General features: G+C 33.3%; 3 protein-coding genes across 3 annotated transcripts; all 3 read left to right on the forward strand.

The window, feature by feature from the left end:
• The first annotated feature begins 2,569 nt into the window (after positions 1 to 2,569).
• LOC133191396 (uncharacterized) lies at positions 2,570 to 4,355 on the forward strand. Its single transcript, XM_061327151.1, has 4 exons — positions 2,570 to 2,789; positions 2,957 to 3,098; positions 3,281 to 3,456; positions 4,100 to 4,355. The coding sequence occupies exons 1-4, from the start codon at positions 2,579 to 2,581 to the stop codon at positions 4,345 to 4,347; spliced, it is 777 nt and encodes a 258-aa protein (XP_061183135.1). The 5' UTR covers positions 2,570 to 2,578; the 3' UTR covers positions 4,348 to 4,355.
• A 21,265-nt stretch (positions 4,356 to 25,620) lies between these two features.
• Positions 25,621 to 44,552, forward strand: LOC133191397 (transcription factor TFIIIB component B'' homolog). Its single transcript, XM_061327152.1, has 12 exons — positions 25,621 to 25,750; positions 31,279 to 31,631; positions 33,990 to 34,124; positions 34,303 to 34,393; positions 35,465 to 35,571; positions 36,008 to 36,199; positions 37,713 to 37,837; positions 38,096 to 38,190; positions 38,393 to 38,447; positions 39,692 to 39,895; positions 42,748 to 42,832; positions 43,694 to 44,552. Exons 2-12 carry the CDS (start codon positions 31,279 to 31,281, stop codon positions 44,427 to 44,429), a joined length of 2,178 nt encoding a protein of 725 aa, XP_061183136.1. The 5' UTR covers positions 25,621 to 25,750; the 3' UTR covers positions 44,430 to 44,552.
• Positions 44,553 to 48,646: 4,094 nt separating this feature from the next.
• On the forward strand, positions 48,647 to 52,486 carry LOC133191398 (hematopoietic prostaglandin D synthase-like). The gene is made up of 5 exons (XM_061327153.1): positions 48,647 to 48,886; positions 49,057 to 49,149; positions 50,111 to 50,226; positions 52,011 to 52,115; positions 52,245 to 52,486. Exons 1-5 carry the CDS (start codon positions 48,754 to 48,756, stop codon positions 52,407 to 52,409), a joined length of 612 nt encoding a protein of 203 aa, XP_061183137.1. The 5' UTR covers positions 48,647 to 48,753; the 3' UTR covers positions 52,410 to 52,486.
• The last annotated feature ends 19,603 nt before the right edge of the window (positions 52,487 to 72,089 follow it).

Consider the following 72,089-nt stretch of genomic DNA (forward strand, 5'->3'; position numbering starts at 1 on the left):
TAGGGAAAATGGTTAAAAAAAACAAACCCAAAAGCACCTGCAGATTGGCGATGACAAGTATGTCAAAAATTTTTGTAATACGAGTTGATACTCTGGAGGTATAAACATTGCTTTTCGCTATTTAAAGTCATGCAGTTTGATTTTTTTTTTTTTTTTGCAAAAACGGCTGACAGCTGCAGAAGTTCAATGTTGTCTGGCAATTGCATATCCTGAGAACAAACAAAGGCAACAATAGGTTGTGGTAAAATTTGTTATGGATGTCTACCATAAGACATCTTATTAGTCCCCAGAGGAAGAGTGGAAGGGATTTTAACCAACAGGGACGGGAACGTCAGCGCGTAACGAGGCCATGTCAAGACGGGACTTTCAATCCTACCACCTGCGTAATCACGACGTCACTACCACCAAAACCACTTTAAATACAGTATGCAATTACAATCTTCACTTCCTCCCCAAAACTGGAAGAAACTGATCGCGTGAGTTTGATCTGCGAGCTTGTCAACTTTAAGGAGGTCTTCGTCTCGGAACGCTCTATGCCTATTTTTTCAGCATGTTTACCCCCACCCAAAATAGCCAGAGTATATCAAGGCATTCCGGGAAAGAATCACATTAATCTACTCGACTGTGTCCGTACAATCCACCTTTGTCTCCAATTGAACATTTGTGGGACTAACTGGACTGAAGAGTAAAAAGTCATCAGAATATCCAAGCCCATCTTGACCAGCTAAGGGCTACCTTGTTGGAAGGGTTGGATAATATCCCTTTGAGAAAGATAAATGCATCGGATAAATGTATCATAAGGCTGTGACCGATGCGTAAGAGAGGCATAGGAGATAATATTAACATTTTCAATTTCACTTTTGTGGGGGTACCGTTAAATGTGTTTCAATTTCTCTTGAATTATTCGTCTAAAACAAATGAAATTTTCTTAACGTGTTGATTAGAATGGTGTGTAAATGTTAGTTAACAATATTGGAAAATACATTCAAAAATTATCATTAAATCACATCAAAAGTTTACCCTGCGTTTCTTTTTCCTTTCAGTATATAATATAATATAAATGTCACTATTATTGCACGACGAAGTGACCATACTCAATAGTCTCTAAACGTATCCTAGTTCACTCATCCGCAAATGTCCAATAATGGAATATCAGTTCAGTTCTTTATTCCGTGGGACGTACATCCCATAAGCATTACAGAACAATATTATATATTAATCAACTACTTCACATCATTAATTCAATAACATGTTATACACTTACAAACTTGTGATACTTACATTCTATTATTTAGCTAATTGTTTTAAACATTCTAATTGTAATTTAATTATTAGCATGATTTTTATATTTCCCTAACTGATTTACATTTTTGGTATTTGTACTACAAAATAGTTGTATTAGTTTAAAGACACTTGGTCTTTGGGAGTAGTAATGTTTGATAAACTAATGTCTCTTAAATATTGAAAAACTGGTTAAATGAATAAAAATGAAATTTATCTTCAATATCATTTAAATTACATAAATCACATTTTCTATTACTCCTTCTTAAGTTATCATACCTTCCAGTTTCTATCTTTATATTATGTGCTGAAAGTCTAAAACATGTAATTGCTTTTCTGTATTTTACATGAATAGGTTTTTTAAATAACCTTGCAAACAGAATTAGTCAACTAAATGCTTATATAACATGCATTTTGGTGATCTACATATATCAGATATAGCTTTCTGTTTAAAAACATCACACATGCTATTGTACGTTATGTCTAAAATAATACTATCTTTTTGATTACTATGGTACAAGTCAGCCAAACCTAGAGTGTACATTTCATTTTTTATTCTCATATTCCAGGGATCTTTATTCTCTACCATATCTTGATAACATGCACTCAATATACAATTATTACTTTTTCTTAATTTTAACCAATACTGTAATATTCTGCGCTTTCTATATATATATATATATAGGTATTCTACCTAACTCATAATAAACAGCACCATCGCAAGTATTTTTTCTTACACCAAGTATTCTTATACAAATATTAATATGCACTCTTTCGACATCTTGACCTTTATGACCCCCCCCCCCCTCCCCCATATTTCAGCTCCATAGCATAACACACTTTTAACATAAGTATCAAACACATTAATCTGAGTATCGACATTGAAATTTAAATCTTTTTTTTTTTTACTATAAATACTTAACATTGCCTTGTTATCTTGTGTTGCACAATGTTTCTGTGTAGATAAAAAAAATTACCTATATAGTAAAATAACATTCCTAAATAGTTGAATTGATTCACAACTTCCACATTGTTACCATTATATTTCCATTTTTCTTCATCTTTTACATGCTTTCCATTTCTAATAACTACAAACGTTTTTTGTACATTTACAGTTAAATTCCTTTCGTTTGTATAGCTTTAAAGAGTGTTAAACATTTCATGTAAACTTTCAACTGATTCCGCTATTAGGACTATAAAAGAAAATAGAATAATATTAAGGTTTTCTTGCATTAATTATTAATCAGATAATTGCTTGTTTAACAGTACCAGCCCACTGACTACTTATCATGGCCTGATGACAATGCTGACGTCGGGGTACAGGGTCCACTTTTTCTTCAATACAACTCTCTGTCAAGCCACGGGAAGCGAAATCCCACAGCAGAAAACACCAATTTTTGGAGGAAAAATCCAATATTTCGAAGCTTTTCCTCCCAGAAAGTTTGACAATGGTAAAATTATATTCACTCAAATGCTCTACGTCCAAGAAGGATGGAAAGATTACGATGGTAAGCCTTTACTTTCTGATTTTCTTAACAAATTTAACAGAAAAGATGTCCAGCACATTCTCTGTTTCATCTACAGGCAACGCACAAGTTTACATAATGAATTGGTAAATTATACTGCTTTCCTTCTCTTTGTCTCTCTGTCTTGAGGGTTTGTTTATTCTTTACAGAAATCTTCAACACTGACATGAAAGATATATCAGTTTATCCTGATAAACCAGTCCAAATTCTGCTGGACAGACCTACAGTCAATCTAAATGATACTAGGGGGATGCACGGGGCCTCCTGCAAATGGGATGAGGGGAGACCTAGGTAAATAATAAATCAAGTAATTCATGTAAATCAATTATCAAAATTAAAGATAAAAAAGGAACCCTTTATATTTAAATAATTTTACTTTACTTTGAAGAAAAATATGAAAATGCTATAATAAAACAGAATAAAGTATTATCTCTTCATTTGTCCATTACAAACTTTTGACGTCATCTTTACAGTAACACCATCAATTTTTCCGTTTTGAAACGCGTTGAACCTGAATTAGTGACCTCATTTGACAGCCTTAAAAAGAAACTAATTACAGGAGAGGAAATCCGAATGGTCACTAACACTTCGGGATGCAACTGCACGTACAACGATTGCAGGAATCTGACTTTTGGTGGCGATATCAAAGGCAAGATAATTGACTCAAATTGCACCACAAAAAAAGTTCAAAGGATACAAAAATCTTAGCTGCAGTAGACTTTTCATGAAAAAAGATTCAATTTGATCAAGCTTGAAAAAAAATTAATTAATTTTTAATCTTTTATTTTTGACTTTGCTAATGGTTTAACACTAACAATTGTGCTTATATGAAATACTAATCTTATATTCCGAATAAGTTTTTCAGTGAGATATATGGTTAACATATATTTCGTCACTGTAGATTTTATTTCGTCACTGTAGATTTTAAATCGTCACTGTAGATTTTCAAGATGACGGCACTTTGACGTTTTCCCTTTATAAGCCATGGTTAACAAATATTTCGTCATTTTAGGTTTTCAGGTACAAGATGACGGCACTTTGACGTTTTCCCTTTATAAGCCATGGTTAACAAATATTTCGTCACTGTAGATTTCCAGGTACAAGATGACGTGGTTAACAAATATTTCGTCATTTTAGGTTTTCAGGTACAAGATGACGGCACTTTGACGTTTTCCCTTTATAAGCCATGGTTAACAAATATTTCGTCACTGTAGATTTCCAGGTACAAGATGACGGCATCTTTGACGTTTTAACTTTATAAGCCATGGTTAACAAATATTTCGTCATTGTAGATTTTCAGGTACAAGATGACGGCACTTTGACGTTTTCCCTTTATAAGCCTATGTTTTTGGGTGTTCCTTTTGACCATCCAATGTTTTACCGGGACATCACTTTCGGTTACTTATTCCCCAACAGTACCACCAAATTTGTCTACACTTACCTGGACCCAATGAACTGGATGATTTTGAACGAAATCAACATCACATGTCCATTTGGAAAATCTAAAGGACTGGCAAATTTTTATACATTTGATTATTAAATAGTTACAGATTAAATTTTTCAAAAATTGTTTTGCAAGTATCATCTTTTACACATTTGATTCCTTTACTTTATTAATATATGTTATTTTTCAATTATGTTTTAAGGTATGTGAAAAAAGAGTCTCCCACATGACTTTAATTAACTCTCTTCAAAGTTCACACTAATGCTTAATGTAAAAAGCTTTAACCACGAAGCTAGCAGTCTTCTTGTCATTGAAACGTGTCAGTTGTTTTAAATAAAAAGTTTTTGAAGCATATAGTTTTGTTCAGAAATGTTCGATTTTCATATAGAATTGGCCCAGACTCCATATTGTGAAACTTCAAGCAGATTTTAAGTTCATTTTCCTATAATTTAAACGTTTATGAGACTTTACCCATTCATACTCAAAAATCATTTTTTTTATGGCTTCAAAAGACCCATTTACAATTAAATAAGCTAAACTGACAATCTAAAAACAAAAATTATCAATCAATAAGTGATTTAAAAAAAACGAATGAAATGTGTTGAAGAAAACCTAACTGACAGCAAAATTTTTGAAAAAATATAACTTTCCCATGAACTTTGAAAAGTTAAAAAAGGTACTGTTTAAAAAAAACATTAAGAATAACACGCTGAATAATATAACGCTATTGTTAACTTGAAAGTCTTGAAGAAAAAAACATAACTGAAAAAACGCATATATTTGAATATATATTTTATAATTAATTGAATTCAATTGAGCTTTTTCAGAATATTATTTTAAAAGACAAATTTGGTGAATTATTCATTTGATATAATATCTATACTTGAGTCAGAATTGTTAATATTGAAAATGCGTAAATTATCAGGGGCCCGTTTTACTAAAGAACTTACGACTATAACCAAAAAATTTAAGTTGTTTTTAAAATCTTACAATACCTATGTTTCTATTAGAAATTGTTTACATAAAAATATCTTTCTAAATTCTTTTCAAAAAGATTAAAACCATTTTCAAAGTAATGTAAAAAGGAAAGTATTTGCATAAAAACTTTCTGATCTTAGTCGTAAGTTCTTTTGTAAAACGGGACCCAGAATCGGTAACAACTGAGTTAAAGTTTATATATATTTCAATTACTGCGTGTGATATGGTATGTGAGAGTGAGTGATCGAGTGAAATGAAGCTTATTGCAGACCGGAGGACGGGGCTGCTCTATACATATAAGTTTAAGTGTTGGTATATGGGGATTGAGGTGGGAGAAGTTATTCAAAATTAAAGGTTTTCTAAACATTAAAAAGATTGTTAATCAGAATGTTCTTTCCCTTTATAAATTACGAGATACACAATATATTTACTTCCATAAAGTGAATCTGTAAAAATATATATGTTTTTCATATTTAATATATAAAGTTGCTTATCATTTACTATCGAAAAAACGACAGGTCCCCTTTTTTAGAACATCGAATTTTACTTATCGATAAAAACGTAAAACGTACTTTACACAGTTCGTATTTTATATTCTTAAAGTGAAAGACATTTTTGAAAATAGGTGATGCATGTGTCTGGTTTCAATTTATATTTTATGCAGCCAACATTTACTTGAGGAATTGATAAAGTTTAAAAGGGTATCGTTTATATTCGATTTTCAAAATATTCTCGACTATCGTCTCCATCATTTAGACGCATGCCTTTTTCACACATATCGAAGCGGTTTGATGATCAAGACTCATTTCCATTGTTTACTTTATTTATTTCCCGGGCGACAATTGATGGTTACATCAATGTTTTCTTGTTTGTTTTCCTGTGTTAATAAATTTGGTTGTTTATTCTGGCCCCAAGACCATAAACTGAGAACAGACTTAAGTCAAAATTTCAAATGAATATCTTTTAAAATAATTTTGATAATGAAACAAAATTTTCATCATATCTTTGAACTTGTAAATAATATAAGCCTGCAAATTTTTAAGCATATATGTTCAATAAAACTAAGGATATTCAAAATCAAAATTCTGACTAAAGTCTATTCTCAGTTTATGGTCTTGAATCCAGATTTGATATTGTTTTCCTTCTCAAGTCTACAAAATCCAAAATGAACTCATTACAATGTGTGAGTGCAAATCATGCAATGGTGTTGATGTCTCTCCTTCTACTAAAGACTTTAAATAGTTAAACTTCTGTACGTCAGTAAACGTGTTGTTGCTATGAATAGCTGAATCAAATGAATCATTCTAATATGTTTTCCTCAAAAATAGGCAAGTTGAATTTTGGAAGTTTGTGAAAGTAAGCACTGCTGTTGGAATTGGAATTAGAAGGACTGATGAGCTCGGGAATTTTCACTGAAATTATGCGATGAATGACAATTCTCTCTGATTTGTGAATTCTCATTGTAATCTGAGTAACTGTTGAGAGTTGCATTTAACTTATTTATTTGTATTTGTACTAACAGATGTTTCTTAAATTTCAGCATTTTAGAATTTAGATTAGATTTCCTCATTTTAGAATTAAGATTAAATTTCCTCATTTTAGAATTTAGATTAAATTTCTTCATTTTAGAATTTAGATTAAATTTCCGCATTTTAGAATTTAGATTAAATTTCCGCATTTCAGAATTTAGATTAAATTTGTAACCATGTGTATCGATTATTTCTTTTTCGTTATCCTCCTCTGCTGTGTCTGCTAATTTTTTCCATCGAGATTTTTAAGCACTTCTTGTTTCTCTGTCAGTGTCTCCAATATTGTTTGCATATCCTCAGTGTTTTCTTAAGACCCATATTCTTTTAGTCTTTTTAAAAGTGTAGTTAATGCACTTCTTTGTCCTGCTTGGACTGCCTTCAGTTTTGAAATCATTACTCCTCCTTTGCCACGGCACCAATATTAAGAATGTAGCTAATGCACAACACATCTATCTTGTACGCCTATAGTGATTAGATTGAATCTCAAAACTGTTGTCTATATAATTTCGAAGTAACCTTATAAGGTCACACCTTTGTTGTCATAGTTCAGTAAAGGTCTTTTTAAAAACTTGATATAACAAGGTAAAATAAGAAAGGTACTAATGTCCATATTTCACAACAGTCGTCAATATATTTGAATGTTTTGCAATGATCAAAAAATATTATTCTAGGATATCGTTCTGATTTCAAATTAAGGACATGCGCAACGTACATATAAAGGTACCTTTCAACATACAAACCTACTGATAATTTTTTGATATTCTTAATTTAAAATCTTAATACCATTAAAAGTTCAGAGACAAAAAATCAGCATATATAACCAGGGGTTCTGAAGAAATTTCAAATGATAAAAATAAATGTTTTATTTTTCGAAGAAAAACTAAGAAGAATATTGTTGTATGTAATTTTTCTCTACAGTTTGATTTAGAAGAGGTGTAAAACATCATTAGAAATACAATATATGTAATATTAGTCGCACAAAAGTCTATCAATTATTGAAATTGTTAAATAATACAGAGAATAAGTAAATGAAGCTCATAACTACGTGTGTCCTTAATAATTTCTTACACAAAATGAACTAAAAATACAGGTAGTGTATCCCTGATGTTTTGAAATGGCATTATGTTATCTTCATTTTACATGGATCTAGTTAGGTCACGGCGGCTGTGACCAGTCGACAGGGGATGCGTAATCCTCCTCTCCTAGGCCTTTAATCCCACCTCTTGTATTTCTAGGGGTCCGTTTTTTGTCCTGTTCACGATTCGCTTTTTTCTACTGTATGAGAGTAATCACTGTTCGTTATCTTAACATTTTACACATTACACAAGACCTTACCAGCAGATTAAGTTTGTATTCTTGCAATAAGAAATATTCTTTATGAAAAAAAATACTGATTTCTATATTCCTCTCTTTTAATGCATGAATCTATGCTGAACATTACTAATTTCTAATAATTTAAAAATTATAAAGTTTATTTTCAAGCATAATCTTAGGCTTTGATTCTCCTTGCAAAACCTCAGGGAAAACAAAAATACTGAAGTTATCTTGTTTGAATCTGAAAAGAAAAAAAAAACCTTTAAAACACAATTGCAATCATTTTTTTTCATAAAGTTTTATCCTTTTAGACTTGTAAGCTCTCTCTCTTTTAAAGTTACTGAGTATATCACTTTAGATAAATGATTGAAAGTAACAGCTACGAAAGTTAATAAATTTCGTAGACGATGAAATATGTTCAGTATTTTGTACATAAAAGAAACTTTTACGAATTGAATGGAAATATACTTTTTCCTTTTGGCTCGTTCAATGATAAACAGAGCTAGAATCACCAAGGAAATTGGAACAGATAAGAGAAGGAACCATAACAATTCATATTTCACTGAAAAATAATAGAAAAATATTTTCGACTTTGTCATAGAAAATTTCATCAGTTACTTATGAATCTTTGGTACGAAAAAGGGAACAAAACGTTTTACACCTACATTCCGCGCATGTTGGTCCTTCGTATCCAAAATCACAGTCACATATCACGGAATTCACTCTGTCACCACACTGGCCATGAACACATGGGGAACTTTGGCATTCATTGACATCTAGTTAAAAATAAGAGGACAATTTAGGTAGGTCCCTACTCAACAGTTTTTGTGTTACGTTTTCTTCTTTTAAAAAATTAAAAAGCCCCAAAATATTAGTAGCAAATTTTCTGACTGGAAATCTCCGGAAGAAGTATACCCAAACCTTCATCACTCGATCTCAACAAAAGTTAAAAAAGTTGGCAGCTCTGAATAGAATATTAAAGCAAAACAACCGTCAAATCTATTTATATATCAGATATAATGTTAGAAATTCAGAATATGTATCTCTTTTATTCATTAAATGATAATAATGAAAACTGGAGTGAAAATTGCACTAAATGTGAAATTCAAAATCATTTCAAAATTTTACATTCCTGGGCATTTCAATGCATTCAAACACTTCAATGTTTTCATAAAAGGTTTATCACTTTATTTTTCTCTTTAGAATATTAGATTTACATCTGTTCCACTTAAATTTTAAAATACGTATACTCTATATATATAATCTATCATTTTCACCTTGAAAAATATGTCTTTGAAACATACTTCTTCGGAAAATTCGTAAGCTGTTTCATTTGATCCCTTCGAAAACAAGTGAAGTCTTTATTTTTCAGGAAAACTATGTTATAACAGTATATTTTGTAATTACTTTATGAACATTACAGGTATATGCTACAATTTTTTAAATGTAATTTTAGTTGACATGAAGATCTTTTTTTTTAAAACATGCAGCGAAATACTCACTAAAACAAGTTCTACAATAATTCTAGTATTTCCTATATCATTATACAAGATACAAGATACAAGATTTATTAGTCCAATTTGGGCCCCCGGAGGAGCAAAAAAGATTTACAAACATGAAACAAAGAAGGAGGAAGATCCAAATGATAGAACAAACATGATCTTAAATATAATGAGCAGTGCTTAATTGTATAATCATTGATAAATGCATCTACAAGAGATGTATACGAGTATACATATTGTAATATAATAATAACATATAGTCAAGTAGCTGGAAAGATACATATATGCATATTAAAGAACAGAAGAGATGATATATTGCCATTCCTACATGTATATACATCCCCAAATATATTTAAATTTTTCAGTTAAGGTAGATTATCAAGGAATCTAGCAAGAGATCTTAGGATCTCAGGGTCTTCATTAGTCATGAGCCAAAGAAATTGATTATCATATGATAGGGACTGAAAATTTTTACATTTATTATTACAAATATTTATAAGTTCAAGTCTTTGTACACTAAAATGAGGACATACAAGGAGAAAATGAATTTCATCCTGAATCTCCTTGAGATCACAAAGGGAACAAAATCGTTCATCTTTAGGTATTTTTTGATATCGTCCAATTTCAATTTTAAGCCTGTGAGCTGATATTCGTAACCTAGTTATGACTGATCTATGTTGATTGTTTGTTAAAATATCTAGATAGGGTTCAAAACAAAATTTAGTCTTTAGGCATGTGAAGGTAGATAATTTACCTTCTTTATGCAAATTCCTGTCTTTTTCCCATGTAATTTTATAGAAGTTAAGTAATATTCTTTTCAAGTTTATTTTAAACCGTGGGAGTGACATACCTAAAACATCACTAAGTTTAATATCAATATGGTTAAATAAGAAGTTAATACAAGAATACCATGAAGTAACTCCATTTTGGTGTAGTGTTTTGGAACATTTATAAGCCTCACTAAGTAAGGGAAATTCCCCATCTAGATTCTCTATTCTATGCCAATATAACAACATATTTTTAATGACATCAAAGTGTACATTCAATCGTCCTAGCTCAGATCTTACAGCAAAGTTGCTGCTTTTACTATGAACCACTAATAAATGTTTGTAAAATTTAAGATGCAAACTTTCGCCTTCTAAAGTTTGGTATATTTTATCTAATGTTATATTTGGATTTCTCTTAAATTTGGAAGTTGATGGGTCAAAAAAAAAACCCATAACTCTGAACCGTACAGGATAATGGGTTTAATAGTGTGGTCAAATACATTTAAAGCAGTTTTAACTGATGGATTAAATGTGAGAAAGTCTTTTTGAAGTTTGAAATAGGCTTTCTTTGCTTTATTACAACACTCCACACATATCCACTTATTACTTAATATGCAAAGAAACAATGTAGAGCTAAACAAAATTTTTACTTTTTGTCTATATACTGGTAATAATGATGAAAGGTACAATGAAATAAGATATTTAAAAATTGTAAATTATAAATGAAATTCGCTATGCATGGACAACTCGGTTGAACAAACCATAAATAAAAAAAAATCTTTGTATAGAAGACTTGAATAAGTTAATGATATAAAGATATCAACAATCTTGTTTAAAATCAACATTTCGCGAATTCTATGGTCGATACAATGATCTTGTTTGCAACAACAGTCTGTCGTTAAGATGAATGTAGACTGACGTTTTTCATACTAATTGTTAGGTCATTATTTTTACACTGAATTGCAATTTACCGGAACACAAAACGACAGGTCAACAGGGGGTGCTTATATATGAATATACACACAAAACAATAAAAATGACCAACGACACTAACAATAGAATCTCAAATTTTGGGACGTCTATTGTTTCCTTTGTCCCTAAGAAAGGACAGGGAGTCCCGAATATATGACAATTTCTATTGTTCGTGCCGTTGGTCAATTTTTGTGCTTTGTAATTTAATTAATTAATTTATATAATAATGAAGTAAAATTAAAATCAATTTTGGGCAAAACAGAATATAACTTATCATTTATCATTTTTATTACCTATTTCACATTGTGTTCCAACATATCCCAGATCACATTTACACTGGAATTCATTGACAAAATTGCTACAGTTACCATGGATACACGGAGAGCTTTGACATTCATCAATATCTTCAAAGAAAATAAAAATAAGCCGACACTCACAAGGTACAGCAAACCATAGAGAATTTTTTTTTTGAAGATCTAAGGGTATGTTTTAACAATAAAAGATGCATAATTATGCAAAACTGAAAAAAAAAAGGTTTTGTTTTAGGTTCTTCAAGGAATATGACATCAATGGTTTATTAGCTTTTGTATTGCTTCGGTATAATTTTATGTGCCGATAGTTTTTAGAATAAACGTGGTCAATAGAAGCAATAACTGTGAATTGGGTGACAGTAGATTGTGAATTTCGATCGAGAAACTACATTGATACAATTTCTTAGAGAAAGAAAAAGTATATATAAAACTTTATAAACATTAAACCCAGCATTGGGGAACCTTGACATTCAACAAAATCTGTAAACATAGTAAAAACCTGTATGTCTTGATTAACTTTTGTAAACTAATATTTAGTAGATCCATTTTCCATAGTATTTATCATTTTTGGAAGTTTTGTGATATATTATGGTTATAGATAAGCTTTGTACAAGATATATTAATCATCGTGCTTTAAAATACGAGCGAAATTACTCATAAAGCAATGTCATTCTGCAATATGTGCATGTTTCTAATTATTAATCATTTAGGAGTATATTGGATACACTCTAATGATGGATTTAAAACTTAAAGAATGATTTGAATACAAAGATTGGTCAAAACAACAAAGATTGGTCAAAACAACAAAAACCGATAAGATATAGTGGGAAGGCATGATGCATCTTGGTACATCAATAGAAATGGAGAATTTCTTGCTGAATTTTGTAAAATAAAATGCACTTGTTATCGAAGGCTCCATGTTACCATATATGTCCATCTATGAAGGAAATTGGGAGTCGCCAGATAAATTGTTGAAGACCAGACTTCTGGGATGAAAAAGTTCGGACCTTAGTTATGTAGGACTAAAACTCGGAGTAGATGTAAACTCAGACTACCATCTACTATTTTATATTTGGAAAATTGAAAATAGTGTCTTTCCACAAATTTTATTTAAAAATAAATTTGTGGAAAGACAATAGGATAAGCAAACATCGGAAAGAGAGAAAGGAAGCGCATTAAGTAGAATGTTAAAAAATTAAAGACTCATGAATCGAAGAGAAATTTCAAATTCAACTAGAGAAGGAATTGAAAGTCTAGATACAAAAAAAGAGAATATCTCGATAAAAGAACGAGATGCAGACCAAGACGTTTACAAAACACATGGGAAATATCCTAGAAAGAAAGATATTTGGTAAAATAAAAGAATTGCTGTCACTAAAAAATATGGCAGAAAAAAAGATCAATAATGTGAAAACAAGATTGCACAAGAAGGAATCTTCAAACTAAATATCAGGAACTAGACTAAGAAGTCAAACAAACTGCAGGGAAATCAAAAGATTGTAAATGAGCTGGCAGTCCATTGAAGAGACGTTAAGATGTGAAAAAACTTCGCAAAAACTCTGAGCCTGCAAGAGAAGATCTACAAAAGCCAAAACGTCCAATGAAAAAATAGGAATAAAAATGTGGTAGAGCTAAGGGAAGGTCTAGACACTTCAAAGAAGTACTAAATCGACCAAGACCAGAGGTGCAAGTAACAGCCGCCTACGTATGCAAAAATAGTTGGAAAAAGAAAGACGAAAGTAAGACCATCTACTAGTATTAAATCTTATAAATATGAAAAACCAGCTGTATTTGACAAAATACCGCTATCTAGGCATATAGGACAGTAGGGGTAATGATATATATATGTATTAGACTGTAAAACAAAATTTGAGAAGCAGCGAGAATCTCTGATGAGTTGAAGAAAGGACTAATTGTAAAACCACATGTACCAATGGAGGGAGATAATAATCTATGCAAAAGGTGAGAGGTCTCATGTACCTATGTGTAGCAAGCAAGGTTCTAACCTGTGTTATTTCGAATAAAAGATGCAATAAAATATCGAGAAACGAACAAGCAGGATTGAGATCGATCAGAATCTGTATAGACCAAAAATTATAGAGCAGTCTCTAAAATGGAATTAATCACTTTAAATCAACTTCAACGATTTTGAAAAAGGCGTTTGATATCCTCAATAGAGGAAGTTCATGGAAACTACTGACATAACGGAATCCTAGTTAAGACCATAAACGTGATTTAGACTGTACGGAGCCTGAAATACAAAATAAGTCATAAAATGACTCTGACCGAATCATTTGCTGTAAATACTGGGGTGAAACAAGGTTGACCGCTATTACCAGCACCATTTCTGATAGCTGTAGGCTGAGTAACAAGACAATACTTTGATATTTGCAAGATGAATTCAGTGCCCCTTCGTTAAGAGGTTAGTTTGCTTTAAAAACCTGTCATCATCAAACATCATCGGGAGGCTCGGGTTCGATTCTTGTTCGCCGGGCCGCGTCAAACCTAAGACGTAAATTAATATAGGTAGTTATTGTTCCTTCGCCAAGAGCCCGGCACTAGAAGTGAAAGTCACGGGTCTTACGGATGAGACCGAGGCCCTGTGTCACGATAGGCGTTGGCACAATAAAGATACCTCACTGCTAAATGTCCCTGAGTGCCGAGTATATAGAAGAGCAACTGTCATGTCAGTCGCAAACATTCGTTTCGATCACTCTCTACTTAGGCATGCAAAAAGATAGCGGAATTTAGGTCCAAAACGGACATCTTTGGCACCAATTGCAGCCTCATGTCAAGAAGTAATTAAATGTTGATCTAAAATTACGTGCTTGGGTAACTGCAAATGCTTCGGGAAAGAATTTCGACGTACTGCTCAATGCAACTGTAACTGCTCTGAAGATTACATGTAGGTCTTTTGAGTACAATAAAACAGAAACAACCTGTACTTTAGCGCATGCTCAATACTGAAACATGTGAAATTTTACTTTAATCGTATTCTGGATCAAATTTTGATTGAATATTTTAAAGAATTAAAATGTTTGAAAAAACGGAAATGCTAGATATAGAGAAAACTTCCGCCATTTTGAAAATCATAGCGGTCATTTTGAAAATGGCCGAAACTTGAATGGCCAACGATATTTCCTATTAAAGTACTAGACAGGAAATCTTCATGCCAAATTTGGTGCTTATCTCACAAAGTGAAATATTTTTCCTACTACTGGTATCCGCTCCACTAATACAATGGACATCTTATAAATCGATGATACAATATTTTCCATTCATTTCCATACTAACAACCAAAGAAAGCATTTTATTGTACTAACCCTAACCCTACAAATTAAGGGAAGGCATACAGAGCATAAATTTTCTATTCAACATAAAATATTTACCAATCTCACAGTTAGATCCAGTGAATCCAGATTGACATATACATTTATATCCATTATAAAGATCAATACAAAATCCATGAACACAAGGACGGCGCAAACATTCATTAGCATCTGAAATCGAAAACATGTTTTTTTGTTGTTGTTTTTTTTTTTTTTTAAATAAACATTTGACTATGTTGATAATATAAGCAATTATATAAAAAAAAGCCTCAAGGCAAGAAGTCATTTAAATAAAAACATGTAAAGCAGTTAAATTTTTCAATTCTTTACCCCAAAATTATAAAATCTAAGCATAAAACAATCTGAATTAATGGGGAACTATACTAAAATATGTATTAAAATATTTTTTTTCAATTTTTACCCAAAGATTTCTGACATATATATGGTAATTCCGCTAAACAGTTCATATCATTCCATTTTCCGGATCCCAGTAAATGCACGCAGTCTTCAAGACCATGAAAGTCATCTGGGTCACCGGTTTGCCAGTTAAAAAAAGAACCTGTCTATATAAACAAAAACAGAAAAACTTATGTCGAGTATGTTTTAAAAAGCTGCTTAGAAAATATCAATAACTTGATTTAATGCAACGTGACGTTGAATTCCATAGTTATCTGAGAAGAATGTAGCTCTGCTGCTTTGGAACATGTCTTCAAAAAAATGTTTTAGGCAGAACGAACAAAAGCTGCTTAACGAGGGATCACCTTGATTAGTTGATTCCTAACCCGTGTCTCGATTTTTCAAATCACATTTGATGTTTGATTATTAACAGTTACTGCATATTTTCTGAATCTTAAATCTTGGGGTTTCGAATTAATCTTTGAGAATTTACATCGTCCCAAATATGTTTCAACTCTAGTCTGGACTATGCAATTTGTGTACACTACTATTTTCCTAAATAAATCAAGAAAAACGCAGAGCTGATGGGTAACAACGTCAGCGAATAATTCAAAACCTACTCATCAGTTAACCTACTTACAATGTTACTGTCAAGCCAAACAAAAACCCCCTCTCTTTTTTTATCATTCAGTCCAATCCAATAGTTTTTCCCAAAGATATGATCTTAAAAAAGAAAAAGAGTAAGATTAGTTTTCAAGAATGAATATCTTAACAAGATTAAAAGATTGAACCAATCTGAATATTAATAATCTTAAAGTCACCGTACTTTCTAAGAATGTCTGAATGCTTGGATTTATGACTGACACAAGATCTGCTGAGCTTTGATGGCATGCTGTCCTTGCGCTATCCCAAGAAGTGAGGTTTGACATAAAGCTATAGCACTGGTTGTCATTCAATAGCCAGTCCCCGGACCCAGAGCAGCGATCTTTTTAAAAGATAAAATATGCCAAAATTAAGTAATTCACCTGATAAAGGGTTCCAACTTTTCCCACAACCAATTAAAAAGTGAATGGGGCAGCCTTTCAATGAATATTTTCAACAGTAAAAGCCCCCCCCCCTCGATATTACGTTCCTGTACTTGCAGTGGAAATAAAACTATATACACAATACTGTTATGTTTAAAAGGTGTTCTTTATGAAAATTGTTCTTATATCGACAGCGTTAAACGTTAAAGGATTTTCCAGAGAGCTGCAAAGTAGTAATCTTGATCATGGCCGTAGGAACCCCCCTTAATTAATTTTGCCGATATATAGATTACAATAGAAATTCAAAATATAGCTACTATATGCTTGTGCCCCCTCAATAAAAACGTCTGATGACCTTTTTTTGGCTTGTCAAGAAATTTTGGTAGTTGATAGTGCCCCCCAACTAAAAATATATGGCTGTGCCCCCCAAACTGAAATTGCTTCCTACGGGCTTGTTGATGTTGAGTGTAATGCAGAATTGACATTTTGTACTGCTGGAAATGTCCCTTAAATGACTTTAAACCTATAATGAGATATTTTCAAAACCGGGACAGGTTTTAAAATTGTTGATTTAAAACTATGATCAAGTTTCTAAAATAATCTTGTTGAAGGGCGTCAACATGCTTTCTCAGTTGTAACTATAAAGGTAAATTGTCAATGAAGCTATGCATTGTATCCAAACATACAGTAATGTATCATTTTTGTATATTGGTAGGGTTTATTAATTGTGCTTTCAAGTTAATCTTTTTAAGCATTCTTTATACCCCATCGAGACGTAACAACTGATCTCTTGTTTGTGAGCGATATTGACAATCACATCATGGGACAGTAAATCATTTTCGTAGAATGTGTTAAACAAAATTGGAGATGTATCAACATGATCTAAATCAAAGATAAGGAAAATTATCAAGAATAGTTATCATGTCTTTGTAAAGTTAAAGAAATGTGTTTTCTTACAGTCGAATGAATGTAAGTAAATAGAGAAAATTAACTGCATTCACAATGTAAAACAACATTGGACTATAAGCCCTCTTTTTAAGAGTAAGAATGTGATTGATTTAAAGAAGAAACTTGTACGAAATTTCGTACAAAAGGCCTTACGAATTTCACAGTTGACTCCAGTGTATTCCCAAGGACAGATGCACATATAAGAGTTGCTTAAATTTGTACAGTTTCCATGGATGCAAGGTTGACTAAGGCACAAATCAAGTCCAGTTGTCTGTGATATCAAAAAGAAGTTGTTATGCATAGAATACTCAACATATAATATCGGGAAACTAAATTGATAAAAGTGTCAAGTAAAATTTAAATTGACATTAAAGTTTTTCAACGACTTTCAGCAATATAGGCAATCATGTTTTGCTCGTAAATGCATGGTTTCGATATATAGTCGAGTCTCAGTACTCTGAACGCCATAAATCCGGACGTTCAAGTTTCAGACGCAATTTGTGTGGAGTAGAATTGATATTCATATCTATAAATTTATGAAAGTTTTTTTAGTAATCAGGACAATTAATTAATCAGAACAATTTGATCGGGAAATATGTGTTTCTTGATTAACGAGGATGGATTCCACATTAAATATAGAATTTTCATTTTATTTTATAGAGACAAAAATAAGCAAATTACTAATTATTTCACATTAATGAACTTATAAGATATTTTTTGTCATTTCTTTTTCTCCAGTGGCCCCCTTGGTGCAGTGCTTCGGTCTACAGTCGTAGGGTAAGGGGTTGATCTTTACGTCGCGGGTTCGAATCCCACTGCGGGATGGGGTTAACCGTCCCTGGGATGAAACTATGTAATCCGAGGTCAGGTATCGTAGTAGGTGCTGGCACGAAAAAGATTCCTCACTGTCCAATGACCAAAAGTGTTTAGAACTGTCTAAATTTGTAGCCTTCCACCGGCAATTGCTGGCGTTCCAAACACAAGTAAAACAGTCTTTACTGGGCGTGAAGCAAACAACCACCGGTATTTATAATGTAATCTAGTTTTCGGTACACTTACATTGCCATAAAAAGCGATGACATATGATGCAAGAAAGGTAAATAAAATACAATACTTTGCTGTTATTTCCATCGTACTAGAAAGAAATTTCTCAAATTTTAGAAATTAGAGTAGATTGATTTATATACCTTTATCCTTTTCTCAGGAAGTTATCAAAGTTTCATTTGATTGGAGGACAAGCTTTGTTGACATTGAAATTGTATTTTGTTATCTTGAAGAGAAAACATTTAGTCCCTGTCTAGATTAATCTTTTGAAAGAAAAATACTTCGTGGCGTCTTCAAGGTGGTTCGCATTTTCAATCAAGCATTATCATTTTTATGTAATCCCCAGTGAAAAGCCTATCAATGTAAATTAAATTGATACGATACGAGTTCATGTTTAATGAGAGAGAGAGAGAGAGAGAGAGAGAGAGAGAGAGAGAGAGTTTTGTAGCCAAATGAAGATTGTCTAAAACATGACAATTGGACCTCAATGGACCGTATATGAATACTCCCATTCATTTACTAAGTACAGAATAAATTTCACCCCATGATAATTTTGCACTGTCACACCTGTAAACAATTTCGTCTCGTCTCTAATTAATAGCCCAAACACAGTTTTGTCAAATAGATAACACTGCCCTTTTTGAATTCGTCCCATTTTAAATTCGTCCACTTGTAATAAGGGCGAAAATAAATTGGGACGAAAATTTCACTGTTCTCTGTTCCTGATCTCAATTTAACTATCAATGATCCATTTGAAATCGTGTTCAGTTGTGTGATAGACGAATCCTAACTTCATGGAAGCTCAGGAATCGGAAGGATTATTTTCTTAGCTGGTCATTTTCTTTTTCTTATTTTTTGTTTACACCCGTTGTTTACAACGCACTTTGAAAAATTACGCACTTTGAAAAAATTTTTCAAAGTGCGTTTAATTTGGGACCAAGTTAACGCACTTTGAAAAATGAAAATTTCTTTTCAAAGTGCGTTAATATCGGTCATATTAACGCACTTTGAAAAAAAATAAATGTGTATGACTTGGTCAATTTTCTTGCAAAATTGTAGGTACGATAAATAATTGAACCTAGCTGGATAACTTTTTGGTGATGAAGTCACTTCAGGATCTGAGATAAAGACGTTATAAATATTTTAGGTCCTCGTAAATGTTATAAAAGGGTTTTTTTTAATATAAATAATGGAGAAATGATCTTGATTGTTTAACTGCATAACTTTGTTTCTTTTTTAATTTTTTTTCTAGTCTGTAATAAGTTCGGTAGAAGTAAAGGGGGGGGGGGGGCTATAAGTGATCGACTTAAAGCATCGCATTTTTCTTAAGAAAAATGGAGCAATTTTGATTTTTCCATAATATGAAAATTCTTTTTCTCTCATATGTTTTACTGTACTTAGAATTTTCTAGTTTTCATCTATTTTACGTTAACTTAAATTTATTGAAAGTTTTCGACGTTATACCAGTTATGTAAATACATATATTTGGGTATAGCATAGGCATGGAAACCGGGGGATGGGGGGAGGCTAGGGGGTGCTTGGCCTCCCACTTTTTTTGCAAATATATACATAATATAGGCATTGAATATTGGGGCTTACCTATTTTGGTTTAGCCCCCACCCCTTTCAATTACCCCCCTTTCAATTTGCTACACATGTACCGACGCCTATGTATAAGATAAAGAGTTGGGCTGAGAGACCTTCTACCTGTCTTCTCCTCGTTCTCGATGAGGGTAAATCAATTCATAAATTTTTCGAAAGATATTTGACAAATTAATGCTCTCTATTACTAAAATCTAAGTCCAGAATTTTTGTTTTATACATTTTTTTTTCAAAGTGCTTTAAATGTCTCCATTGTATAAAATGTTGATGTACACTCCTAACGCACTATGAAAATTTTTTTCAAAGCGCGTTGAGTTTGTCCAAATTTTATCGCACTTTGAAAAATTTCTTCAAAGTGCGTTGATTTTGTCCCAATTTTAACGCACTTTGAAAATTTTTTTCAAAGTGCGTAATTTTTTCAAAGTGCGTTGCCACACACCCGCCAACGAAATAAGAGTGTCTTCCTATCTTTCTTTGTGTCTGTATGTCACTATATACGACACTATATTACACTATATAATATATAGTTCTGTATATATATATATATATATATATATATATATATATATATATATATATATATATATATATATATATATATATATAGTATAATATATATATATATATAGTATAATATATATATATATATATATATATATATATATATATATATATATATATATATATATATATATATATATATATATATATATATATATATACAGAATTTATCCAGTATTATGCCGTAATATTCTCAAATAATTAATATATGACCTCCTTTAATAGCAAACTCTTTTAAGGAAGTGTTACGATATAAAGTAAATGGACGATATATTAGCTTTTTAATAAATTTGGGTCAATATTTGTTGACAACTTAAACTAGTAACAAACATATTTTTAACCAAAGTGAAATAAGGAAACCCATGAAAAAATTTAATTGGTTGAGAGAGACTGTTCTATGTCACTGTTAAGTTATAGTGCTTAGATTCTATTTAAATTCCTGATCATTTTTGACATCTCTGTAAATATTCATCTTAAGGTCATACGCAACATAGTTTGAACTTTATTGTATTTTTCCCTGGAGTTGAAGAGTTCCAATACTTAAAGGAACTTTGTGCCACATTTTAATGTTTATATATTCTATTGTACACTTCTTCTTAAACAAGTTTGGATAAACAAAACATCTAGAATATACGTTAAGTAATTTTCGTATATTTTTCTTTGAATTATACAAGAATTTTCATCAATTGATATCTTTTTAAAACTCCTGGTAATGCATACTGATTTTTTGTCTATGAACATCTGATGGCACTATAATCTTAAATTAAGAATATCTTGAGAAATTATCAGTAGGTAAGGTACGTTGCGTATGTCCTTAAAGTTGTCCATCATGATTTACCGGAGACAAAGAATAAGTGACAGGTTAAATGTTTTGAAAACTGAGGTAGAAGAGCAGTGTTTATATCAGTATCAAACCGAAACCCTCGGGAATCATAAAGTAGGATAAGATATTTTCTTCTTTTAAATGACCTTATGTGCAAACCAGCACATGGAGGGTTATAAGTAATTAAGTAAATAAGTTCTGAAGTTTTACTTTGTAAATATAAAATTACCGGTAATAAAAAAGATCTTACTTCTACAGCAAAAATGCACAGAATAATTCGTTTATAAAGTTTCTTATAGTCAGAATACTCCAGCATTTCATACAATGTAACCATACTCTACAAAAGTGATTTGTAAATTTAAAATAGAAGCTGAGAGATAAAATTTGACACCAGTCTCGTTAAATTCAATTCTAGTAAAACTGAATAAGGTCTCAGGTCAGGGATTTATCAGTACCTTCTCATGGACAGAAATTCGGCCCCATTCCCAATATTGAAAATGAGTTAAATTTTTCCCAATTTGACAGTATTTTTTCCCAATTGGTGAACAATGCTTTAATATTTAATTATCTTGGAAAAACACTTAGTAAAACTGTCAGATTGTCTGTAATTTTCCTCTATTTATCTCATTTCGCAAAGCTATACAGTCATAACACATGTTTAAAAACACTAAACATCGCCGACTTTTAATCCGATGTTCCACCGTTTTTCTGAAAATGGTGATATTGTTTAATAATATAGATTTACTCAATTGCCACCTACTCAATTGATTGGTAGGACATGTAAAAGCTGGAGTTCCTCAGGGCTCAGTACTTGGTCCCTTGTTATTTTTATTGTATGTAAATGATGTGGCTGAAAATATGATATCTGTTTGTAGATTATATGCTGATGATAATTCCTTACAACTATGTTCAGATAATATTAATCACATTGAACAAAATCTTAACAATGATCTTAGAATACTAGATGAATGGTCAAAGAAATGGTTATTGAAATTTAACCCACAGAAAACCAAAGCTGTATTTTTTAATTCAAAAAATGTGCAGCAGTTTCCTAAATTATTTTTTGACAATTGCCAATTGGAATATGTTACAGAACACAAACGTCTTGGGATACTTCTGTCGTCCAACTTAGGATGGTCTGATCATATTGATATCATTATAAAGAAAGCATACAAAAACTGAGGCTTCTTAAAAAACTAAAATTTACTGTGTCAAGAGATATTCTATCCCAGATGTATATATCTTTTATTAGACCACAACTTGAATATGCTGTTGAAGTTTGGTCTGGATGCACAAAAACAGACATTGAGAATCTTGAAAAAGTACAATTATTTGCTGCAAGAATAGTTACTGGGCTTACAATTATTGCTTCAAGAAATTCATTATATTTGGAAACAGGTTGGGAACCATTGGAATACAGAAAAAACAGAGCAAAACTAATAACAATGTATAAAATACACAATAATTTAGTACTTAATTATTTACAAAATTTAGTACCTGATACAAGAGGCAATATTTCAGGATACACTACCAGGAATTCCTTAAATTATTCTTTGCCAAAATACAGATTAGAACTATATAATAAATCATTTATTCCTGATACTGCTAGAAAGTGGAATTTCCTTAGTCTTAAAACAAGGGAGGCAACTTCTATCAAAATTTTTAAAAACTATCTGCACGACAGTATTGTAAAACCTCAGAAATATTTTCATATGGAAAAAGGTTTTGGAACATAATTCATACAAGATTAAGACATAATTGTATTTTAAATTCTGACTTATATCGCTGTAACCTAATAACCAGTCCTAATTGTTCTTGTGGACTACTAAAGATGCATATCATTTGTTTTTTGCTTGTAAATATTATTGTCTTTCTGACATATTTTCTATTTATCAATAAAAATCTGCATTATGACTACTTAAAGTAGTCATAATGCAGATTTTTATTGATAAATAGAAAATATGTCAGAAAGACATTATGTAAAAGCAAGGAATTCCTTAATGAATAAGCTATTGTCATTTAATTATTTATATGTTATAGATGTACATTTAATGCTATGGGGCGATGATTCTCTTATACTATTGAACAAAATGCTGAACTTTTCAAGACTATTCAAACTTTCTTAAATGAATGTGGTCGTTTTTCAAAATAAGCTTACTTTTTTTTCTTCTTGCCAGTTCAAATTATACTTGTACACTTAAAGAACTTTTTTTTCCTTTCTATTACTACGATGTATATGTAGTAGACCATGTGTATATATGTTTTTTATTTTGGCAATTTTACAAAATGTTGTATTAGGAGAAGACTATCTAAGTTTCTGAACTTGTGCCCGATCCTTTTGACTTTGTCAATAAATTATGTTCAATTCACTCATTGAAGTCAAATTTAGTTTTATTATTGTTCATAATTGATCTTGTATGATGAAGTTGGATTATATTTAATTGTCCGAGCTGTTAATTTGGTTGCCCAAATTAGAGTTCATGCTGAATTGTTAAATGAATTACAACTGAATACATTACGATAGCAAGATTTTTTTTATTTTCCCCAATTTTATCAAATAGCCGATAATTTTTCCCAATGCCCTAAAAATGGCGTTTCCCAAAATAGGCTGATAAGTCCCTGTAGGTATCTTTATGCGGCTTATTGATCTGGGCTCTATTGACTATGCATTACTTCTTTGAAAATATTCTTCTCTTCTTCTGCGCATATAGGATGCAAACAGAGTACAAAGTTGTAATGAGCAAGGGTATATATTGCCTAGATATGTGATATTCTTGATCACTGGGTCAAGTGTTTTAGTGCTGAGAAAAGTTATTTCCCTTTGCTATAATTCATCTATACTATATTAAGGATATCCGATCCTCAGCTAGGAAGGATAACTCTTAAATTTATTATTTTATTTTTAAAAGTCTCAAAATGAAGCTTGAAATTGAGATCTTTTCATGCAACAATTTTCATTTTATGTATCTCAGTATGATTAAGGATTCTTTGAAGTCTTAGAAACGGGCAGCTTGTAAAAAGTTGACATTTGTACCACATAAAAGAAAAATAATTAAAGTCATTATTAGAGAAATCGAATTTCCTTTAATCTAGCATTAGATATCAATGCTTATTAGCATGATATGAAATTAGATGTGATCTGTGATGTCTAGTCATGATAGCACAAGCATTTGACACTATGCATTATATAACAATTGAAGTAAATAGAAGAACTAAAATACTGTATTTATAAGCATAAAAAAGATGAAATTTTCTCCAAATGCCTGGATTACTATATATTTTAATCCTAAAATATATATTTGTTGATCAATTTTCAATTAGAAAATGCATAGCTGGTGTTTTTATTGGCATTTCCTGAAAATATATTTGAGATTTGATAATTTTCCCTATATAATATGATTAACTATAATGATGAACTTTGAAGAAATACCATGGGTAAATTCACGTTACTCTGTGAAATCAGAGACATTTTTGTGAGCATTTTCAATTTCTTAAAAGCTGATTTTCAGAACTTGAGGATCGGACTACCGGCTTAATTACTGTGAATAATATTAATACATGTAGGTCAAATTGAATAAAAGAATTAAACAAGATTTTTTAATGTACAATGTACATGTTTAATACCAAAGTATTTTCATGTTTTAATGGTCAGGCACACGTATAAACCATAATTAATAGATACACTGTAAATAAAAATTAGACAAAAATACCTCATCTTTGTATTATTCTTCAAAGACCAAGTGAGGCCAATGTGTGATGGAAGAAAGGGTTTACTCCACTCATTCAACCACTGTAGTATTGTCTGCGTAATGATAGTGAAAAGGGAGTTTATAATTAAGATTCCTTTTAAATGCAAGTAAATAGATCTAATTTATGATATACTAATGAGTATTGGACGAACAATTTTGATGATCTCTGATCATCCTTTTTTGTATTGCTTTAGTATAGTTTTCTCTCATTTTATTTTATTTTATTTCATACTTCAGTAGATCCTTACAGTGTTGTATTACTTAGTATAGTACTTAGGTGACCGGTAAGGCCCTTGCCCCCCCCCCCCCCCCATCTTATTATAACGATTTATGACAAACAACAAACAATATTCAATACTTTCATTCCAATTCAAGAAAATAAAAGAATATACATAGCATATCCTCAAATACTGTGCAGCGTAAATTATCTTATTTTTCAATCGGGATCAACATCTCAAAAATACGAAACAAAATGTCGATGATGAAACGATACAAAATTTTGTTTAACACACTGCCACTGGAACATGATTAAATGTCCATGTAATTTGTTGTTTTCCTAAGAGGGCCTTTTACTCGAATGTGAAATAAGGCGTCGTGCATTAACTTTCCACAGGATAAGACAATTTTTGACTTAAATTTATTTTGTATAGGTAAGTTAAAACATTATTTTCCCATAAACTTATATCACACTCACAGGGCTATTTGACTAAAATTGGGGCACTTTGACCAAACCTTGTTAGATTATTTTTAATAATTGATCACTGTCAGCTTTAACCAATCAAGGGGGTGCTTTGAATATTTGAAAAATGCTTTTTGTTACATGAACTACAATTTTCTATAAAATTTTATTGTGGGCTTTTTGACCAATATAGGGGGCTGAGCTCTTTGACTCTGGGGGTTTTCTTTGGATGCCCATTGATTGGAATCACACTGCAGATTAAACTCGGTCAATTCTGTAACTGTCAAATGTCAACAAATACAAATAAAATAGCTGATCTTGACTACAGTGTGATGTCATAACAGTCCAATTTCTCTGTGGCAGTGTGCGAAATTAACGGTAGACCGATAAACAAAATCTATAGAAAATGCGTCCGGTCTATAGCAAGGTGAATATCTCAAGACCGATTTGTCTATAGAGTAAAATTGGCCGTTTTACTCAATACAACTTTTCAGCCAAGGAAAAACTTAAGCTTCAATGCTCTATTGTTCATAAATCTCCTTCATCTAATCCATTTTGCAGTACTACATGTTTTATTTATTCCTAAAACGATCGTCATTTTTTTGTAGTCCGAATTTCCTCAATTCCTCTGTTTATTGTAGATACGTCTAAATATCCCATAAAATTATTCCCTGACTCAGTGAACCAAAGAATGGGTATTGGTTTGATTTATATCACATAAAAAATATAATTAAAATACATTTTAAATTTTAAAATGAAAAAAAAAAAACAATGTTCACTCTATAATCTATAGGTATGCATCTTTGCAAAAGGGGATAGAAAGATAGTTAAATTCAGTGATATTTATGCATGACTATTGATTAACTAGTACATAAAAATGATAAAAAATCATCTTCATTTTCAGCAATATGCTTAGTTAATTTTTTTAAACCAATATGGCAAATGAAAAAAAATATCCTAAGAGCCTAGAATTTTTTTCTTCAACATGTTACAGTAAACACATTTTTTGCCTATTCACACAAGTTTTCATTAACAAAAATTGAAATCTTCTTAGAAATTTTAATGTTCCCTGCATCTGTAAAATTCAACATAATAAATTTACTGTTCAAAGTGTAAACCCCCCCCCCCCCCAAATTATTTCTTAATAATCATGGTTATAAACCTCCATGTATCTTATGCCAATTCTTAAAATAATGCAGTGTACAGAAAAAGGAATAAGCAATTCAAAAATATACAATTAAATAAAAACAGAGATATATAATTTTTTGGTCTATAGGAAATTTCTCAGGTCTATAGAATTTCAAATTATTGTAGACCAATTATCTATAGCTTAAAAAAGTTAGTTTCGCACACTGCTGTGGCAGTCAGATGGGTTCAATCGCCGGTGGCCAGATAGCTCAGTCAGCAGAGCACCTGAATGGTGATTCAGGGTGCCAAGGTTCAAATCCCGGTCTTGTCCGTTGCGTTTTTCTCCTCTCCCTTTACATTTAGTGTTGTGCCATGTCTTGGATGTGACAGGTGAAAGACCTGCCAGGGAAGAGCCTTGGTTGGTGTCTTCAGGGGATGAAGACCTTTATTTTTGAAGGAGGGAGGAATGTGGCAGTCAGATGGGTTCGATCGCTGGTGGCCAGATAGCTTAGTTCTTAGAGCACTTGACTGGAGATTCAGGGGCCTGGGTTCGAATCCTGCTGGTCTGCTCCGTCGCTTTTCTCTCCTCTCCTGTTACTTCTCATTGACAGGTCCAATATCTCACTCAGCAGTTGAACATAAAATTTTTTGGACCGTTCAGTAAAACACTGGAAATGTGAGACTTTTTAAAGTATAGATTTGTATTGGAAAGTACAATTTTTAAAGGTAAAATAATAGCATTAAAGCCCTCTTCTAGCTTTGTAATTGTTCTGTCAGTGTTCACATTGTTGACATTTGAATTCCAGTTCATTGTGAATAACTCTATTCTAAGGATAAGTAGCAAAAACAAACATTTTTCAATAATCAGCAATAAGTGTAATAGATTTATGTTTGTACTGTAGATAATTTGTATAATGTTTCCCAGAGTAAATGTAGAAATTTTGCAAGATTTTGTAATAATCATGATAATATCATAAAATATGTGCCAAAATTTGTATGGATTTATACAGAAAATGGCACACAGTCTCAAATTTGAATACCAGTAAGTGCTTATGATTTTTTTTATACTTTAGGAATTTATTATTTGTGTCATTTCTATTCAAAATTGGTCAAAAATATATAGTGGTACCAATCCATGCATCTATTTTTAGCTCACCCAAGCCTTCGGCTCAAGTGAGCTTACTGACCATTTGTCTAATGTCGTCGATCTTGTCTTAAACTTCTCTACATGGGAATACATAGGAAAAATCTTTAAAAATCTTTCTCTCAAGAATAGCAAATCCATAATTAGTCATATTTGTACAGAAGCATCCACTGGTAGTATAGATTCAAATTTGTTCAAATCATGACCCATGGGGTAGGATGGGGCTAAAATGGGCAATCAAAGTTATATATGGGAATATATAAGAACTATTAAAACTATTCTTCCTAAGAACCAACAAAGCCAATGTTAGTCATATTAAATCAAAAGCACCCTCAGGTAGTGTAGATTCAAATTTGTTCAAATCATGATGGCACAGGAGTATAGAGGGGCCATAACAGGGGATCAAACTTATACATAGAAAGATGTAGGAAAAAATGATTAAAATTTTTCTTCTCAAGAACAGCAAAGCCATGATTAGTCATATTAAATCAAAAGCATCTTCAGGTAGTGTAGATTCAAATTTGTTCAAGTCATTCCCTAAAATGGGGCCACAATAGAAGATCAAAAATTTTGAAAAATCTAAACCCATAATTAGTTGAAGAAATATGATAGCATCCTCAATTAGTGTATATTCAAGTATCAACAAATCAGCCCCCCTCCACCCCACAAATCACTTAATATATATTTAATGTTTTCGGTACCAGATTTCTGCTTTTTCTTAGTCACTGCTCAGGTGAGCAATGTGGCCCATGGGTTTCTTGTTTGTTTGTGTTACTTATCTGTTAAAGTAAGCATGGTAAGTAAGATGTTCTATATGAAAAAATTAATAGACTGTTTGAAACCCATTTTGGGATAAAAAAAAAAAATAGTCTGATAATAATTATATTGAAATGTAACAGGCATAATATCTTACTTACATTGCTTTTAAAATGTTCAATAGATAAATGGAAGACACAAATTGAGTAAACAACAGACCCCCCCCCCCCCCCCCCCCACACACACACACACACAAATGCAGTAGATCAGGAGGAACGAACAAATAAACATTGAAAATTTATTATCGGACTGGAAATCAGAACCTATAAATTGGGCCTGCTGCTTAGTGAATTGTGTTGTTATTCTTATTAGGATTTCTTGTCATTCCACTTTGTAAACCATTTTTATACCCCCCGCAAACGAAGTTTAGGGAGGGTATATTGGAATCATCATGTCCGTCTGTCTGTCCGTCTGTCCGTCTGTCTGTAGACGAGATTTTGTCCTGACCATTTCTTGGAAACTGTTGGAAGGATTTGTCTGAAAATTTGTACACTTATTATTCGCCATATGAAGGTGTGCACCTGGTATTTTCATTATGATTGAATAATTTTTCTGCATTTTACAGGTGTTTTTTCATTTTTATTATGTGGTTTTGTCTGGATCTGTTCCCAGAAACTATTGCATAGATTTGTATGAAAATTTGTACACTTATTATTTACCATATGAAGATGTGCACCTGGTATTTTCAACATTATTTGATAATTTTTCTGCATTTTACAGGTGTTTTTAAAAAAATTTTATTGACTTAGTCATTTCGAGTTCATGTCTAAGGTTTGAGACATAGAATCTAGAACATCTGCACAAAAATGTGAACTACAGCTTAAAACTACTCATTAGAACTAAAAAAAACCCCACAAAGTATTAAAAACAGTTTTTACATTACACAGCAGATAGTGTAAATCCATTTGTCCCTTGGGAGTAATGAGTGGACATGCATCCAGTTAAAGATTAATTAATGAGTTCAGTGTGGGAAGCTGTTAGGGCATCTCTGATCAGGCAGGTCTTATCTGTATCTCCGGGGAATTGGGCAGAAAGAAATAAAGATCTCTGTTGTCTAAGTCTCTTAATTGTTATTTATGTCTGTCAAAATACATAGTTACTAAAACCAGCCTTTTATTTTTAAAATGAGTTTGATATAAAGGTATTAAAATCAATTTGATTTTGTATAATTAATTATGATATTTTTTTTTCAACAATCAATTTGCAGAGTGTCATGTCTCACAAAGATGACAGATAGTTGCAAACTATTTTTTCAATGTAATAAAAAACACTGTAATTATTAGTGTTGATGTTTTATTAGGCTGCACCTTAGTTTCATTCATTAAAATAAAGTGCCCCACCACAGCATTATACGCCCATCAAATATTGTTAAATTATCATAAACAGTTTAGATTCAATTGGTCGAATGACATCTTAGTGAGACAAGGCAGTCTGCAATTTGTTGTAAAGATATAAAAATTCAAATAAAAAATGTACAATAAATAATTAGTTTAAATTATATTATACAATATCATATAAGTTTTAATTATTATAAACAATATCAAATTAGTTTTAATTACATCAAATTTATCTTGAAAGTAAGACTAGCCAACAAGAACAATTCAATACAACACAAGCAATTAATTAAGAGACTGATTCCTTTTGCCCATTTCCCAAGAGATGTAGATAACACCTGCTTGATCAGAGATGCTCTACCAGTTATCACCTCACACTAAACTCATTAATTTATCTCTAATTTGACATGCAATTTTCTGCTATCAAAATTTTCCTTGACCAGTGCCTGATCATTACACCCATGGGAGAGGTGGAATTTTTCTTGTTACAGATTGCTGTAAAGAACATAATGAAAAAAAATAAGACTAGTATTTTCTTGATTTAACACTTTTTTAATAAATTTACTGCAATACTCCGACATCTTTTGGGATTGTGTAATTTAAAAGTTAAAAGACATAGTTTTTTTTATTCTAAGTCTAATGGTTTTCTAGTTATGATTTTTCCATATTTAGCCATAGCGTCTTTATTAAAGGTCAGAACGACCTGGTTTTAATGTGTGACACACCTTCTACCCTAGATGTATCAGCTGAAAAAGTTTGATAATTCTAGGCCTAATAGTATTAAAGTTATGAGTCGGACATGAAAAAGCTAACAGACGGACGGAGGGACATGAACGCTATAACATAATACGTCCCGTCTTAAGACGGACATATAAAAAATATAATGAGTAATTAAATTTTCACTGGAAATGTTTAAGGAAATTGTGAACACCTCTCACATCTAGAAAACATTAGTGATTTGGTACTTTCTCTGAAAAACCCAGCGGGGGGTATTTGTCCCTATTGGACAGTTCTAGTTATGATTGAATTTTGAATGTTAAGGATATTTTAAATTTTGTATATAAATTACATATACAGATGGCAACTCGGCGATCCAGACTTCAGATCAAGCCTAACATTGGACCAAGAGGTGGAGCAAAAACAGCACAAACTGAAAGTGAAAAACAGAAGGAAAAAGTTCCAGATGTTATAAAAAGCCCAACACGCACCATCTCCAGTCCAATTAAAGCACCAACAAAAGATCCAGAACCCAAAGAAAATAAGAAACCTGAAAAGAATGTTGAGGATAATAAGGTTACCTCTGAAAAAGGGCCAAACACTGAAGTGGAGGAGTCCATCAAAAGCCCCAAAGGGCAAAAACCCCAGTACACAGCACTGAGGGCAAAAATCAAAGCTAAACCCAACCTGAACCTGGCTGGAAAACCTAGAAGGTATTGATCAGTATTTTCCCTAAGGACCGGCTACCAGCCAAATTGATCACTTCAATGTTCAATTGATATAAATGCCATTTAGAAATCAAAATTTAAAACATAACTGTTAGGCCTATAAAGGCCACAGAGATTTTATTCATAAAACTCAACCCCTAGCCTGTTACAATTGATCTCAAACCCTTGACTTTGAATTAAAGGGAAAACACTGAATGTAACTTTACTTATTATACCCCCCTCCGAAGGAGAGGGGGATATACTGTTTTACCCTTGTGTGTCTGTCTGTCTGTATGTCTAGCTGTCTGTCTGTCCGTAACAAATTTTTCATCACAGTTTTCTCAGCAACTACTCATTGCAGATGCTTGAAATTTTAGCACACACTTTGTTGAGGCATGCCATATGGTGGAATTAATTTTTGTACGAATCTGATGTCAACTTCCTGTTTATCTGTGCATCTGTCTGTACCATACATAACAAATTTTGGTCGCAGTTTTCTCAGCAACTGTTGATTGCAGATGCTTGAAATTTTAGCACATTCTTTGTTTAGGCATGCCATATCGTAGGATTCATTTTTGTATGAATATGATGTCAACTTCCTGTTTATCCGTGCATCTGTCTGTACCATACATAAATTCTGGTCGCCGTTTTCTCAGCAACTACTGATTGCAGATGCTTGAAATTTTAGCACATTCTTTGTTTAGGCATGCCATATGGTGGGATTTATTTTTGTATGAATCCGATGTCCACTTCCTGTTTGTCCGTGCATCTGTCCGTACCGTACATAACAAATTTTGGTCGCAGTTTTCTCAGCAACTACTGATTGCAGATGCTTGACATTTAAGCACACTCTTTGTTTAGGCATGCCACATGGTGGGAATCATTTCTGTACAAATGCGATGTCAACTTCCTGTTTATCCATGCATCTGTCTGTACCATACATAACAAATTTTGGTCGCTGTTTTCTCAGCAACTATTGATTGCAGATGCTTGAAATTTTAGCACACTCTTTATTTAGGACTGCAATATGGTGGGATTCATATTTGTACAAATCTGATGTCAACTTCTTGTTCATCCTTGTGTCTGTCCATAACTGATCTTGTGTACATTCACATCAAAGAGGGGGTATTACTAGTGAGCATTGGCTCACAGACTTCTTGTTTTTCATCGTTTTGTGGATTAGGTGAAAATCTTTTTTTTCAAAATGTTTGTACAAGCACAATACAGACAGAGAGCAAAGAGAGACAGAGGGCTAAGTTGATCATATAAAATTTGGAAAACCTAAAACTGTTGAATTTTTCTTAAGTAAAGCATCTAAGGTCAAGATCTAGTAAATGAAGAGTGCCTACAGATTTCTCAAATTTGAGAAACAAATTCCTTTAATAATCTTTTACAATTATAGCTTAATAAATTAAGGTGTATCGGGACATAATTTTTAGATAAACTCAATGGAAAAACGTATTTTAAACTGCCCTTTTCAAAGAAATATGAAGAAAATTAGGTGTAAAAATGAGAGTTTTCCATCTCAGACATGTATCTATATTGCCTACAGACTCTCAGAAAACGATTATTCATATCTTCTTGACCTCTACTTTAAAATAATATTAAACTGAATATAGGTATCGGGGTTCCTTTTTACATGGTTTCAAATTGAATTCCATGAAATGCGTCATTTTCTACATAATTCTGTTATAGCTGTAAAGAACGGGAAAAAATTAAGTTTAAATCAATTATGACGTCATAATGGATATAGTACCAAAAAACACAGTCTAAACTAATTTACTAGATCTTGATCCTTAATTTGATTGAGACCATGGTGACTGCATATCTAATAATTCAAGAATTTATTCTATATTAATATTTTATAATTATGTAAAGTTGAGGCTTCATTAATGGTCGTATTGACAGAGCAGTTCTATGCCTTATTTTTTATGAAGTGAATCTATAGCTTTCTGTGCTTCTCAATGAGGGATTTCATGTTTTATTCCTGCGATGAATTACAAAAAACTACAAATTTTTACTGTCTACCATTGTCAGAGCTGCCAACCTTTATGATTTTGACTTAAGATGTATGGATCGTACATCTAAAATACGTCTTACGATTTCTCTGTTCTTATGATTTCTGTTTTTTTAATTCAAAAGTTTTAACTACTGGAATTTTCATACACTCTTTGATCTAAATCATTCTAACATCCATTCACAAAACTTCCACTTACAACAAATTCCAGCAGCTGGGGGCTTAAGCCGCCCCTGAGACCCCTACCTTATGATTTTTCATTTTGTGATGTTGGCAGCTCTACATTGTATCACCCACAATACTAAAGGTTAAAGACAATTTACTGATAATATTCTCTTCCATTTCAGAGCCACAGACGAAACCCAAGCTAAATGTCCCCCTTCTCCACTGAAGTCACCTCGTCCAAATATTCCTCCCACCAGCCTGAGGTCCCCACCCCCAAGACCTAACATACCACCTCCACGACCAAACTTACCATCATGGTAAACAAAAATCAGAACATTATTGTGATTTAGTGATTATATGAAAAATATAATCCAAAAAATTTCCTAAAATTCATACATGTACTAAAAAAAATGAAAGTTTGTATTTGTTCTCATTTGTGCAATTTTTATACCATGTATAGAGATGTTGACTTCATATAATATTTTATTTTTCTAGCCCATCTCCAGTAAAACACATATCTAAGCCAGAACTAAATATACTGAGACAAACAGAAGAAAAAGAGGAAAAGGTGGAAAAGCCAAAACAAGTGAGCTCTTGTACAGAGGTTTGGTTGAAATTTAGCTCACCTGAGTCACACACAGATGAATTATTACTACCAGTCCAATATTAAGTGTATAGTATATGATGTTTATGTGAAAAAGAAAATAATTATGGATTTCATAATCCTCTTCCCCACCCTGGGTTCAAAGGTTGTTGCCAAAATCATGATTAATGCAGCCTTCAAAAGTCATACTTTTTAGCTCATTTACCTCTTGCTGACAAAATTTTCATGATAAAAAAGCATAAAGCTTCTTGGTAAAATTGTCCAATTCATGTCCCCTTGGTCAAGGTATCAAGCTATTTTGGTTTGACTTAAACTCGACAGGCTTTTTTGAATATCCGGTAAAGATTTTGCTCCATGAACAGTTTGATGAGAAAATAAGCAAAATGGAAAGGATAAAAATAATTAAGTAAAAGAGACATGATAAGGAATAGATATATAACACAAATAACATTCCTGAAGATGAGAGTGTGCAGATAACAAGATCATGAATGGAATGGATTATGATGCAAACGAGACATACAGACTTAGATTATTTCATCATGTAATATTGTGATATGTTGGTCTAAAAAAGAGCACATTTTTATTTTATGCAAAAAAATTATTGTATATGGTTTAATAGCATATGTTTATAATCTATTTTGTGTAATATTGTTTGGTTGTCTAGAAGTGATTTCTTATTTATAGAAGAATCTGAGAAGATGTACATTTTCATAAGTATCAGTATTTGGCATAAGGGGTATATATATTCCCGAGAGGCAGTAGCAGAAAATTAGCATCTAAACTTATAATTTTTATTACATCTATCTATGGCTGGGATGCATGTCTTTCTTATAAAAGTAAGTTTTTCAAGGTTGAGCTCATTTAGTGCCAAGTTAAGAATAAGACAGCCTTTCTTAGGGAAGAAACTTTCCACTTTTGTCATTTGATTTAATTTTCTGCTTAATTCTGTGTCTTAGAATTTTTTAGATGATAAGTAGACAGTTATTTTAGATGATAAATAGACAGTTATTTTAGATGATAACTAGACAGTTATTTTTTATCATGACTGTTTAGGTCAGGAGACACACAAAAATTGACATCTCAAAGAATGCACCTCTGGATAAAACCTCCATGAAAATGTCTGATCTCATATTCTGGAACCCTAATAGGAATTTCATGTCGTAAGTATAAAACAAGGTGTGATTTAAATAGAAAAGGAAACAAAACTGGTGTGCAACAGCAATTTAAAATTGTATATTGTCATACATATGAGAATAAAAATAGATTCCAAGCTGATCTTTTGTGATTATCGCACAAAAAAGGATATCTTAAAAAAAATCAAATTGAGAAGGGTTTTTTTCAAATGTGTACAGTGAAACCTGTCTGATCCAACATGCATTGGGAGAAAAATTTTGTGTCAGAATAGACAGGGTATCAGATTTCACAGTGTAAAGAACACAGAAAGCATTATATGGGTATTAAAATACAGGTTGAAATTCACAGTGAAATGGATTGCACAGGAGTTGGATTAGACAGTTTTCACTGTATACAAAAAATGTATCTGCAATATTTAAAAAAAAATGTCATAAGTAAATTATAACTGGTCTGGTATGATAGGAGCCAGATTAAACCAGAGAAGCCTACTAAGGGCGTGGATCCAGAGCCCGCCATTAATCCACTGTTACAGGCCACGGAGGAGGAGAACCAGGTGGACGAACCCAAAGAGGATGAGGAGGAGGAAGAAGAGGCGATGCCAGTCCCTCAGGTCAAAATTGGACCCGATGGCAGCCTGATCATTAACGAAGAAAGGTTAATGAGACTGTACAATGATTAAGAAAACATGAATTGTCACAGAACACAAAGCACACGTTACTGTAAACATATTACATTTGGCTGTGTAATTTATGTAAATGTTTTACATTTCGCTGTGTAATTAATTAATGTTAACATACAACATTTGGCTGTGTATTCTATTTAGTGCCTTTCGCAGAAAGCAGCTTTTGCTAATTCAAGTACAGTGAAATCACTAATTTTCATTGGGGTTTAATGTTTGTTGTTTTCAAGGTATGAAGAGACGCAAGAATTCATGTCCTCCATGAAATGTAAAATATCATATACATAACTACTTAACAATTCTTCCAGGAAGTCAAATCCCCACGAACCCACAGTTTTTCCTCAAACCACAAAAATTTGACCCCACAAAAATATGTTATTTTACAGTACATTGCTAAATGTCTTGTGTATATGAATTCACATAAAGTGTATTCAGAAAGTGCTGAATTAAATCTATGTTAACCTTGTCTAAAAATAAATTTTTTGCCAAATATCATACATGCCAAATTAAAAATACATTTACAGTATTATTCTAAAGGCATACCGTAAGAATCCTTAATTTTAATCTGAAAGCTAAGATTTATAATTGTAAAGATATGCTTAATTTTTCTTGTTTAATGAATTAAAACACGTATTTAAGATATTTTGGAGTTAATGAGGATGTAATCAAATTTCTAATACGAGAGGTTAACAATTTCTATTATTATACTTTCATGTTAAATACTAATATCTGATTGGTTTACACGCATTTAACAATCCGTAATGTTACCCTCAGCGTTAGCAACACACTTAACAACGGGTAACATTACGAAAATATCACATGCGTTCAAATCATGCGCGTACGGTTCACCGTAGAATTCTCAAAGCGTCAGTTGTGCGTTTGAAAGAAGCCGAATAAACGACGTCAATAAAAGCTTGCGTCCGATGTAGCTTACTTGAAAACAACAAACGACAGACGAAACATCCTTGCGAATGCAAACTTTAGACGATAAAGGACTTTTTGAGTAGCAAACAAACAATAAAAAGGTTGGTAAATCTTTTCCGAAGCTTTCTTATTGAGAAAAATAGAAGAGGGGAGTCTGAAAGCTTTCTAAGCGTGAACTCAACGATCTCCGAATTTTTCTTTTGACATCCGAAATCAATAAGACATTCAGTATAATAAAATAAATAGTGCACGTTTTTGAGGGTAACAGTTGAAATTGACACCCCTCGGAAAACCATTGTCAACCTCCGCTGACGCGTCGGTTGACAATGGTTTTCCTTGGGGTGTCAATTTCAACTGTTACCCTCAAAAACGTGCACTATTTATATATTGACAGTCTAACAGATTGATGGTTATGATAGCTGGGGTACATCTTACAAATTGTGGGAAACACATTGTTTTAGATGTTTGACATTAGTTACACAAATACAACCATTGACAGCATTAACAATTCTAGGAATAATACAGTATATTTTTTTTGTCATAGATATCTTAATTTTTTTTCAGTCTGGTAGTGAACACCAAGAAGCCAGTAATAGAGGAGGAAACAGAAACAATTAATGAGACGGAGAACACAACAACATACGCCAGCTTCAGGAAACCCCGTACCCGTCAGCTGTGGAGTAACAAAGGTCAGGAGCTCATATACCCAGAGACCCCTTTTCTGATTGTCTGTCTGTTCGGAGGATTCTGAAATGAATTGTCTCCCTTTTTTTGCTGTTCATTATCATAATGAATAAGTTACACTTTGAAATGATTTAAAAACAAGTTTCTGTTATTCCATGTATAAAAATTTAAGAATCATTAGAGTATCGTTAAAGACATAAAACTTTTCAACAGTGGGTATGTTCCGCAGAATTTGAGAAATTATAAATCTGATTGCTTTGTAGAGACTGAGAAGTTTTATTACGCCCTGAGTTCAATAGGTACTGACTTCACTCTCATGTTAAAAGTGTTCCCAAACAAAACTAGGACAGATTTAAAGGTAATCTGTTCTCATAACTATCATTTAATTTTTTTATAACTACTGTTTAAAAATATATTTTGATAAAATTATTTTTAAATTATTAGAATTCAGATGGTATGGCTGAAGCTCTAAATGGAGGTAGAAAATAATTTTATGATTAAATTGAATAAACATGTACATGCATGAATTTTACAAACCAAAATTTTTTATCAAAATACAGAAAAAGTTCAGGAAGGAAGACAAGGAAAATCGCTGGAAGATAGAAAAGGCATTAAGTAAGTGAATGTTTTAATGGTTGTCTGCAGAAGTGAATGTTTTAATGGTTGTCTGCAGAAGTGAAAGTTTTAATGGTTGTCTGCATTAAACGACTAGGTTATGTCATAAGAATTGGTTTTTGTTACATGAGAAATCTTTAGAAATATACAAAGGTGGTCCTTTAAGATATTTGATGTATGTTTTGTTTTCTAAACTATTGGTAACAAATTTCAGCTTTAAGATAAAGCCCAAGTTAAATTGAGAAGTGTGTGGTGTTACTTGTCTTAATGGGCACATTCCATAGTAGGGGCGAAACAGTTCACCGCGGTATAGATTCACTGCTGCATTTTTTCTCAGGTTGATACATGGTGCAAAATCTCCATTTTTGGTTTGGTTAATTTTTTGGTCAGGATCCTTATTCAGTCAGGTTTGGCATAGGTAAAACACGCTATTCCACATAATTGAATTTTAAAAACAGAATTCTTTTAGGACTGATAGTATGTAAAATACTCTTTAACTGTCAATTCATTCTGATCAACTTCTTGTTAATTTGCAAGTAGATTAATTAACTGGATTCAGTGAAACAAAGCATAATGTAACATTGAATTTGTTTCCTTCTATTAAAATGTTTCGTATAGAAAATAACCGAACCGAGACAAAATTGTATGTATTGTATCGTGAAGGAGGCGTATTGTTTCACCCCTATTCCATAGAAAACAAATAATGCCTGATTCATCTGACTTTAAGATTAGAATAGACTGTTATTTTTAAAAATGCACTTGATTTAAATTAAAAGGTCATACAATACATTTGAAGCAAAAAGATTTTATCGGTATACCGGTATATCGCGATTTTTTATTGTGTGATACACATCGTGATACGGAGACTAAAATACCGGTATTTGGTACATAACGATAAATTCCGAAAATTATTCATTTATTGGTTCAAACTATTGAATGACAATTACAGGAAGTGTAAAAAATGTTGAAAACAGTTAAACAACGGCATCCAAACATGCTTTATATTAAATAAATAAAAATTTAAAAAGTGAAGTTATATCTTTATAGCATATTTTTAGGAAATATTTTGGAAATTCATTTGAAATTGTAGTAAAAATTGTGTGTAAAAATATCACGATTTATCGTGATATTTTTGGAAAAAATTCGTGATATATCACGATACAAAATTTTTGCTGATACCCATCCCTAAGCAAAATTGATATGTTATTATGCATTGACAATGTAGTGCAAAACTTAAATTTCAGAGGAAAGAAAACCTTTCGATATGGATGTGTTTAAACGTTTGGATGAGTTGGTAGAAGAGGAAAAATGTGAGAAAGAAAAAGAGAAGGAAAAAACAAAGAAAGCAAAAATTAAAAAAGTGGAGCCAGTTGAGGAAAAATCAACAGCCCAGTCCTGCTCTGTTAGGAGGAGTAAGAGGAAAGACAAAGGGATGAAAAAAATGTCAGGTAAAACTACATGTATACATCAGGCAGAGTAAAAGGAACCACATTAAACTAAGTAAAACTACATGTATACATCAGGCAGACTAACAGGAACCACATTAAACTAAGTAAAACTACATGTATACATTAGGCAGAGTAAAAGGAAACACAGTAAACTAACTAAGTAAAACTACATGTATACATTAGGCAGAGTAAAAGGAAACACAGTATACTAAGTAAAACTACATGTATACATCAGGCAGAGTAAAAGGAAAAACATTAAACTAAGTAAAACTACATGTATACATTAGGCAGAGTAAAAGAAAACACAGTAAACTAACTAAGTAAAACTACATGTATACATCAGGCAGAGTAAAAGGAAAACAGTAAACTAAGTAAAACTACATGTATACATTAGGCAGAGTAAAAGGAAAAACATTAAACTAAGTAAAACTACATGTATACATCAGGAAGAGTAAAAGGAAAAACAGTAAACTAAGTAAAACTACATGTATACATAGGCAGAGTAAAAGGAAACACAGTAAACTAACTAAGTAAAACTACATGTATACATCAGGCAGAGTAAAAGGAAAAACAGTAAACTAAGTAAAACTACATGTATACATCAGGCAGAGTAAAAGGAACCACATTAAACTAAGTAAAACTACATGTATACATCAGGCAGAGTAAAAGGAACCACATTAAACTAAGTAAAACTACATGTATACATTAGGCAGAGTAAAAGGAACCACATTAAACTAAGTAAAACTACATGTATACATTAGGCAGAGTAAAAGGAACCACATTAAACTAAGTAAAACTACATGTATACATTAGACAGAGTAGAAGGAAAAACATTAAACTAAGTAAAACTACATGTATACATTAGGCAGAGTAAAAGGAACCACATTAAACTAAGTAAAACTACATGTATACATTAGACAGAGTAAAAGGAACCACATTAAACTAAGTAAAACTACATGTATACATTAGGCAGAGTAAAAGGAACCACATTAAACTAAGTAAAACTACATGTATACATTAGGCAGAGTAAAAGGAACCACATTAAACTAAGTAAAACTTCATGTATACATTAGACAGAGTAAAAGGAAAAACATTAAACTAAGTAAAACTACATGTATACATTAGGCAGAGTAAAAGGAACCACATTAAACTAAGTAAAACTACATGTATACATTAGGCAGAGTAAAAGGAACCACATTAAACTAAGTAAAACTACATGTATACATTAGGCAGAGTAAAAGGAACCACATTAAACTAAGTAAAACTACATGTATACATTAGGCAGAGTAAAAGGAAAAACATAGGGCTTAGTAAGCTATCAAGTAAAACTACATATATGTGTTAGGCAGAGTAAAAAAGGAAAAACATAGGGCTAAACTATCAAGTAAAACTACATGTGTGTTAGGAGGAGTAAAGGAAACATTTAGGGCTTAAAAATCTATCAGATAAGCTATGTGTATGTAATGATTTTCCTAGATATCCTGCATGGAAAGGTAACCTAGAAAAAAAACTGTTATTGCCCAGAAACGTTATTAGGAAACACCTTATGATTTTTATGGCGTCAAGCAGAGCTGGAACTTCATATAGCCAGCATCCAATCAAAATTACCACTGGAATTTACACAACCAAAGGTGTCAGTTGATGTATCTACAAAAGAAAATGGCAATATATCAATATCTTTGAAAATGCTCACAATAAATAATAACTTGGAAATAAAATTGAATCAATTATATTGATTACAATTTTGACACAAGAAAAACGTGATAGTTGTTGTGGATGAATTTCTAAAGAAAGCGGTGCATCAAATGACCTGAATAACATTTTGGAAGGATAACCATGCAAAAGAAACAACCCTCCAGGCCCTAAAATATTCACAAAATTACATAAATACAAATACTGGAAGACTAAAACATTGAATTTCAAAATTTCAACCTTACTTTTACAATCTTAAAACCCATTTCATCATTAAAAAACCCCAAAGTTATCAATCTATTACAGTATTTCTCCATTTCCTCAATTTCATATTATACCATATACCATGCCCATTTGTAACTCATAATTGTAGCAGAGCAGAGACATGGTTGTAGTTTAGATACAGTCACTTAAACAATGCTTAGACATTGACAGTTAAAATGATGTTATGCAAGTTCATTTAATTCTTCATAGTTCTTCAACTAACAGAAAAGAGATGAGTCAAATATTCAGCATGAACATGTGACAGGTCATCTCGAACCCTGATCTATTCGGACCATGGCATAAGGTCCCAAAACTGCATTCGTGACATTTTCTTTAAAACTAAAATTTTATATCAAATTCAAAAAGAACTTTTGAAATTGTTTTTATGTTCAATGCCATTGAAGCCTTTCAAGCTTTTGATATGAACTTTGTCTTGTGTTTCATTTGTTCATTTGTCCTAGATTGAAAGGAGACAAAAAGCTTTCAATACTATCAGGAAAATTATCAATTTTGCTTATGGCTATTTTTGAAAATATTTTCATTGACAAATTCACTTTTGCTCAATCCTAAATTTGTCCCTTCTTTTTAACAATCATCATACATTGATAATTTCATTACAGTTTTATTTCCAGTTTTTTTTTTTTTATTTTGTGAAAGTAGGAAGTCTTATCTATAGATAAAGAGAAAAGGCCATCTGCTGTGTATATAATACTTCATACATGTATCATCACCCTGTCCTATGTTTTCCAGTAGTACATGTAGTTTACTGTAGATATTAGTTATGATTTAAGATTCAGGGAGGGGATGAAAACTTTATGTTTATATAACCATATATATTTCCATACATAATATTTGGTGTATGCTGTTTTGTAGACTCCTACAATTCTATTTTGTAGCTTGTTACTTTGATACAAGCAATGAAGACTTTGAAGATGATGAAGATGATTTTGTAAAGCCTACACCTTCCAAGGTGCCCAAAGGGTAATTATACTTTTCTGGTTATATTATTACAGCATATCATTTTGTAGATCATATAATAATAAAAAATGGCCTCTGCTCTGTGAATGAATCAGTGTTGAATATTCTACAGTATTTTTTGTTTATTAACATATAAATGACTGATAATGACCATGCATGTTTTTTTTTTTTGAAAAATATTACAATGAAGAGGATGATAATCTAGTATAGATAGGATACAATGAAGAAGATAATAATCTAGAATAGATGGGATAAATTGATGTATGAGAAATTTGAGCCAGATAAATTTATTGCATGATTAAGGTTGCCCAGCCAGATGAATTTGTTACATGATCAAGGTTACCCAGCCAGATAAATTTGTTACATGATTAATATTGTCCAGCCAGATAAATTTGTTACATGATCAAGGTTGCCCAACCAGATAAATTTGTTACATGATTAAAAGTTGCCCAGCCAGATAAATTTGATACATGATTAAGAGTTGCCTAGCCAGATGAATTTGTTACATGATTAAGTTTGCCCAGCCAGATAAATTTGTTACATGATCGAGCATTGCCCAGCCAGATAAATTTGTTACATGATTAAGAGTTGCCAAGCCAGATAAATTTGATACATGATTAAGAGTTGCCTAGCCAGATAAATTTGTTACAAGATTAAGCAATGCCCAGACAGATAAATTTTTACATGATTAAGTTTGCCCAGCCAGATAAATTTGTTACAAGATTAAGCAATGCCCAGCCAGATAAATTTGTTACATCATTAAGAGTTGCCCAGCCAGATTTATTATATTTATATGACTTATTTTATTTTAATGATATTTTATGACTGGGAATGCTTGAAAATGTATAGTTAATTTGTCTACAGGACTGGTAAAAAAGTGGAGGAAAGTGGAAAGTCAGCAGGCTCAGGACATTGTAGAGCTTTGGACCAGTCAGAGATAGTGCAGGCCATACGAGACACAGAAGGAGAGAACAATGAACAGGGACCAATCATTCTGGTCTATAACAAACCCGAGGATCCAACAGGGGAAACCGTTATCCACGTCTACAGAATGCAGCCTCAGTTCTCCCACCTAGCACCAGACAATGGCAGCCAGCCTATCATCGTAGATGGAAACAGTCTTCAGTGGCATGGTATGCAGACAGTAATGACGGCTAAGGATAACAGTGTATCTAACATCAGTGGAGGCTCAGATATGCCTCTTGAGTTTCTGTCATCTGACGCTGATCAGGTTCTAGAAATTCCACTCATCACTGAATCCAGTGAACCCTTTGTTCCTCAAAATGTCATGACACTTGCTCAGAACAGTATTCAGGGAAATGTTCAGACTGAGGGAATTCCCATCTCTGAATCAGGGTCACACATAGTGAGCTGTGTAGGGGAACCCCATTCAGAGACAGCTGTAGAGGGATCTGAATTGGTCAACTTTACCTCAATGAAAGGTGATATACAGACAGAGGTCACTTTTGTTCCTGTGTCTGAGACAGAAATTATGGATGTGGGAAGTGAATCGGTAGTGGAGAATTCTGCAGAACAGCGGGTGTTTGTAGAACAAGTGTCCACCATTATAGATGTAAATATTGTCAAGGAGGACACCTAGTATTTCTCTATGATTTGTGTGTTGTTTTTGATATTCAGTTTTCAAGTGCAATGATTTTTTTTTACTTTCGAAATATTTTTTGCCAGTTGAATAGGATTGAATAAATTTTGTAAATTATCATCATTTTATTTTATTTTTACTTCTCAAAAAGATTATTTCTAGTAAGTGGTGAATAATTGGTAAAAGTTTAGCTTTATTAGTCCCCTACCGGTGAAACCGGAGGGGACTATAGGTTTCCTCTGAGTCTGTCCGTCCGTCTGTCCGTCCGTCTGTCTGTCTGTCTGTCTGTCCGTCTGTCTGTCTGTCCCTCTGTCTGTCTGTCAGTCTGTCCCACTTGGTTTTCCGCACTTTTTTCCTAAACGCTTGCAGATATTCAGCTGATTTTTGGTAGGTGAGTGTATCTTGATGAGTTACAGATCAAGTTTGCATTTCGTTCCGCTTCATTGATTTTTGACGGAATTACGGCCTTTTCAATTTTTACGGGTTTTCCGCAATTTACTTCTAAACGCTTGTAGATATTGAGCTGATTTTTGGTATGTGGTTTTACCTTGATTAGTTATAGATCAAGTTTGCATTTCGTCCCGCTTCATTAATTTTTGACGGAATTATGGCATTTTCAATTCTTAACGGGAACGGAACCAGATTACACTTGCCGGTAGGGGACTAGTATTGCTAATGCAATACTCTCAGAATGCTTGTTTTGCTTTGTATTTGTATAGAATAATTCCTCAGTCACGAAAATTAATCGTCGCGAATTGGTTTACAGTATGTAATTGCTCTTGATATTCCTGGAAATGTAGTTAAAATCATGTGAGATACTGTATTTTGTAATTCCTTGTTAAATGACAGATGAATATTAAGTTTTCCTTTTTTTAGTCCCCTACCGGTGAAACCGGAGGGGACTATAGGTTTCCTCTGAGTCTGTCCGTCCGTCTGTCCGTCCGTCTGTCTGTCTGTCTGTCCGTCTGTCTGTCTGTCTGTCCCTCTGTCTGTCTGTCAGTCTGTCCCACTTGGTTTTCCGCACTTTTTTCCTAAACGCTTGCAGATATTCAGCTGATTTTTGGTATGTGAGTGTATCTTGATAAGTTACAGATCAAGTTTGCATTTCGTTCCGCTTCATTGAATTTTGACGGAATTACGGCCTTTTCAATTTTTAGGGGTTTTCCGCAATTTTCTTCTTAACGCTTTCAGATATTGAGCTGATTTTTGGTATGTGACTTAACTTTGATTAGTTATAGATCAAGTTTGCATTTCGTCCCGCTTCATTGATTTTGGACGGAATTATGGCATTTTCAATTCTTAACGGGAACCAGATTACACTTGCCGGTAGGGGACTAGTATTGCTAATGCAATACTCTCAGAATGCTTGTTTTACAATGTAATTTGGTTTCCATTCAATAGGAAGTGATATTTATACATACTTTAGGTTTTTAACCTTATTCTCAACAAAATAAGAACATCTGTCCAAGTAAACCATTTCATCAAGTGTCTATACTGTCTTTTTATTTCAGTTTTAAGGCTGACTTTGTTTTATCGCACAAGAGAATCTGTTATCAAGGTGTAGCAAACTTTCTGAAGGGTAGGACCGATACTGGGTATCATCTACATAAGAAGCTTAGGTTATCACTGTGTTTAATTAAATAAACAGTGGTGATACAAGTTATGAAGGGAGAGGGGTAAATAAGCTGTCCCTTCTGCCCAAACCATTCTCTTTGTCAATATTCTTGAAATTATTATGTAATGTTGATAAAAAGAAAAATGTATGGATCATACGAATATGAAAAATAGGGAAAAATGAAGTGTTTGAACTCAATGAAGTTGAGGATGTACATGAACAATAAAAAAGGTGAAGATAACGAACTGAGAACAGTCTCATAAATCCTGTAAAGAATCGTGAACAGGGTGGGTACCTAAGAAAAGTAAGAGCTTCCACTTTCGACCGGTCACACTAGCCGTGAGCTTGGTAAAGGGGGTAATCCATTGTGAAAATTAGAGAGAAAAAAATGGCCGAACAGCTAGTATGAAACGTCAGACAAACATGGCCCAAGGATAGATTATACATGTATAAGCAAATGAGGTCATTATAACGACCATAGAATTAACGAAATGCTGAATTTAACGAGTGTAGAAAGCCTTGTAACATCAATTTGTTTTTAGCAGCCTGCCTCGGTTTAAAAATTGATCGTTCTCAAAACATGCTATTGCGTAAAAGATCAGTTTGGAGACATTTAAGCACCATATGCAGGTGATTTTGGAATAATAGTACATGTATACAACTGGGAGACGTTGCAGATGGAGAAGATGGTAGTCGTCCCGTTTGTTATATACATGTAGTTTAATTGTTAGTTTGCCATTAACGTCTATAAAACTTACAACATCCGAATATGTAATAGATGTAACAGACAACCATCAGAGACCAAAAATATAACAAATATAAATAAATAATTTTAAAAAATGCGCGTACACGCGTGCGTGCGTACGTGTATGTGTTGGGATATTGTAGTAAATGCGCTTGAATTTCCGATGCTTATTTGACAACCAATTTTTTTTCCAAGCTGCTAAATAACTTATAAGTAAAATTTTGCAAAATAAAATGACCAGGTATTTAGAAGGAGTGGGGTGGATGAGAATTGCTGTACAAACAGAAATTACTATGACTCTTGTGCCAAAGGAACCCCCTCCCCCCAAGTAAGATATATAAATGAACATTTTAAGTAATTCATATTTTGTACATCTTCTACAGAGTATAGATAATTGTTTTCTTCATGAAATTCATTATAAAAGATATGTTTGTAAGCCAAAAAGATATGAAAAGTAAGTCCAGCAGCACGAAGGTCATGTACTAGATCTTCACTCTCATGAGGATATAAGATTACCTTTTCTGATACTGATATAATTATATCCCGAGAGGATTTGTATTTGTCCTACAGTCCCTCAAGGACAGGGAGGTCCGGCTGTGGATTAGGATATGCAGATTATAATTCCGTATTCAATCTCATACAAATCTTGAAGTAAACAAGTCCTTATAGCAACGTTTTTCAAAATTGAGAGGGAACCTCCCCCCTAAAAATTGACAAGCAAAATAATAATAATGAAAAAATCGGTTCATTTTTTTAACATGCTGGAATTTGCCAGTGTTCTACCTTTCAGCAACAAACAAGAGTGTGTGGGGGTGGGGTGGGGTGGGAGCAAGCCGCATCAAAAGTAAAATTTACATATTAAAACGGCAGCTAAAGACACTTCCCGCGTAATATGGGGCTAGTAAAGCAATGCTTATTTTAAAATGCTTTAAAGTCAGTTGCAAAAAGGTACTATTTCTCGTATCAGAGTTGCAAGAGTGGGCAGTTTCAAGGAGATAGATAAATTCATCTATGCTACCACATGCAGTTTAGACTGTCTGATAGGTATCAAAAACTCGGACAGACCCTGTATCAACAACAGAGATCGACATTTTGTTTACGTAGAAAGATAATGAAACAAAGTGTCCTTTAGCGATGCATCCCTTTATTGTAGCGGTGCATATATCATCGGGTTCCAAGAGTACCCCGTCCTCATAAAACCGGCTGGAATTTCTATGTAGAGAGGGAGGACACGTTTAATATCTTGGCTGTCCCTTCTGCTTAAATATTATTTTGCGATGTAACGTAAATGCTTCAAAAAATCTTCTTTCAGTAGAATTTCAACATTATACTTTGCTAACATTAAGGATCGCTTCTACTGTTGCAGCGGTTAATCTTTTTTACAAATTTTGCATTTGTAGACCCTAGATTAATTTGATGCAGAGAGGTCTTGTATAGTCATGATCTACTGATTTTTATTTGATGTAGAGCAATTCTTAAAATTCAATGTTGACTTTTCACATATAAATATGGGACCTTTTTAACACCGAATTCAATATTTATTGTTCTATAAATTAACCTTTTCAGAAGTTCACGTGACATTGCAATTTGATAATTTCGCCACAATATTAAGTCAGGGGCCCATGAATTCCTTCTGTACTGATCTAGAGGTTAATCACTCGTCCAAGGAATGTGAAATACTAGACAAATATGACAATTAAGTGTTCGAAATGATTAAAACACCGTGTTGTCATGTTCCTCCCATTGTCCGGAAGGGAATCCATGAAAGTGAAATATATACCCATTAGGCGAAAATTAGCATAACGTGCGTCCTTTTTAAGGACATTAAAAGTTCTTTTGAGACGTTCCCTTCATGGGTCAGTTTATCTTTAAAAGTTTATACAAACGATTAAACTTTTAGATTAACATTAAACGGGACAGGGCAGGACGTATTTGTGACTGGACACTAACTTGAAATCAACATCATGGGAAAATATACACTACACTACTTCAATTTAAAGGGGAGGGGGGAAATCGTCCGTTTGATGCTCGTTGCGGCTGGTGTAGATTTCGAAGACCACAGAGTGGAGCGCGAGGAATGGGCCAAACTCAAACCAAGTAAGTATCATATAATGTCTTACAGAAATATACTGGGGAAATATTCTGTCTCACTGGTCTTTTCAAATTGAATATGTTAACCAATTTTTCAGTTGAAGAAAACGACGATAATTTTTAAAGATTATTGAACTTATTCAATATGTTAATTCTCTTTTTTTTTTTACTTTAAGCCATGCCTGCTGGTCAGATGCCCGTATTGGAAATCGATGGTAAAAAGTTCTGTCAGAGTATTGGTATCGCCCGATACCTTGCACGAGAATATGGTAATTCATTTTTTCTCTCTATATATGTCGTTAACTTTTGGGACATATAAATCATACCAAAAATAAATAAATGAATTAATAAATAAGCGCACTACTCATTTTTTTATCGTATCTAGTGTATTTTCATGTAGAGTAACGTACGTAATTTTATTTTTCACCTAAAACAATTTTTAAAAAAAATCCATTTTGGAAAGACCTAGGTCAGTCGTGAAGGGACACTGGTAGTAATTAAACCACAGTCAAAGAAGGATTGCGTTATTCAAACCTATTCTTAACATTAACCAGATTAACGTTAAATCCCCTCACAAAAGTGTCCCGTGTCTTCTGACCCTAAATTTCATTCATCTCCTCAGTGCAAGACCATGAATTTCTCATCTAGGCAAATCACAACAGCGTGCGTGACTACGAAAAATTCTAACTGCTGGACTGGGAGTGTATATATCTAATATTTAAACATTAGCAAGTTCTGCAACCAAAATCAAATTTAAAAACATGCTATATAAATATTTTCTTTGGCTGTATACTTCCTGCAAATCAATATGCTAGTACTACACAAAAAATTACACTTGGAAGTTAAAATTTAAAAAAAAAGAAGATATATTCAAATGATAATAGAAAAAAAAATCAGGAATTAAATTCAGAAAAAAATGAAGAATTATTTATAAATGTAATAATACTTTTTTAAAAATAGTTTTCATGTATCATACAAAGAAAAATAGGTAAAGAATTTAATTCTGAAAAGTTAAAGAAAAAATCTTTTATACACATTCATAGTTAACCCTTTCAGGCGTATATCTTACTCTCCCCCACCCCCTTGCCTGAATTTTGTTGTTTTTAAGCAGTCTATCTAAATTTAGTTGTCATAAAAATAATGAATGATTTGGCAAGAAACATCATAGTAAAAATGGCTATCACTCAATTGATAGTTTTCAAGTTCTTTACAATCTTTCTTTCCTGACAGGTTTGGCAGGAAAGAGCAGTATGGATCAGTTGTTAATTGACCAGGTCGTAGACACTGTTAGTGACCTATTGACGGAAATGATCAAACCAGTGTTTGAACCAGATGAGAAAAGAAAGGTAAACATTTGACTTAGGGTTAGGGAGGAAACTTTGTAGGGATAGATACTGTATTGGGATATTGGTCAATATTTTACTTCCTGCTGTCATTGCATTGTGATATTTCTATTCCATTTGTTTTTACACTTTACAGATAATGTTATCAGGGTTCTGGGAGAGTGTCTATCAATAAGGTGTATAATCGTCTAGAATCACAATGGGAATTACTTGTTAATTACGCGGCTAGGATAAGGCTGTCCGAAGAATTTCACAGTGTACCAGTCGCAGTAACTTCTCTGAACTACCTAGATATGACGTCATAATGGCATATGACGTCAAGTCACTGCAAATTTGAGCAGATATGACGGGGAAAGTGTCATAACTTTTACATTCCTTTCACATCAAATGTAGAATATTGTTAGGTTGATGTTAAATTCAGTGTCTGGATTGTTGTTTTAAGGCTGTTATAATGTGCATATTTGCAGTATAATATCGTTATTCCTTTTTCTTGTCTAACATGTACGTATTCAAACAATTACAAAAAAAGAATGTGAAACGCTCCCCTTTAAGCGTCTGTAGACTGAGTGAGAATTTATAAATCGTGTATATTAGACTGGCACAAGTGAATAATAAGGATTAATTGAAGATATTCTGTGTGAATCTTCTAGAGAAATATGTCCTCTAACTGAATTTTGCTGGGGGATTGTATGTAATTTATCCCATTTTGTATAAATTGAGATGAAGAGTGGAAAATGACCACTTGTATGTGGGTAAGTTGAATTTCTCGTGAAATATTTTCTTAAGAAATAAAATTCAGACTTGCCCCCAGCACTTTATATGTACGCAAGAATACGTTTAGTTGATTTATATAACAAGCCGTTCACAATAATTTTGTTTTTCACTTGTGCCGATGCGAATTTTGTGCAACATTTAAGAAAATGTATAAGTGTCCGTCACGTGATCAACACAGTCATGTGACATCACGGAAATGCTTTTTTATAATACCCTATTCATCCCTCTTTACAACTTAACTGTGTATGTATACATAGATTACAAATTGAAATCAAAACATAGCTCAAAATAAAATAGTATATATCTAATGCATATTAAGCCTTCGGACAGCCTTAACATAGCTGCGTAAAAAAGGGAGCATAAAGCTGTCGTAGGATCCCTTTCACACACACACATACACACTTTTAGGATACCAGAAATCTCGATTTTCTTTTTGTAGACCAGAGTAAATTAATCCTTCATTCTAGGACCCCAAGCGGGTAGGTTTTCAGGAAACCCAGGGGAAAAACACAAGTTTGTCAAATTTTCCACAATTTTTTTTTCGGTACTTTCAGAAACAATGGAATCCATTTGAATTCGATTTTTAAGGCCACAGTATTCTTAGTTTTAGAAAAATCCCAAGTTAAAAAGCAAAATCTTTAAGAAAATTCAGGTGTGTGTATCCTTTAAATGCTATTGTCTGAAAGTACAATTTTAAACATGATTTAAGTACTTGAAAATAAAGAATACCTCCTGTAACAGTTTCTTTTCTCAATTATTAGTAATTTATTTCTTTGCGAATTATTGGAGAAGTTTTCTGAAATGTATGTGTTTTTTTGACTGGTGAGTACCTTTTCAAAGAATAAAGGGATTATTTAAACTAATAATTATTTACCACGGCCTTAGTTTAAAAGTATGAAGTGTTGGGTCTGTGTTAGGTTAATTGTTTGTGTACCCGGTTTATAATATAATGTACGAGTATATACAAGGTTTTCGTTGTAGTTAAATACTGATTTCAAACTACATGATTTTAGGCTGAAATGTTCAAGAAACTTAAGGAGGAGACCATTCCCCGTATGATGGGGATCCTGCAGAATTTTCTGGATGGCAATGGTGGAAAGTATTTCGTAGGATCTCAGGTACAGAGTAGGACACGTATATACAGAAATAATTTTATTTAATTTTTCAAAATCAAACTAAACAAGTGTCATATTAAGGTACACACTTTCAAAATTATTATATTATGCAGTTTTATTTCTGTCTTCCAGCTAAGCTTGGCTGACATTTATTTTATGGATGTGGTATCTCGACTTTTTGATAAACACGGGAATGTGTTGGAAAAGTTCCCCTCGCTGGATGCTAACTTAAAAAGCACACAGTCCCTCCCCAAGATCGCGGATTATCTCGCCAAACGACCAAAAACAGAACTCTAAGGCAGCAATATATGTATGATGTGACCCCCATTATCCATGTGTATTTCTTGTAATAAATGTATTATTTGAAATTCAAACGTATTTTTATTCTTGCTACAATCCTTATTTTGTTAAACGTCTGGATTTGTTCCGCAGTTTATGAAAAAAAAAAAATGAATGAATGATTGTAATTTCGTAACGACAGCATGTTTTGACGCGAGAGCGAATGTGAACGTGAGTGCAGTCTTTTTAATGCATTCCATGATCGCTGATCTTGCATGTTTAAAAAATATTTTCACAAAAAAGGATATTTTGTTTTGATCAAGGACAAATTAAGGTATGCCATAGTGACAGCCTGCTGAGGAACATTGAAAGATTTGTTCTATTTGAGAAAAATATAGGTCAAAAGACTTAATTCTTGTAAAAAAAAGAGCAAAACTTTTGATCATTTTCTTTTTATATTTGGATACAACTTCTTCCACAACCGACTTTTATTCATACATTATCACATAACGCTGATTTGTCAAACTGCAAGATAAAGTGGGGCGGGGGCACCCAGCCTTTCGATGAACATTTTAAATAGTGAAAGGTAATGTTTGACCCCCCCCCCCCCCGGCACTACAAGTAAATGACAGGAAATTCTGTAAGTTCTATGACACAAATCAAAGAACTGAAAGTACTGATAGACAGTGAAGTGTAGAATGTGAAAAGGATATATGTATGAATGAATTGGTGGCACGAAACATTTTTTGAAAAAAAAAAAATAAAATTAGGTTATTAAAAAAAAATCATGAAGTATAAAGCTTATTATTGGGCTGAAAAGTCTATAACAAGTTTTTGTTTGAAAGTCTTTAGCTATTTAGAGCTGTAACTATAATTTTAAACAAGAAGCCCAAGGCCCTTACCGGTGACCTAAGTATAATACAACACTGTAAAGGATGAAATAAAACAAAATAAACTGAGAGATGAAGACGTGTTTACCCAAAAGCATGAAAAATACCGGTACAATAATCAGGGGTCAACAAAATAGATAGTCTAGTTCTCAGTAAAAAATCATAAAGTAGATCTGGGATACAAATGCTTCCGGTTGGGGTTATAAATGTAGGATAAAACCAGAGACTTCCGAGTATTCCATCCCGAGGTCTCTGGTTTTATCCTTCATTTATAACCCCAACCGGAAGCTTTTGCATACCATTCAAAGTCTTATTTTGTATCGAGGTAATTTTCGAGGAAGAAATGAGTGGTTTACAATAAAGAGGCTCGACCAGAGACGTCTGAAACGATTAATTTGACAAGAAAAAAGTCTTTCGAAGTCAACGATGTCATTTTAAAGTAGGTAAATGGTGGATATATTAACTAAATACGAGCTTGAAGCGGGGGTGTCTGAAATTGAGTTAGGTACCTTGTGGTAAAAATAATTAGGGGGTGCCCCGTATACGAAACAAGTGCCTGTGCATCGTACGTTCAATGTATATACTTGCTCTGAGGAAAAAAACACGAATAATTCACATTCTATTAATAATTATTAATTAGAATAGTGATAATTGTTCATGAAAAATTACTGATTATTGTCTGATTTATATCTGTGCCAAATATGTAACTTTATATAAGATTTTCCGTTTCCGTTCCGCTTTCCTTTCTGTTTTCAGTTCGTGGTTTTCGCAACTCCCCATTAGTGATACTTCCATGGTAAATTATATGATTATCGTATAATTTAAGAAAGTATATTTGAGAGCGGCTTAACTTTCCTGCATGGTAAAAAGAATCTTGAACCAACGACTTAACTGCTAGGCCTAATCGTTATAAGAACGGTTGAAAGGGGGGGGGGGCGGGGTGGATAACATCCGTCATCGCAGTACTTCGCCAATATTTAACAATTCATCAAAGTATCTTTTCTTTCTTTCTTTTTTAATTTTTTCCCTCATTATTCATATTATGCTCAAGAATTTTCACCAATAGAAGTTCAATAAATTTACACCTTGAAGCGAGGGATTCATGAAATATTTCTACGTGACAATTCTGTGTGATTTTCACACCAATAACACTCACAAAACTTAAAACATTCCTTCAATAACGCTTTCCATGTTGACAGGACACCTGTGCAAGTCACAACACGTTAAATGTAGATACCTCTACCCTTACGTAACATTGTACCAGTAGCTGATCAGCAAGTTCAAGTTTTGTCGCCTAAAACAACTTTCCTCCATAGAAAAATTATCAAGAAATTTTAATATTCCAAACATTATGTTATATGCTAAGAGTGAATTTGTAACTTCATTAAAGCAATCCCAGAAAAAAAATAATGGATTGGCAGTACTCAAATGAAACACTAAACGAGGGCAAACTTGTCATTTATTTTTTTGAAGTTCAGTTTTAGACTGGAAAAAAAAATCTAATTTTATTAAAACCTGAATAAGAAAATTACGTGTATCAGCACACAGACTCTTCATAGAACTGGGCAGATATAATAACATACCTAGAACAGAGAGAATATGTAAAAATTGTATGCTTAATCAAATTGAAGATGAAGAACATTTCCTTATTTATTGTAGCAAATTTTCAAATGAAAGAGAGGAACTATTTAACCTAATTTCATCTAAAGTAAAACATTTTACAGATTTGCATGATAAACAAAAATTATTCTGGGTATTAAATTGTGAAGAATTAGATATATTAAACTCTCTTGTTAGATTCTTACTAGAGGCATTTCCATGCATAAGGTTAATTTAGGGATTTGAACTGTATCATGGTGAATTATATTACATGTATATGACTATATACCCGCTATGAGTATTTACAATGTATCTTCTTTCTGCCCCTTTAGAGCCCTTAATTGGTCAATAAACTAATTGTTTTAAACTAAATGATAATATTATACTTTCATGTAAATTAGTTGAATCTGATTCGTCGAAAAACATTTGTTAAAAACACTATTACCCGCTGAAAAATGAAGCCACGCCCTCCAGCGTAGCAACAATCAACATTGCTTGACGACGGGTGATATTCCAAAAAATAGTGCCTGCGAAGAATTTATGCGCGCAAGGTTCACTGTTATATGTACGAGTATTTGTATGAAACATTCAGTATGACATAATAAATATTGGATGTAGTTGAGTGTAACATTGAAAATTTTCACCCCTCGAAAACCATTATCAACCTCGGCTGCGTCTCGGTTGACAATGGTTTTCTTGGGGTGAAAATTTTCAATGTTACACTCAACTACATGCAATATTTATATAATATATACCATATAAAAGTAGATCACCTTCTCACTACAGGGTTTCAATATGCAATTCTATATTTGATTTGTTATAATCAAGGCATGCTTTCAAAAGTCAAATTGAATTTTTCAGCCTTCAAATCCGAAGACAAAACTTGTGAACGCAAAAAGAACGCATTTGTGCAAGAACTAGGTTCTTCCAATTTTGGATATTTGGAGGAAAAGTTACGACAAGAGTCTAAATGTAGGTTAGGAAGTGTGAGTACGGATCAAAAACGTCTGGGTTTTATCAATCAAGATGTTATTCTGTAATGTTAATTCTAGATGACTTGTATACGTTTATGCTGTAGATATAATAATTATATTTTATTTTTTAGGCCAACGGAGTCACTCAGTTGATCTATTTCAACACATGTATCTGTTTTCGTCTATCGTTGTTTGTCTTTCATCGTGCGTTAACATTTGAACATCTCTGGAACCGCTGAACCAATTGCAACCAATTTTGGAATATAACATCTAGGAGTATGAGTAAAGGGAAACAAATATTTATGAATTTCATGGATCCTGAACCCCCCCCCCCCCCCCCCCCCCCACACACACACACACACCATTGTGATCTGAGCGGTGGGAGTAAAACCATCAAAATTTTGATATTTTAAAAGTCTTCTTCTCTTCTCCTGGGCATCAAGCAGTCAAACTGTTGGTATGATTGTAATAAGCATTCAGCTCTCTACCAAAACTGTGAAATTCGTGGCCCAAGGCTCAGGGGTTCTGGAGTTAGGGTGGGATTCTATTGATCATATATTGAAAATGTTCAAATTCTTTATAAATCTTTTCTCCCCTCGTATATTAAGCAGATGAACTAGGTGGACGGTTAAATGGAGGGGTGCCTCTTCTAAAATTGTAAAATTTGTTGCGGGTGTTAAGAGAGGGGCTTTATTGATTATATAGTGAAAATATTTCAGCTCTTTTTGTGCATTTCAAGCTCGTTGAGAGTTAATTATGCCGGGAGAATGTAAAGGATTGTCATTTAGAAATCTCAAGGAATGCTTACACAGATTTTATGGAATCTTCCTCATAAAATCAGTACAAAAAATTCCAAGATTTGTTGTTAGAAATGAAATTCATTTTACGGGGATATTATTTTTATATTTTCGCGAGTGTGGAGAACGAATCAACAAATTTATATATTTATTGGTCAGCATTTACATGTAACATTTTTTTAAAGATTCAGAACATGGCCCAGGAACAGGGATGGTAAGAAATGGGGAGACAAAAGTTTACATGACAATACTGGTTTTGAAAAAGGACATCAATCAACCAAGCTTGTTGTAAATCTTCTAGGGCCCGACACTCTAGACCACTTATGAGTTATTTAATAAAAATGTTATTATGGAAGCATAGAGTGTTTCGGCGGTTTTTAAAGAGAAATATATTTTTGCTCTTAAGGCCCGCCATCATCAGGATCCCACCTTTTTTATGTGTCTTAAGCTATTGTAAGCTTGACTTGATTATTATTTCGCCTATGTTTTTGTGTTTACTGTAGGCGATTATAGGTTCATCGATAAATGTCTCTTTGCAAATTGTGTCTGTTTGCAAGATGTTCCAGTGTTTGAGAATGCGTTTTTTTAAACCCCTAATATATGGATTGTATTTGGTAATCATAACATTTGGTTGACGCTTTTTTTCTTTCAAGATTTTTTTATGCAAGTACTTTTTTCTGTTTGTTTTGCCCATTACAGTGATAATAGGATCAACTTCCTTATCAGAGTAACCCCTCATGGACAAGTGTGTCTTAAAGTTTGCTAGAATCGCTGTTAGGATAGATGAATCACTTGTATTTCTTGCATGTCTGATGCATTCACCTTTTATAAATCCTTTAAATACTGAAGGACTGTGGGCGCTTTCTCTGTGTAAATACTGAAAATTGTTTGTTGGTTTTACATATGATTGGATATCAAGCACATTATTCTCTTGGAATCTCAGGCCTTTGTATATTATGGTGTCAAGAAAGCTAACACTTTCATCTGAGATTTCAAAGGTGAATTTTAAGTGATCGTGGCAGGTATTGCCGATATCGAAGAATTCTAGAATTTCCTTTTTTGTGCCGTTAAAGGCTATAAAACAGTCATCTCTATATCTACCGTGATAGAGAACTTGGTTGGCGAATTTGAATTTTGACATTATATGATTCGTGATTTGATACATTCTTGTATCTGAAATTTCAGGGGATGGTATCGCACCCATGCTACAGCCTATAATTTGTTTGTAATATTTTCCATTGAATTCAAAGTAATTGTTTTCTAAGACACACTTTAGTAGGAAGATTAGATCTTCAGCATTTGGATAAGGGATCTCTCTTTGTGGTTTGTTAGCGCTTTGATATGCTTCATTGACGGCGGAGAGGAGCTCGTCAAATTCCATGTTAGTGTACATACTAGTTACATCATATGTAATCAGCAGCACGTCTGCTGGAAGTTTGAGGGTTTCTATTTTGTTGATAAAATCGGTAGTGTCCTTAATATATGTTGATTGTTTTTGTACTATAGGAATGAGAAAATAATCACAGTAAGCGCCTATATTCCGTGTTGGCGTATCACACTGTGAAAAAATTGGGCGACCAGGTGGTAGCTGTTTGATGCTGCTTTGGCTTTTCATTAGGGCATCTCGGATATTATCTTTGATTTTGTGTATTTTAGGGAGCAAGTATAGATGACCGCATTTTAACAAGGGTTTGTTATCGCAGAGAAAGCGACATGTTTCCTTATCTATTGTTCCCTTGGAGTGCATTTCAGTAATTTTATTTTGTATGATTTTATGCAAGTTGTGTAAATTGGGTTTTTCAACTTGCATGTAATGTTTGGATTGCAATTGGCGCAGCGCCTCTGAGATATACAAGTCTTTGTCCATAATAACAGTTGTGTTGCTTTTGTCCGCTTTTTTGATAACAATATTGCTGTTGTTTCTTAGAGAATTAAGTGCTTCTCTTTCTAGTTTAGAAGTATTGTTACAACGGTAGCACTCCATTTCCAGGTCTTACGTGGCATGAGGCAGATGCACTTCATTTTTATTCAGATAGTTCAGGTTCTTTTGGCTGTGGTGTTGTGTTTGGTAAGCATTGGTGCTGTCTTCATTGGCCTGCTTGTTGGGAAGAAGAAATATACAGGGACATTTCTTTGTTAGAACTCATTCCCATAGTGTTAGGAATTATCATTTGGGCAGAGAATTTGCAGGATAAGAAGCTTCTTCTTCATATTTGATAATTCAGCTTTAGTCTACATCATTAATCGCAAATCGTCCAAAAACAAGAGAGTTATGACTTTAGTTAGGATGTTGGTTTTGCATACTCTAAAGTTTAATAAACAAATAAAGGTCCAGCATATTCCAGGTGTTAAAAATGAAATTGCTGATGCCATTCTCGGTTTCAGTGGTCCAGGTTTCGGCAATTGGCTCCTTGGGCAGATCCATATCCCTTTATGGTTCCTATGGAGTTCTGGACTGTTATTCAGCAACTATAGACAGTCTCCTGCAGGCCAGTGTTTCTCAAAACACAGCTAGGGTGTATTGGCAAGGATGGCAATGTTTTAACAAATTTAGACTAGAATCATCATTTCAACAAGTTTGGCCTCCTCCGGTAGATCATGTGATAAATTTTATAGCTTATCTTTCAGAAAGTGGACTAGCTTTTTCTACTGCCAAATGATATTTGTCAGCAATAAGTTTTCTGGTCAATTTACATGGCTGGCAAAATCCAGTTGACTCGTTTATTGTAAAGAAGTTATTAGCGGTTTACAAGAAATCTAATTTATTGCATTTATCACCATATTGTGATAAATGCTTTTAATACCAGTGCAAGAGCGATAATTCGTGCGTTCTTGGTAGTGGTTAAACATTATTGAGACCATGAGGTATAAATAGAGGACGCAATTTAATCAAGCACCTTATGACCCCGATTTTCATAGTCTACCGAAAAAGCTAGAAGGGCAGACATGTTGGAAAACCACAGTCACCTGTGGGGGCGCTATCGCGCCAAGGATCTAGGGAGGTCATCCCGGTAGGCAGGTAGTGATTCCCTGGGTTCCGCCGGGGTATTTACATCTATGTATAAATAGATTGTGACAAATAGTCGCCACAAAATGTAATCATTGTTTCACAATAAATGTGTAAAATTAATATTTGTTACTATTCATTGCATCTGGGATTAATCACAAGATATTAGAAAGCCCATCTCATTGTGTTTGTTGTCAAAAATTATTCATGTGTTGCCTCATTTGTGTTTTTCTACTTTTGAGGCAGCTTTATTTCAATCTGCCTTTACAATGGCTTTTTTTTTTGCCTTACTTAGAGTGAGCGAAGTGGTGGAATTAGGTGTTGATCATGTTACTTTTTCATGTGATACCATTTCAATTTTTATAAAAACCTCAAAGACTGATCAGTCTGGTTTAGGGGCAGTTGTTCAAGTCCAAAGATCAAATGATACAGCATTGTTGTTTCAAGCATCGCAGAGATATTCTGCTTTATCTAACCATATTCAGAAGGTGTCCTTCTTTTCACACCTGAACTTGAAACCACTAACCCAATACCAATTTTCATCCATGTTGAACAAGGCTTTAAAGTTTTTGCATATTCAATCATCTTCATTTAAGACACATTCATTTCGGATTGGGGGTGCAACTTACTTGTATATGAAGGGTTATACTGAGGAGCATATTAAGAAGATGGGAAGGTGGCATTCAGTTGCTTATAAATCTTACATACGGCCATTGTCATGTACTAATAAAGTACCTAATTAGGTGCTAAATGCATCTGAAAATTAATTATCTAATTTCAAGAGGCCAATTTCCATGATAAACAATTTAAAATAAATGTGTTTCATGTTTGCTCACTTCAATTTGTTTATAGATTCCATTTGGATCATAGGTTCATCCATAATACATTGGGCCAATCTATATGCAAAGAATTTGAATCAAGACCATCTTTGTCTGAAGCCATTCACCATATTGTGGCATGGGATTCGGGGTATGGTTTGGGAGCAGTTGTATCCAACAATTCAATTTTTGTTAACAAGGAACAAGGCTCCAAAGATAATTGTCATTCACTGTGGGGGAAACAATATAGGTCAGCCTCACAACACATTAAGAGGCCTCCAAAAATTTTTTAAATCCATTTTAGCAGACATTGCTGATCTACCAGGTACTCCCCCACACTGCTTTGATTTGGTCCCATATTTTGCCACGCTATAGTTGGGTTAATTGCCTTGCAAACACTGAGGGTGAAAAATGCAGACGTAGAATAAATAGTGCTTGTGCAACATTCGTCATTAATAGGTTTCAGGGGCGGGGACCGGAGCATCTATTAGTTACCCAGACATTAGTGTGCAGCAAAGGGCTTTATTTAGGAAAGATGGGGTTCACTTATCTGACTTGGGCAATTCCATCTTTATCAATACATTGGGCAATGCATTGCATCATTTTATTAAGTGCAACTTTTCTTCACCAACATTTCCCTTAATGCCAAAATCACCAACCCCCATATAGTATATTCAAAGTTGTAGTTTTAGGGGGAAAAAATTTGGTTTGTTTATGCTTGTCATGTGTCAATTTTGCGAGTGCCATTTGTTACTCAAATGGCCTTCACAAATCTTATATCAGTTTGTACAGTCAGTATATTATTTAAGTGTGGTACCAACTGTGGTTGATCATCCATTTATTTGCTATTTGCACTTCCAGATTTATATATGGAGAGAGTGGTACCATCTGTACCAAAATTATCTGCATTTCAAATATTTTTAGTGTTTCATAGCACCATCTGTGCTTCCATATATATTTGTATTTGTATTAATTTTGGGCTGCAAAATTGCCGCCCCATCTTGGTTGTGGCGGATGGGTCTCAGGACATTAGGCATTGGGCCCATGTCCTTTGTCCCATTTGGCATAATTTTGCATAGATTGCTTTCTCCGGGGGATACTGTTTTTTCCAGGCTCCCTGGATCAAGATGGCACTTTTATTGCTTAATTTTTATGCTGCCAAATGTTTCTCAGCGGCGCATACATTTGTTCATTATTTGTACTTTTCTGATATATTGTATATGTATTAAATGGCCATGACAAGCACGCCAAAACACAATTTTGTTATTCATTTGTTTATATTTACAATCACTTGGTACCTTTGTTTAAGGGTTTTCTGATCTATGTCTTCTGTCGTGGTTTTATATTTAAACTGTCACTAAATAACAACGTTAGAAAAAATTTAAAAAGAAATAATTTGTAAATTTCTACAATACTAGAGAAATATAAGAAATATTCTCTAAGTAAAAGCTATTTTCTATGAAAATAGTGTCAAAATTTAAAACCCTTAGAGTTGTGTTCATAAGAAAGGATACCATAACCACCTATATTTCTCTGTAGTTTTCCCTTGGTAACATGAGCATGTAGGTATCTTCTACAAGACGTCGGACAAACGATCCATTTATTCTAATTAATTTATTCGTAATACCTGGGCTGTAGCCTACACAAATAAAGTAGAACCTTAGTGAAAGGAATTCAAATATAACCGAGAAAAATAATTGTAAGCTTCCACTGAATAGTTACTAAATAAGACAATAGAACTATTGAGTTCGTTCGACACTGGCGTAGAATGGAATCAACCAAAGTGGAGGAGTTATCGTCCTTACAGAAAAAGTACGTCTGGTGTGAAGCGGACATCTTCATCTGCAAGCAAAGCAAAAGGTCAATGAGTCAAATTCTGATCTTAGTCTCTTCAAACTTGCTTAGAAATAAAACGCCAATAAAACATAGCAAAGTACTCAAGAGGTATTATTTATTTACACAATTATAGAGTAATGCATGCCGATATTCTCATTAGAAGGAAAATCAATTCAAAGCGTCACCGACACAGTGCGTAACGTCTGTGTATTTTCCTGATTGGAATATGTGATAGTTCCAATATGGTTTTGTCGATGTATTGTTCTAAGGTATTACAAGCAAATGGGGGTTTGTGACCAGATGGTTTTCTGAAGGGATGCATTTGGGAGTTTTCTCCCTTATCATAGTGATACTTACATCTGAGTTTTCTGGCAAACTCGTCAAAGTCATTTAAAATAACTTTTTTGATATTTCTTTTTTGTGGAGTTGGTATGAATTTCAAGCCTTTAGAAAGTGCAGAATATTCGTGACGATTGATTTTGTACCTGGATAAACTGAGTACATATTTCTGCGAGCGACTCTCATATGTTTTGTAAACACTCTTCATTTGCAATAAAGAAGATTGAGATTTCCTATGATTTTTTTCTGGTTTTCTTCCGTCTATTAAAACGTCTAGCCATTTTAATAGGGAAGAATTCAATTGTAAGAGCTTTGTGGAGAGTGCAAGTCTAAAAATCCGTCTATTAAACGACTGGTCGTTGTAATAGAGGAAAACAATATATGATACGCCAAGTTATCTTTGGGCGATTTAAGTTAAGCTAGGAATACCACGTGGTTCTTGATACGCCTCATTTTTATGAGGCTTATGAATATTGATGCCTAATTTTTGATAGGCATACAAATAAAGAAGAAAAACAATAAAGTGCAAGTATTATATTATATTCTAGTCTTACATTGACAATATAAGTAATATTGGTTATTACTATAACTTAAATGTCAAAAGTGAAAAACGTTTTTAGCACTTAGTACCTTTACAGTGAACTAAAGTTCCAATCACTTAATTGTATGCATCATTGTCACAAATAAAACGTTCTGATCACTAGATAGTGGACTGCCTCAGAGGAATAATGGCATTGCCGTATTGTCTTTACATTATTAGTGTTCATACGGTTTCCTTCTGAATTGTTGTCTGCGTCCTGTAGGTCTACGATAGAGACTTCCCCGTGCTTACCGGGACTGGTCCCGCGCATGTTGGCTTGTTTGGGTGACGGTGGCCAGTCTATTCCTGAAATCTATCTTGGATTTCAGTAATCTGATCTGAATTTTGGTTATTTGTTCATCGACTTTTTTTTTTTTTTCTCAAAGTCGACCGACTGGCGTCTTATTTCCTGTAAAGTTTGGTTCCTCATAGAATTGCTTTCCAATTCTTTGGATTTGATTTCCGTATCTATGTAGTCCAGAACTGTTTGGCAATTTGTTTTGTCTGGGTTTTGATTGTTTCCTGCCAGAATCTCTCAAATTTGTCGTTGTCGTCGTTGGCGAGGAGGTTCAGGGTACACATGAACCGGGTATGGAACCAGGTCGAGAATTTCCCTGTTCGGATGCCATATCGGAGAATTTCTCTTCTTTTGGCCAAGACTAATCTTTGTTCCAGAATGGGTTTGATTTGGGCAACTCCTTCTGAGAATCTACTACTGATGTTGTCGTTACTCTCGGGAAGCGTGATGGTTAGACCCAGGTCTTGGATATTTGTTAATGATTCTTGGTTTGATGGAATTGCGTCCACAAACTCGATGTCAAAGTTGTGATTTTGCATTTTCGTTGTGTCTTTTCGAAGTGAGAGTTTGTTGAATCGTTGAAACATGTTAGAGTAATGTAAGGCGGGAAGTTGTAGCAGTGCCTTACAGGAGAAATAAACCCTGACGATGGCAGTAAATCTGAAGCAGTCTTTGAAGTAAAATTGTTCGGAAAAAAGAACGGATGTGATAATTGTTAGGTAGATGCTATTTTTATTGAAGTTCTATGAGTCTTTAGGTGGTCTGAGAGAAGAGACCCCAATAAATCGTAACATGCCGATCGCTGTTCTAGGGAGGCGATACACGGGATGATGTCGGTGGGACATTGTCCCTAGTAACATGGTTTTGAAAAAGGACATCAATCAACCAAGCTTGTTGTAAATCTACTAGGGCCCGACACTCTAGACCACTTATGAGTTATTTAATAAAAATGTTATTATGGAAGCATAGAGTGTTTCGGCGGTTTTTAAAGAGAAATATGATATTTTTGCTCTTAAGGCCCGCCATCATCAGGAGCCCACCTTTTTTTTATGTGTCTTAAGCTATCGCTTACTTTACTCTCTTTCTAAAATGATAATACTAACAATTTATGTTTAAAACTATTAAACCATGATTCAGATCATTTTCCGAAGAAATGAATCCATAATTGGTGCTAAAATGATACTTCATTTTTTTTCAGGCGTAGTAAGTTGAAAGTAATTCATATTTTATTGTGTGCAGGCGTGCTTAGCTGAAAGTAATTCATATTGTATTGTTTACAGGGGCAGTAAGCTGAAAAAATTCTAATTTTTTGTGTACAGGCGTAGTAGTTTAGAGTATTTCTTATCTATTGTTTACAGGCGTAGCAAGAGTAATTTATAGTTCAAGCATTCATTGGATGGTGAAATTTTAAATTAACAAAAGATATTAAAGACAGAATACCTCAAATCACATAAAATCTCAACGTGTCTCAACGTGTAAAACTGTATAGCCTTTAATTACCTTCACTTATTTTTCATTTCATAGAAATTATTACATTTTGACTACATTGAATCCAAATTTTTATCAAAAATATGACAAGAAAAAGTATCACTCATTGAATTCCAAAGTCCATTTGTATTTTTCTTGGGACATAATGAAACAATACAAGTTAATTCATATCATGGTAATGTTTCTTTCTATCTAACGTAGGCGTATTATCCTGTCAAACTAATCAGGAGAGGTGTTCTAAAAGACTGGCGTGTATTGGTGGACAAATGGCTGGACTTCCAGATTGTGTTGGTGACAGACAAGCAGGTCAGACTACATCTAGAATTCTCTACTTGGTATAAAGTCTGCATATAAGCAAAATATGTATTAAGCTTAGGTTATTATTATCTTTAAAGAAAAACAAAAGTATTTTTAGCAAAAAAATAAAAGCAGCAATAAACCAGTGCAATGCGAAAGAAGATTGAAATGAAAATAAGAAACTGAAACGTGAAATTCAGATGGCTACCAATACTTACACAACTTCTGTGTGGTTAAATTGAGGTAGTCTAAGTGTCAAATATGTTTATAATCATGTCTTTTTCTTGATATTTCATGGCTTATTTAAATTAAGCAAGAGAAAAATTGGGCAGAATATATATACATGTATTCAGTTTTCCATTATTTTAATACTTATTTTCAGTACACATTACTCCGGTTATATGCATGATCAATGAAAATTAAAGATTATGCACTGTGATCATGTTAAAAATTTTAAAAAAGTACAAATTGAAAACAGAGCAAACACGGACCCCTGAAAACATCCGAGGTGGAATAATCTGCCATACAGAGGGGCCACGGCCTGTCACGAGGGAATTCTTACTCCTCTTAGACACTTCCTCTCACCTCTGGTATCTCCAGAGGTCCATGTTTCGCCTTGTTCTCGATTTGTTTTGTTGATATGATTAACTCCTCACAAAAATATTAACTACTGGGAATTAAAATCCACCTTTGACGTCACTCTTTTGTTCGAGCGCTTCATTATTTTTCAGAAATGGAGAGTTGCAAATTACATTGAAAAAAGGTATTTGCTATGTTCACCGAAGAAAGAACTTAGAAAATTTCATTAACTAAAGTTTATTTTCATATTAAGAAAAAAAATCATATAAGTACCGTTGAGAATCGATCCCGGTACCATGATAGTCAGACACTCATCTAACTGCGCTATCGAAGCTGTAAACAGACAATGGATTTCAATTGCTTATAACACTTTACTCGCCTTGCTTTCTCTTTCTATTTATTAAATACTACTAATATGTTAAATATATATTTACTGTGTATCTTTTATATATATATATATATATATATATATATATATATATATATATATATATATATATATATATATATATATATATATATATATATATATATATATATATATTAACAAACAATAATTACAAGCATTTAAAACAGTGGATTTTAAGCGGGTTAATGTACTCGTAGCGCTATAAGCAAGATATTGATTACTTTAGTCACGCAAGCTTTTTGAAAAGCTATAATTGCTTGTATATATGAGCTAATAGTATCTCGCTTAAGACATTTTATTTTCTTCCAAAAGACAGCACAGTTGTAACCCTGCACGTTTGCTTTTGCTATTTCATTGTCATCCAAGGCGAGACCCTGTGCCTGAGAGACATCACGAATTGTCTCCCTGCACGCGACAGGCTCTAAACCCATCAGATTGACTGTATTATTTTGAAGGATAATAATAAATATTAAAAATTCACTTCTCATTTGTTTGGGCTATGTTTTATTGGCGTTTTATTTCTAAGCAAGTTTGAAGAGACTAAGATCAGAATTTGACTCATTGACCTTTTGCTTTGCTTGCAGATGAAGATGTCCGCTTCACACCAGACGTACTTTTTCTGTAAGGACGATAACTCCTCCACTTTGGTTGATTCCATTCTACGCCAGTGTCGAACGAACTCAATAGTTCTATTGTCTTATTTAGTAACTATTCAGTGGAAGCTTACAATTATTTTTCTCGGTTATATTTGAATTCCTTTCACTAAGGTTCTACTTTATTTGTGTAGGCTACAGCCCAGGTATTACGAATAAATTAATTAGAATAAATGGATCGTTTGTCCGACGTCTTGTAGAAGATACCTACATGCTCATGTTACCAAGGGAAAACTACAGAGAAATATAGGTGGTTATGGTATCCTTTCTTATGAACACAACTCTAAGGGTTTTAAATTTTGACACTATTTTCATAGAAAATAGCTTTTACTTAGAGAATATTTCTTATATTTCTCTAGTATTGTAGAAATTTACAAATTATTTCTTTTTAAATTTTTTCTAACGTTGTTATTTAGTGACAGTTTAAATATAAAACCACGACAGAAGACATAGATCAGAAAACCCTTAAACAAAGGTACCAAGTGATTGTAAATATAAACAAATGAATAACAAAATTGTGTTTTGGCGTGCTTGTCATGGCCATTTAATACATATACAATATATCAGAAAAGTACAAATAATGAACAAATGTATGCGCCGCTGAGAAACATTTGGCAGCATAAAAATTAAGCAATAAAAGTGCCATCTTGATCCAGGGAGCCTGGAAAAAACAGTATCCCCCGGAGAAAGCAATCTATGCAAAATTATGCCAAATGGGACAAAGGACATGGGCCCAATGCCTAATGTCCTGAGACCCATCCGCCACAACCAAGATGGGGCGGCAATTTTGCAGCCCAAAATTAATACAAATACAAATATATATGGAAGCACAGATGGTGCTATGAAACACTAAAAATATTTGAAATGCAGATAATTTTGGTACAGATGGTACCACTCTCTCCATATATAAATCTGGAAGTGCAAATAGCAAATAAATGGATGATCAACCACAGTTGGTACCACACTTAAATAATATACTGACTGTACAAACTGATATAAGATTTGTGAAGGCCATTTGAGTAACAAATGGCACTCGCAAAATTGACACATGACAAGCATAAACAAACCAAATTTTTTCCCCCTAAAACTACAACTTTGAATATACTATATGGGGGTTGGTGATTTTGGCATTAAGGGAAATGTTGGTGAAGAAAAGTTGCACTTAATAAAATGATGCAATGCATTGCCCAATGTATTGATAAAGATGGAATTGCCCAAGTCAGATAAGTGAACCCCATCTTTCCTAAATAAAGCCCTTTGCTGCACACTAATGTCTGGGTAACTAATAGATGCTCCGGTCCCCGCCCCTGAAACCTATTAATGACGAATGTTGCACAAGCACTATTTATTCTACGTCTGCATTTTTCACCCTCAGTGTTTGCAAGGCAATTAACCCAACTATAGCGTGGCAAAATATGGGACCAAATCAAAGCAGTGTGGGGGAGTACCTGGTAGATCAGCAATGTCTGCTAAAATGGATTTAAAAAATTTTTGGAGGCCTCTTAATGTGTTGTGAGGCTGACCTATATTGTTTCCCCCACAGTGAATGACAATTATCTTTGGAGCCTTGTTCCTTGTTAACAAAAATTGAATTGTTGGATACAACTGCTCCCAAACCATACCCCGAATCCCATGCCACAATATGGTGAATGGCTTCAGACAAAGATGGTCTTGATTCAAATTCTTTGCATATAGATTGGCCCAATGTATTATGGATGAACCTATGATCCAAATGGAATCTATAAACAAATTGAAGTGAGCAAACATGAAACACATTTATTTTAAATTGTTTATCATGGAAATTGGCCTCTTGAAATTAGATAATTAATTTTCAGATGCATTTAGCACCTAATTAGGTACTTTATTAGTACATGACAATGGCCGTATGTAAGATTTATAAGCAACTGAATGCCACCTTCCCATCTTCTTAATATGCTCCTCAGTATAACCCTTCATATACAAGTAAGTTGCACCCCCAATCCGAAATGAATGTGTCTTAAATGAAGATGATTGAATATGCAAAAACTTTAAAGCCTTGTTCAACATGGATGAAAATTGGTATTGGGTTAGTGGTTTCAAGTTCAGGTGTGAAAAGAAGGACACCTTCTGAATATGGTTAGATAAAGCAGAATATCTCTGCGATGCTTGAAACAACAATGCTGTATCATTTGATCTTTGGACTTGAACAACTGCCCCTAAACCAGACTGATCAGTCTTTGAGGTTTTTATAAAAATTGAAATGGTATCACATGAAAAAGTAACATGATCAACACCTAATTCCACCACTTCGCTCACTCTAAGTAAGGCAAAAAAAAAAGCCATTGTAAAGGCAGATTGAAATAAAGCTGCCTCAAAAGTAGAAAAACACAAATGAGGCAACACATGAATAATTTTTGACAACAAACACAATGAGATGGGCTTTCTAATATCTTGTGATAAATTAGATTTCTTGTAAACCGCTAATAACTTCTTTACAATAAACGAGTCAACTGGATTTTGCCAGCCATGTAAATTGACCAGAAAACTTATTGCTGACAAATATCATTTGGCAGTAGAAAAAGCTAGTCCACTTTCTGAAAGATAAGCTATAAAATTTATCACATGATCTACCGGAGGAGGCCAAACTTGTTGAAATGATGATTCTAGTCTAAATTTGTTAAAACATTGCCATCCTTGCCAATACACCCTAGCTGTGTTTTGAGAAACACTGGCCTGCAGGAGACTGTCTATAGTTGCTGAATAACAGTCCAGAACTCCATAGGAACCATAAAGGGATATGGATCTGCCCAAGGAGCCAATTGCCGAAACCTGGACCACTGAAACCGAGAATGGCATCAGCAATTTCATTTTTAACACCTGGAATATGCTGGGCCTTTATTTGTTTATTAAACTTTAGAGTATGCAAAACCAACATCCTAACTAAAGTCATAACTCTCTTGTTTTTGGACGATTTGCGATTAATGATGTAGACTAAAGCTGAATTATCAAATATGAAGAAGAAGCTTCTTATCCTGCAAATTCTCTGCCCAAATGATAATTCCTAACACTATGGGAATGAGTTCTAACAAAGAAATGTCCCTGTATATTTCTTCTTCCCAACAAGCAGGCCAATGAAGACAGCACCAATGCTTACCAAACACAACACCACAGCCAAAAGAACCTGAACTATCTGAATAAAAATGAAGTGCATCTGCCTCATGCCACGTAAGACCTGGAAATGGAGTGCTACCGTTAAACTGGCTGAGGAACTGCACCCACATTAACAAGTCAGACCTAATCTCTGCCGTTATCCTTACAAAATGATATGGTTTCTTAACCCCTGCAAATGAACCGAAAATCCTAGTACAAAAAGCCCTACCTGCTGGCAATGCTTTGACTACAAAAGCAAGTGCTGCAGCTTATGACTGCATTTCTTTCAAAGTTACCTTTTTTGATTCCAAAACTGCATAAATTTTTCCTATAAGCTCCTTAACTTTTTCCTCTGGTACAAAGATAGTCATAGAAATAGTATCAATTCCCAAACCTAAAAATGTCAAACAATAAGTTGGCCCTTCTGTTTTTTCTAAAGCTAATGGGATACCTAACTCTAAACACAAACCTTCAAATAGCCTCATCAATTCCATGCATTCAGATGAACTAGCACTCCGTATGAACATAAAATCATCTAAATAATGAACAACTGAATGTAAATTAGACCTATGGGTCAATTCCCAATGCAAAAATGTAGAAAATTTCTCAAATAATGCACATGATAACGAACACCCCATTGGCAAACACTTATCAACATAATATGCCGCCCCAGAGTGTCTAAAACCCAACAAACAAAAATCCTTTGGGGAAACAGGTAAAAGGCGAAATGCACTTGAAATATCCATTTTTGCTAGAAATGCACCTTGGCCCTTAGAAACAATCAATGGAATTGCATCATCAAAAGTTGAATAATTTACTGTGCAAATATCAGGATCTATGAAGTCATTAACACTGCTTCCTGGGGGGGTATGATAGATTAGTAATCATTCGCCAACCACCCTGCTTCTTAGGGACTAGACCTATGGGGTTGCACCGCAAGTTTGATACTGGAAGATGTAAAAATGGCCCCAATATTCTGCCTAATGTAACCTCCTTATCAATTTTTTCTTGTAATTCATATTTATATTGATTTGCAGAAGTCATGTTTTTAAACTCCACCCTCCTCCTAGGACCACTAAAATTTAAAGAAAAACCAAACCTAAAGCCTAAAGATAAACATTTGGCATCCTCAGCATTAGGATATGAAGATAACAAATGATCCAAGTTAACAGAATTAATTGGCGAATGACCCAATTCCCATAAGCTAGCACAATTATGTGATAGGATTGGATTTTGACCCTCCCAAAGGCTGTCGAGACTGTTGATTCCTGGAATAAAGATAAGATTGATTACGGACATTAAACTGAGATGCCGGTTTAACTGCCACTGTATTGTTAGTATTGTTCTTAAAACATTTGACTAATGGGTGAAAAGCATTGCACTTCAGACAGCTATGGAAAAAATTACAATTGGGCTTGTTGCAAATATCATCGTAATTATATGCATAACATTTGCGCTGAACTTGCTGGCCAGCTGGCTGATGACGAGAACTGACGTTTGTGGAAGGGGCTGATTGCATGTAAATCATCCACAATTCTGCATCAACAGAGGACCAGCACAAGGAAGTATTATAAGATTTTTTCAGTCGAAACTGGATGTCATAATCCAACCAATTACCTCTCAATTTTTCAGCCCCCCTCTTAATCAGTGTCAAATATTTAAACAATGGGATAGCTTGACAAGTATGTTTTGTTAAGTATACTGAAGCAAATATAGAAAAAGCATCGAGCCATTGTGAAAAACTGCTTTGGTTTTACTTGGAAAACAACATCCTCAAATACAACTTCATTTTTCTGAGTTACAGTAGGATCATGGGACAAAAGGGTTGCAAAACTTACAAACTGATCATTAAAAATTTTTTCTTTTGTATGTTGCGGCACATGAGCAGCAAGTGGAGAAGCCGCACTGATAAAAAGATTCGGCAAATTATTTAAGGGGTCATAATTGACCGTACCTGAAACATTTGTACCAGAATCTTTGGCAGTAAAGGTAGTCGATGTGGATG

The sequence above is a fragment of the Saccostrea echinata genome, unplaced genomic scaffold, assembly GCF_033153115.1.
Source record: "Saccostrea echinata isolate AGI-Se365-2 ecotype Australia unplaced genomic scaffold, CSIRO_AGI_Sech_v1 ptg000023l, whole genome shotgun sequence".
Taxonomy (NCBI): Eukaryota; Metazoa; Mollusca; class Bivalvia; order Ostreida; family Ostreidae; genus Saccostrea; species Saccostrea echinata.

Excerpts from the sequence above, each read along its gene's own strand:
- LOC133191397 (XM_061327152.1), top strand. The coding sequence starts at position 31,279 with ATGGCAACTCGGCGATCCAGACTTCAGATCAAGCCTAACATTGGACCA. Across the intron at positions 38,191-38,392 it reads AAACTAGGACAGATTTAAAG|AAAAAGTTCAGGAAGGAAGA; the intron begins GTAATCTGTTCT and ends ATCAAAATACAG. Across the intron at positions 38,448-39,691 it reads GAAGATAGAAAAGGCATTAA|AGGAAAGAAAACCTTTCGAT; the intron begins GTAAGTGAATGT and ends CTTAAATTTCAG.
- LOC133191398 (XM_061327153.1), top strand. The coding sequence starts at position 48,754 with ATGGGAAAATATACACTACACTACTTCAATTTAAAGGGGAGGGGGGAA. Across the intron at positions 48,887-49,056 it reads ATGGGCCAAACTCAAACCAA|CCATGCCTGCTGGTCAGATG; the intron begins GTAAGTATCATA and ends TTTTACTTTAAG. Across the intron at positions 52,116-52,244 it reads AGTATTTCGTAGGATCTCAG|CTAAGCTTGGCTGACATTTA; the intron begins GTACAGAGTAGG and ends TCTGTCTTCCAG.
- LOC133191396 (XM_061327151.1), top strand. The coding sequence starts at position 2,579 with ATGACAATGCTGACGTCGGGGTACAGGGTCCACTTTTTCTTCAATACA. Across the intron at positions 2,790-2,956 it reads AGGATGGAAAGATTACGATG|AAATCTTCAACACTGACATG; the intron begins GTAAGCCTTTAC and ends TATTCTTTACAG. Across the intron at positions 3,457-4,099 it reads TTTTGGTGGCGATATCAAAG|ATTTTCAGGTACAAGATGAC; the intron begins GCAAGATAATTG and ends TCGTCATTGTAG.